Raw genomic sequence first — 72,089 nt, 5'->3', positions numbered from 1 at the left:
TGCTTATATTACATAAATTTACCAAATGAAAAAAAAAGGAGAGAGGAATGATTGCTTTGTTACAGCGTAAAAAAAAAAAAGATCATAATCATTAATAAAAAACTTACCCGCAAAGCCATTAAAAGAATCCGAGATTCAGAGTCAGAAGGATAAAATCATCCCACTTTTACAAAGGCTAATTTAGTTAACACGCATTAGACCAAATCAAATAAAGAAATCCTCAAATCTGACAATTACGTAGAAAACACGTCAGAAAGCGTAGAGACAATCTAGAACGGGCACCTCGCTGCCCTATGCCCTTCCCCGCCAACCCAAAATAAATGCCAACAAAAAAAAAATCACTAAAATATCCGTAAATCCTCAAAAGTCATGAGGGCATTTCCGTCCAAATAAGCCCCACAAATTGCCTGATACGCGTCCCTTTGAGGCCATTATTCCATCGTCATTACCGACCTTCTCCCTTAAAACTCCACCCTTTACCCCCCGCATCTCTTCCCCTCGCAATACCCCTCTCTCATCTCCCCTCTCCCCCATTTTTCCTCCTCCAGAAAAAAAATCCCCAAATTTTCCTTCGTGTTCCTCTTTACAATAATTATTAGAATTTATTTTAGAAGGTTTTTGTAGTTGATTTTCTGTTGAATTTTGCTTCTTTGAATATATTTTATCTCTTGAAAGGCTGAAAATGGCCCAAAAGACGGAGAAAGAAGAGACGGAATTCAAAGTCGTACCGGAGACCATCACGCCTTGTGTTAATAACTGTGGCGTTACTGGAAATCCGGCGACGAATAATATGTGCCAGAAATGCTTCAACGCCACGTCATCCGCCTCCACGTCGTCGTCGTCGTCGTCATCTTCATCAACATCCTCGTCTGTAACCTCCTCCGTAGCCGGAGCTATTAAATTCGGAGAGAAATCTCCTAGATCTAGCTCGTCTAAGAGACTTTCGCCGGAGAGGACGACGGATCTAGCGGAAATAAGACGAGATCTGAAGGAGGAGGTAAAGGAGGCTTCATCAGCTCACGCTACAGCTCCGGCGACGGCGGCGGCGGTTAAGAGAGAGGTAAATAGGTGCTCCGGTTGTCGGAGGAAGGTAGGCTTGACCGGATTCCGGTGCAGATGCGGGGAGCTGTTTTGCGCGGAGCATAGGTATTCCGATCGTCATGATTGCAGCTACGACTACAAAGCCGCCGGACGGGAGGCGATTGCTCGGGAGAATCCGGTGGTCAAAGCTGCGAAGCTAGTCAAACTTTGAGAGCAAAAAATGTGAAAAAAAAAATTTGAAAAATGAAGAAATATGTTTTAATTATGTATCAACATCGATGAAGGGATCGAGAACGAAAACGAATCCAAAGTAGAACGAGATGAGATGATGATGGAGATCGAAGTCGATCGATCGATTTCCCTCTTCTGTAATTGTTGTTGATCTCGTGCTCTTCTCAATTTCTCAGAGTTTCCGAGAAATTAAGCTAGAGATGGGGGAGAGAATTTGATTGGATTTTTATTTTTATTTTTTTTTCTCGGTTTGTGATGAAGAATTTAATTTCTCTCCTTGGAAGATTAATTGAACTTATTAATTTGTACTCCAATCTTCAATTTGAATTTTCGGTTTCAATTGCTAAAAAGGAAGAAAAAAAAAAAAAGGGATTGTGCTTTTCCAGAGTGTACTGGCGTGCTTCATACATAATCATTAAATAATTCGTCAATTTCATGTACTTTAATTATATTTTTTAAAGGGAATGGAGAAATTGGTTTTTATTTTTGGGTTTGGGGGGGCGGGGGGTTTCTGTATATTCCCTGGGAAGATGAGGGCTGAGGGCGTAATTTTGAACTTATTGTAGCTTTTTGGAACCTTTGCCCTCCTGAAGTGGGTTAAGGGGCCCACGGGATGGGCAAGTGGTTACTGATCCAGGTGATGATTGGGGGATTTCTATTTTATCGTGATAATTTGGAAGGTGGAGCTGGAAGTGGCACTTGGAGGTTGAAGGGACAACGACAAACGTTTTGGTGCATGTTTAGCGTGCAAGGACAAAGGGAAAAAACAAAAAGAGAAAAGTATGACGTAAGAATTTGCATCCCCACAGTATTGAGTCGAATTCTAGTATCAAATTCAGCAACTTCGAAAGTTAATTGCGTTTAGCATTGGGGGAATATCTATCAACTTTATTTTTATACTTCTTAGTTATTCATTTTTTTTATTTTCAATATTATTCAATAGTAGAGAAACGTGTCGTTTTCTATGTTTTAAGAATTTGCCTTAATAAGAACGATATTTACTCACCGTACATTACTTCTTGTGTTCTATTTCATTTCTTGTTATTACAAAATTTCGCTAATATGTGGAATAACATCTCCTTTTAAAAAAAAAAAAATTTTTTTTGGGTTTTTTAATTTGTGTCTTGGGGTTGGTGGGAGGAGGTTTACTTTGGCGTCCTTGAAATGTTGAATGGCATATGGCTTAGGCCTTAGTGTGGTGTTGGTCGAGTGGATTAGCAACTAACTAATGGAAACAAGCCGGCCGTCATACGTTGGAAAAATGCTAGCTTCGTATGGAAAAAATGGTTTTGAGAAATGTCATGGATTTGTCGTTTTGTATTCATCTCACTTCCACTTGTATTCTTGAGGAACTCAGCAGTCATCAGTGGAGACTTTGGCAGTAATTAGTAGAAACAAGCACAAATCAGATTCTCATCCTCTCTAGAAAACAACATGTGATTTGCTAATGCTGAGCAAGGGAATGTTATTGAAAGATTTGAGAAAAGTTTTGACCCAAAATAGCAACAAAAAAATTTTTTTTTTTAGGATTTAAACCTAAAATCTTTCACTTATATTTCGTCCTCCCGAACCCACTCAACCAATTTCTTCTCCCAAAATAACAAAATTCAATAAGCATATGAAATACAAGGAATAAATCGATGCTAGATTGATGGTGTTATAGACAGTATAATAGGACAACATTGGAAGAATTTTTTCCTTATAGGGAGTCTGACTTGACTTCAACAGCATTAGTCGCACACCATAAAATGGATGCGAATACCTTTGATTTATTAGAAAAAAAAAAAAGGTAAATAGGCCACTTATGTCTCTTGAATTCTGAGAGTTACGGATTACACTAACATGTCTATGCTTTGTATTCAGATCAAATTGTAGATGGCTAGATTGCCTGCTCATTAAATTTCATAAAATGAGACTAAAGTCCTGTTTGATAATTCAATTTAACACTTAAATTTAATGAAATTAGATCTTTAATATATTCAGATTGTTTGATAACAAAAAATTGAATATCTAAATTAATAAAGCGATACTGAATTTTCTATACAAAACTTACTCTTAAAATTAAATGATAAGTTATTCACTTATCACTGAATGTGATATGCACTCAAATGTATTAGATCTAATGCTTAACAATTTAATAATTTAATGGATTCAAATTTCATATTTCAGGTTTCAAATTTCTATTTTCAAATTTCAATTTTATCAAACGCACCACCCTAAACCCGACTTCTCATTCTTGAAATGGATTAGTTTTTCCAATTCCCCACACTGCATGTCAGGCCTTAAAATTGGAAAAACCTGGCTTCTTCGCTTTATTGCAAGTCTGTAATCAAAGGCAACTGAAAGTCAAGTAAAGTTTATGGTCTACCTTTAAGTTGAAATTGTTCCCATTTTTACTTTCCTCTTTCTGTATTCCCATGAATCCTTTCTCCAGTTTCCCTATACGCTTAACCTAGTACATTTGATCAACGAAGATTTGTTGTCCAATTGAAAATAAATGATTATTTAAAAGACAGCTAAAATAAAACAAAAGTCTTAACTAACAGAAAAAGCCCATCCGTTGACAATTGACATATGGGGCTGTGGAAAGTACTCAACAATTATTCAGTAAGAAAAAAAATAATTAAAAAAAAAAAAAAGAGAATCGAGAGGTCAGTGTCACCCAGTTATGAAAGTGACATTTTCTCGTGATAAATAAAAAATTTTACGACCTTTTTTGTATATGAGAAGATGACCGAGAACAAGAAAGACATATCCTCACGATAATATGACGAGTTCAAAATTTTCCAACAAGCATGTCGTTTCCACTTTCCAGCACAGAGAGGGGTCACCGGTCAGGACTTGGTCCTCCAATTGGAAAAATCCGTCAATTAGGAAAAAGAAAAAATAGTACCTAAAACTTTACGAAAATTATTTTAAGTATTATTTTCAGAACAAGTCATGTCTAAATTCTTTTACACTAGTGAATTTAGATAAATAATACACAAGTAATAAGTAAATTATTATCTAACTGTATATTATGCATATGAATATGATAATATCTACTTTAAATTTAAACTAAAATATACAGAACCTCAAAAGTTACTTAAATTAAATTAATAGGTTTGTTTGGATTGTGAATTATTTGAGATATTTTTACTGTAGCACTTTTTGTGATGTGATGTATGTGAGATAAAAAGGTAATTGGGAAGATAAAAAGGTGCGTTGAAAATTGTAATGATGATGTAAGCAGATATAATTTGGCAAATAATTCACAATCCAAACTACTCAAATGATCTCAAAAGCTAACTAGCAACTTAAAAGAAAAAAAATATTGGCGTTATAGGATTTTAAGAGAACAACATATTTTTCCGATCAAGTTATAAACTCAAAAAAAAAGTATGATAGCATGACACTTAAAAAAAAATTGATCAACTATAGTCCCTTGATTAATGGATTTTTTTTTGTCATTTTAAAATGATAAGAGAATATAATTCATATATTTATGTAATAATTAACATTGGATAAAATGGCATTTCAAACTAAGTATTCTATGCTCGAATTTTTTAAAAATTTTTTTTAATCTCTCATCTTTTTTCACACCTTTTTCGCTCCTATTTTTTAGGTTTAAAATTCGATCTTTAAATCTGACACAAATATGAAATTATATACAAGGACCTATATATAAAAACGAGGAATTGAGAATTGATTTATAGACTGAGAAATCATAAAAGTTGGTAGGGACATATCACTGGCCGTGGCTCCACAGAATTAAAAAAAAAAAAGGAATTGATTAAAAATGAGGCTAAAGAAAGTACAAAAAAATAAAAAGAAAATTTAATTGGTTTAACAAAGAACTCTGCCGTCTACTACATGAGGGACCATACGGATAAATTAATGGACCCAAGGGCATATAGCCATGTGTTGGGTGTAATAACAATCATGGGCATTCCAATCAAACACAAGACAATGGAATATAAAGCAGATACTAAAAGATACTTTATCCCTTAATTATTAAACAAAAAATTGGAAGATATGCTTTTATCTCTCTCTCTCTCTTTGGCACCATTGGTTTTTTTTTTTTTTTCCTGCAGAATGTAAGCTAAAATGGGAATATTTAGTTCATTGATGTTCAGAAAACATAGTTGATATTGGACACCAAGAGTTATCTTAGGGTACGTTTAATAAAACTGAAGGCTGCAATCTGAAAAATCTGAAGTCTGAATTTATTAAATTATTGAATTGTTAAGCATTAAATCCAATACATTTGAGTGCATATCATATTCAGTGATAATTGAATAGTTTATTACTTAATTTTGAGAGCAGATTTTGCCTAGAAATTAGGTGTTATTTAATTAATTCAGATGTTAAATTTTTGGTTATTAAAATAGTTTGAATATGTTAATATCTGAATTCATTAACTTTAAGTGTTAAACTGGATTATCAAATAGGGCCTTAATCATAAAATAGAAAAACTACAATGATTAGAGTCAACTAATGTATTCAAATTGCATGTAATCACATGTATAATGGATAATATTTTTTACATATTGTTGGCGTATAAAAGATTGATTTATAGAGAATTTAAAAATCTTGTGAAGCGTAATAATTATGAATTTTTAATTATCTAGGGGCAATATAGATAAGAAAGCCAATTTTAAAAATTTTAGTGGCACGACATATAAGAATGTGAATTTTAAAAATTTTAGGGGAGACAAATTAGGAGGAACTTAAAATTTTTCAAATTTTCTAAACTTAAAAGGTAATTTTTTCAGAGTTGAGGAGGGTATGGGAGAAGGGAGAGGAGAGAACAATTGCTCACCCTCAACGACATACAGCTCTGCCCCTCCCTCGTATAATTTGACACCAATCTTGATTTCCATTTTTTCCCCTTTTTTTTCAACAAGGTTAGCATCAGAACTTTTATTTGGTAATTAGATATTGGTAATTGGATTTTGACCAAATAGTCGGTATTTCAGTAAAATATCCAAAGTTTAAATTAATTTTCTAATATAGAATAATTAATTATATTTAATATGTAATTAACAACATACATGTTATTAATATGTTAATTAATACGCTTGTGAGGTCACATATTTGTTTATAAACATATATTATAACTAATAACATTATTGACAAATACATTAATATGTAATATGATATATTAGTAAGCATGAAATATATAAAATATTTAATCAAAATAAGAAATCTGATAATTCGGTTAGTAATCCAAAATTCGGGCATCAAATTTCAATACCTATTTCCAAACTATATTACCAAAATTTAAGATTGGATCTTCATTTGTTTTCCCCCATTCTATTCTATTGATATCCAATTTCCAATCCAAATTCGATTGGCTGATTATTCGATTTTTTTCGAAGTGTAAACACCCCTCATCCTTCCAACATATATATATATATATATATATATATATATATATATATATACATGCTTTTCTTATTATTATTTTTTTGGGGGTAGTCATAAGAGTAAGACGTCTACTTTTTATCATTTTAAAGGTCATCTATTTTAATTTTTTAAATTGTACTTGATTAGACACAAACTAAAACTTGAATTGGAGCTCGAGCTTGAGTTTGAATTGAAAATTTTTATATTGGTTCTGAAAACCTTCCTTTGCTTTTATTCTTTCTATTTTAAAAAATGAAATACTACATGAATAGCAAACCGAATCTGATACCTTGCCTTCCGAAAACTTAAAAAACAAAAAAGAAAAAACGAAAACAATGTCGTTGTCCGTTACTTCAATCTATCTTTGTTCTGTGACACGATTGATGGGCAAGTCGCTAATGGTCGTAGCGATTTGGTGATCATGTCACGAGAAATTGAAAAATTTGTGGAAAATGCATAACTTGTGTAACTTACGGGAAAATTCAAGATTTGGTGGTATAGCAAAATCAACGGGACTCTTTCAATGTTCTACGTAGTTCTGGTGAAAGATACTGCATGAATTGGTTTCTTTGGAGAAATTAGAAAGAGCAAAAAGGCATCTGAAATATCAATCAATAGCAAATGTAAAACAGCATAAAAATATGCTACAAAGAGATAGCATTAGGAGAAAAACTGTAAAGATGTTATGTAGACACCTCGTACATACATGGATACGGGGGAAGGAGGATAAATGAAAGGTCCCAACGAGCCTTCCCACTTATATTAAAAAAAGTATATAATGTAAGTAAGGTTTCGTTTGATAAAACTAAATCTGAATTCTGAAATAATTAATTTGCTGAATTTTAAACACTGAAAAAATTTTATGGATGTTTGAATTTTAATGTTAAACCTATTTATACTGTTTGATAAACATTTATAACTAAATACTTAATAAGTTAAATTTGAGCCCTTATATCTTTTCATCCAAAAAAGAAATAGAACCTATGATTTAATTAGCTAAAAATGTTAGGTATGAAAATGACAATATTTATGTTTAAATCAAATTAATATAAAATATGAATTATATTATATGAGAAGTATGGAAAATAAGTGAAAATCATTGAAAAGGGAGAAAAGAGAAATAAAAAATCATTAGATAGAGAATATTAGGTTGTTTAATTATATAAGAATTTTGAACATAATTAATAAATAAGGGTAGATTTGGTAGATAAGATAAGGTAGTTGAAGTAATTCTATTGATTATTATCAGAATTAAGCATTCAGTTAGGATTCTTGTGCTGAAAAAAATACACACAAATTCAGCACTACTTAACAAGTTCAGCAAATAGATTTTCATTTATCAAACACTCAAAATATCTGAATGTCTGAAAAATTTCAGATTCAACACTTTTTTATGCTATCAAACAGACCCTAAATATTTATAATAAATATTTTTAGTATAACCTTGCACAAATATTCATAAGTTCAACTTAGAATATTGGATTTTTTTTTATGGAAGTATAAATAAAGGTTGTTGCTTTGTGATCTCTATTTCCATGGTAAATTTTGCAACCCTCATTACAATTTTCTAAAATGGAAAAAGGAAATGAATTAGTTACACGAAATACCGTATCTTTAATAATTATGATTTGCGACAAGTATTAATGTTGTTATTACGTTATCGAAAGAGCTCATTGACTTGGGTGTAAAGCTTATGGATTAATCTTGACAAAAGATATTGACATTTATAAATGAAAGCTCAAACATAAGTGGGAAGAGTTCACTGCCTGTTTCTTTGAAATTATTTTTCTTTCATTGTCTTTATACTTCTTTTACCCTATCTTTTTCTTTTTACACTTTTTAATGGTGTTTAATTGGGTCCAATCCTTGTGCTTTTGTAGTTACAAATTCACTAGGTTGTAACTTTGCTTTTACAAAAGTAAACAGTATTTTGGATCGAGTATTATTTGAAATAATTATTATAGCACTTTTTATGATGTGATGTATGTGAAATAAAAAGATAGTTAAAAATATAAAAAGGTGAGTTAGAAAATATGTTTATGATGTAAACAAAATATTATTTGGGATAATTTTACTATCCAAACAAACCCAATTGGTTCTTCAAAATTGAACGAATTTGCTGCCAATTTGAAAGAAAAGGAAGAGCTGAGACCACCAGCCGCCGCCCGCAGGGGGGGGTCTCAGATTCGTTTGGGTCATCATTTAATGCCCTTGAGGGTGTTTTGTCAGAAAGAGAAGAAAAATCTTATTACGCAACGTCTTAGACTTTTTGAGATAAGTGTGTTTGCATAGTAGATTATTTGAAATAATTTTATAAAAAAATTACTGTGGCATTTTTTTGATGTGACGTATGTGAATTTAAAAAATAATTAAAAAATGTAGTATTAATAATACAAGTCAGTCAATATGTGTAAATAAGGTGTAAATAATGTATAATCCAAACAAACTTAACCTACATATTTGAATGGACGATACGCACAAGCATTAATGTTATTTTTTAGATTTGTCATATCTAATGATTTCAGATCTATATGTATCTATATAATGTTTGTTTGTTTGATCTATTTTTTGTCATTAATATATATTTATTACATGAAATAAATTTTTTTATTTTAAAAAATTGAATGAATGCCACATGTGAAAACTTTTTATTTTAAATTCAAATAAAAATTAATTGTCCCATATTTAGGTTTTATAATATATAATTTGTCAGTGTATAAAATATTAATCAAAGCTTTCTCATCACAAAACTTAAAAAGTTGTAATTCCAGTAGTAAGCAAGAGAAAATCATGTGAAACCATATCCCACAGAAATGAAGGTAAATTAATAAACGATATCGTTTGATTATACATCTAGTGGAATCAGGATAAGTTGTCATACTTGTACGGTACCTCATATATAGTAGTAACAATTTCCCTTGAAAATATCAATGCTCCAACGGATATTCTGTTCCACTTCATGTATTACTCTCTATTCCACTTTTTATTATATTGCTATTTTTCTTTATAAATATTATATTTTAGTTTTTTTATGTTTTCTTTAAATTCAATAACTATTAACTGATTAAAAAATAAATACAATAGTCTTAAAAAAGCAATATATAATAGAAAATTTAAAAATACAATAGAAAATTCATTAAAAATCTCATTTTTAAGCATTTTGATTTTTTTGAGTTTGATAAATTTTGTGTATTATTTAGTTAATAATTATTGGACTTTAAGAAGACAAAAAGAACTAAAATATGATGTTTATGAAGGAAAAATAGTAATATAATAAAAAGTGGAACAGAAGATCCATTATGAATAAAATAAATGCTAGGATTTTATACAAAAGAGCCATGTTTAACTAAATAGCAAGAAAGGGCTATCTTGTTTTACCTTCTCTAATCTTTTATCAAAATACGAAAAAAATAAGAAGAATTAAATTGATAATCTCAATTTTGTTATATGAAGCTCAATATTTTTCCATCAATGCTAGAAACAATGAATCTTAAACTAAAAAGTTAACATAACAACCCCATTCCAACATTCAAAGTAAAGACAAAACACAAAAGAAAACTCTTTTCTTCACTTAGATTCTATTGTTCTTGCGAGTACTGGTATTTGATAGATGATTAAATATACTTGTGGCTAGAGTATACATTGATAATGTACACACTATCACTATTGGATCCATATTACATGTGTGAAAATTGGATTTCAAGTTCAAATTTTATCATTTAACACTGACAGTGTATATACCAAAGATTAATCCAAAATGTAAAAACAAAACAATCTTAGGTAAGTTTGGATTGTGTACTTTTTGGGATTTTGTCTAAAATTTTATGTAAAGTATTTAGGGAATACTTATGGAACTCTATCACCTACTACACCCCATCCATCCTTACCGCCACATCCTCACCACCAACCTGCCGTCCCTACCCCTCCATCCCGCCAGACCTCCGCTCCCCCTACCCTAAAAAAAATCTGATGCAACCACTATCCTCTTTTCCTCACCACCACCTGCCATTCTCCCTCTCTTATTTCCCACCACCACTTGCCACTCTACCCTCTTTCTACCCTTCCCATTCCCCTCTTCCTAGGGGAAGTGGTGATTCTGGTGGTGACAACGTCATAAGTGGAATTGGTTAGAGATGGTGGTGATATGTTTTTTGGATATTTTGAAATACAATTTTTTTTTATAAAACTTAGTGGTATTTTAACAAGTTACTGTAATTAAAGTTCAATAAAAAAAAGCAAAAAAAAGCCGTATAAAATACAAAATTAGATTTCACTCTCTCTTTATATATACTAGTTTTTCAGCCCTGACGCCATGCGTCAGGTAGCTGAAACTTGTTATTCTTCTGTTATATTTGTGTGTTTTTTTTTTCTTTGTTAGATATAGTAGTCATTTGGGGTGAGAGTGTGTTTTTTTCCTAATTGCACAGATAAACATGGCTTTGAAATCAAGTTATCTAACATTCTTTATATAGCATTAATCGGTAAGTAATGCCTAAAATTAGGCAAAACTAAAAGGCATAATTATCTAATATTCTTAATGTAGCATTAATTAGTAAGTAATGCCTAAAATTAGGTAGAACTAAAAGTAGGGGTGGCAATCGGGTTCAAATTAGGTCAGGACCCGATCCACCAGAAAATCTATTGACCCGAACCCGGCCCGTCAACCCGTGACGGGCCAGGTATGCTGACCGAACTCGAAAATTTCGGGTTGGCGGGGGTCGACCCGAAATGACCCGAAATTTAATTTTAATTTATCACTGTAATTTCTAATAAAATCAATTTCTCACAAAACTAATTACATAATCAAGTAATAAAAATTTAAATAAATAATTCCAAACCAAATCTAAAATAAATTAAACATCGTAAAAGTGTTTTATCCCAAACAAAATATAAAATAAATTAAAACAATATAGAAGCAAAAAATAATATTTGTCCAAATATAATAATTTCAACTTCACAGAGATTAAATAAATTCATTTAGAATTAAGTAATTAATGCCTTTGAAAAAAAAGAATAACTTAGTTTAGTGAGATAAAATTATTTTTAATTCGTAAACGGGTCATATCGAGTCACCACGGGTTGATCCGAAATCGACCTGTTTTCTTTTCAGGTTCATCGGGTTCAACCGAATTCTGATCCGAACTCCCGAAATCTCAACCCAAACCCATTAATTTTGTGTTAGATTCATATCGTGTTTTCAGATTGTGTCAAAAATTGCCACCCCTTAAAAGTCATATGGGTATACATACATGTAATGTGTAGCCTTGCTTATTAGTCACGTTACTTCTCGGCAAAGTCCAATCTTTTCTCATTCTAAAGTTTATTGGCTAAGACAATCATTCTTCTTGCACTCTCTCTGCAATCGCCACATATTGAATTATTTGAACCGAAGTTGCAGAACGAACAATTCCAGTTCATCTTTCCTTTCTTCCCACTTTCATTGCTTGAGTGACACCATTTCAATGGTTCATTGGTATGGAATATTTTTGCCCAAAAGAGTATATAAATTGTTAGCATATTACAGGATAGTTTTGTCCCTCGAGGGTTTGAGTGACACTAAAAAAAAAAGGAAATAAATTGTTCGTGTGTGTATTGTTCTCCCACATAGGCCAACCTAAAGGGAAATAGATTGATATGCCAATGATAGTAAATTAGTAATTCTTCGGGCAGATTAACCTGTCCCAACTCAACCAAACAATTATAAAGCTAAAAGTAGATAAGTTAATAGAAACAAACTGTAAATAAAATGCAGTAAAATTAAAAAGAAGATTTATAGTGGTTCAACACTAAAATCGACGTCCACTTCCCAAAGTCTTTCTTCTTAACTGGAATCTAAGAAGCTAAATTTCTTTAACCTTCGACAATTGTAACGCAATTTGATTGATATAAACCTGTTTCTTGGTAGAATTGGTTGTCATTTATTTTTGGGTTGCCATTGTTGAGGAAGAGTGGGAGAGAGGTAGTCTGAGCATGGAAGTCCCTCAAATACTTCTTCGGGGTTTCTCGATTAGGAGTTTGATTGAAATTATGCAGTAGCGTCGCCACTAAGTTTCTTGATTAGAGCCGAGAAATATAAATTTAAGGATTAAATTGACAACAAATAATACATAAGGACTAAATCGACAGAACAAAAAAATTTAAGAATTAAATTGACCATTTTCCCGAAGTTGAACACAACTAATCTATTCGGCCCCAGCGGGCAGAGCATTTGGTTCGGTAACCCGCTCTTTAGCGGTAGGTCCTAATTTGACCCGCATTGATAACGTGCTGGTAGGACTCTTGCCATCCGCTGGGGATTAGTCTGGTCCACAAATTAAGATATCCGTGCATCGTTAAAAAAAAAACACAACTACTCTATTCAAAGTGTTTAACCACGAAACAAATAAAAGGTGTAAAGAACTTTATTTTAATGCATCTTTATTTACCAAAAAAAAAAATAAAAGGTGTAAAGAACCCACACGGCAGGACAATTGACAAACCGATTGCAAGTTCCAGAAAAATATCTAAAACGGTGAAGCAATCAGCGTCATCCCTTCATCTTGGATGGCTGGATGCTGACGTCCGTTCCAGTCCCCAATAAGTCATAATTGCCGCCCCCAGTTTCTGCAAGACAGCTGTGAAAAGGGGCAAAGGGCCGCTACTTTTCCTTCCGGAGCCTTGTCTTTATTGCAGTTCTCTACATCATTAATCGTCCACCCTTCATTCCTACAAGGGAGAATTATCACCTCCTAGGTATGTTCTTCTCATTAGCCTACTAATTTTTTCCTTTGCTTTTAACATTCTTGCTCAGAAAATTCAAATTTGTAGTCAAATATTTTTTAAGTAATATATTTCATTACTACGCTTCTTTTACTCTTCAATTTTTTTTTTTTTTTTTGGAATTTTGAAGTTTGAAGTTATGACAATCGAGCTAATGGAAAAAGTAGTTTTTTTTTTCTTTGGGTAGTAATTTTATTTTTCCGCAATTGTTGAAAGATATAGCAGTATTTTAGTGATTCAAATTTCCCAGTTTGACCAAAGGGCTGAACTATTTTTAAGCTCCTAGTGATGATTTTGGTGGATCATAGTGCATGTTAAGATGAAGTACTGATCCTCCAAACTATAAGGAACACGTCATTGGAACGATACAAGTTAGTCAAAGATCAAATTTTTCTCTTTTTGGATAGATGCTTGTTTTGGCTATATTTTGCTAGTAGTGGAATTAAGTTGTCATGTTCTTTTAAGGTTGTGTTTATTGTCAAAAACAGATCTTGGTTATTTAAGTTGCCTTGAGATTGATATGTCTCGACTGTTCCATATTGATACTCTGTATCATCTTGGTTAGATATGAGGTGTGATTTGATTTTCTATTTCAGGGGATACTTAATAATTATAATACAGGAGTTGATGGTCATGTTGTTTCTGAGAGTGAATATGAATTTGCTTTTAATACTGGTATCATGCTTTATGGGGCATGATTTTTCACCAAAAAAAAGAAGAAGCTAAACGTGCAGTGTGTTTGGTTGATTTCTAAAGTTCTTAATACTTTTATGCTAATTCTGTGTACTTAGCTAGATCATGCTTACCTAATAGTTTTTTCCAGGCCCTGTTCGAGCAGTTGAACAAATTAAACTTTGAACCAGAGTGTTAGCGGATTCAGGCCTAGAAACAACTACAACTTAGGAAACGGCCATGGCTGGGATTTACATCACAGTCCTGCTACTTTTTGGTGCTATGTTAACATTCCAGCTGGAGGTTTGTATAATATCATTATTTTGTGATTTTTATTGCTGTTCCTTGGATTTTTACTATGTCATCCTGGATTACCAGAGATTGCTAAAAGTATTAATTTATAAGTAAACATAAGCATTGATGGATATACCAACGTTACTTGGGTTCCTTTTCCCTTGTTGCCCCAAAAAATAAGGTAATATTTTTGGGCTTCTGGCTAAGTTTTATCTACTAAACTGTAGTTCCATTACCACTACTTTCTTTTTATCTACTAAACTGTAGTTCCATTATCACTTCTTTCTTTTTGGCAAATTATGAATATCCGCTGACATATCTGATTCCTTGTTATCTCATATAAATGGTTGATTAGTCAATGTATTAGACAGAATGTCATACGCGATGCATCTTTACGTGTGTTCAGAAGGTAAATCACTAGGATTTTTGGAAACTAGAACAAGGAAGGATCTTTTGACCATCCATTTTGTTGTTTTTTGGTTCTATCAGGGAGAAACTGCTTTCCATTAGCATATAGGGATCTAGTTTTTTCTTTTTCTTTTTTTTTTTCCTGGTAAAATCTTTGTCCTTTGGAAATTGGATTGAAGTCTTTTCTTGTTGAGTCACTAGTAGCTTAGGGCTGCTTTTAGAATTACTTCTCATCCTCTGTTGATGTGTCCTACTGCAATTTGTCAACAAACTTCTGTTACTATCTCATATAAATGGTTGATTAGTCAATGTATTAGACAGAATGTCATACACGATGCATCTTTACGTGTGTTCATGAAGGTAAATCACTAGGATTTTTGGAAACTAGAACAAGGAAGGATCTTTTGACCATCCATGTTATTGTTTTTTGGTTCTATCAGGGAGAAACTGCTTTCCATTAGCATATAGGGATCTAGTTTTTTCTTTTTCTTTTTTTTTTTCCTGGTAAAATCTTCGTCCTTTGGAAATTGGATTGAAGTCTTTTCTTGTTGAGTCACTAGTAGCTTAGGGCTGCTTCTAGAATTACTTCTCATCCTCTGTTGTTGTGTCCTACTGCAATTTGTCAACAACCTTCTGTTACTATTGAGCATGGATACCAAAAATAGAATGTAAGAGCATTTTTCTTTGGGTTTAATTGGAATCCACCAAAAATAAGGTTAGTAGCCTTCAACTTTGCCAGCATCAATCTCCTTAGTAACATTTTTATAAAGGTTGTCATCAGGTCAGTTATTTTGTGTTAGTTTTTCTTATCTCTTCATATTGGACATCCTTAAAAAGAAAAAATTTTGACCTTTATTGGTTTCAAATATGATTTTGTGCACATTTATGATGAAAACTATACAAGCCAAACTAACCTGTTTTACCATTATTAGAGCTTGTTTAGTATACCTTTTCTCTTTCAAATTATTCTCCTAGTTTTATACATCAGTTCTCATTCTTGTTTGAGATAAGGAAGCAGGAAAATGAAAAGTACTGCTGTAACATTTAGCACCTACATTCACTGTACCTCAGGACTTTCTATTCCATAGTTTCTTGTTAAAGCTACATTAAGAAACATGCTATAAAAGAATGAAAAGAGTCCTTCAAGTCATAAAATCACTAATTCAGCATGCTGCATTACATGTAAATTGTCTGGATGCGAGTTTTCATTCTTATCCTTTTTGTTTCCCTGCATCATACTCTTTCCCTAGGGCTGACACATAACAGTCATCAGTTGCATGAGAAGCATTTACCAATCTTACTTCTATGACCTTAGGATCTGAAGTTCTACAGTTCTTGGGCAGGGGGGGTGGAGAGAGAGAGAGAGAATGCTACATTAACTTTGTTAACAATATAAAATGTTTAGATTGTATGATTCAATCAACCTCTGTGGTAAGCAGGTTTATGTGGAAGCATCAAATATGTGTGTGTGTGTGTGAGAGAGAGAGAGAGCTACATTAACTTTCTTCAACAATACAAAATGGTTTACAGTGTATGACTTGTACAACTTCTATGGTGACAGGTCCATGCAGAAGCATCAAATTCTCATCTTAAACATAATTCTAAGATTCTTCAGGTATTCTTGTGCTTAATTGACATATTGGCGTCTCTCCACATCTTTTGAGGTATAGCTACAATGTGATGGGTGTTGTCTGATATGAAATGACCATCCAGGATTCCATTGTTGAGAGGATTAATAGTAATTCCACAGCTGGATGGAGAGCTGAAATGAATCCTCGGTTTTCAGACTACACTGTGAGTACAACTATCCACATTTAAATCTCCCCTGCCCCCTGAAAGAAAGAAAGAAAGAAAAATGAGAACATAAATAGACACATGTTCTTCCACTTTTGACATAAAAGAAGGAATGAGGAAACTTTGTAAATATGCTTGTAATTTGTTGACAGGTTGGCCAATTTAAGCACCTTCTTGGAGTCAAACCAACACCAAAGGGTGTTTTGGAGAGCACTCCGGTTGTAACACATCCTAAAGATCTGAAGTTGCCCAACCAGTTTGATGCACGAACAGCTTGGCCTCAATGTGGCACTATTGGGACAATTCTTGGTCAGTCACATGCATGCTTGAATTTACTTACAGACAATGTTTATGAAGGGTGCTAACTTTTTCCTTTTGAAATGCAACCTGTTGAAATGGCTTCACATTCTCAAGATCAGGTGACTTGATTTACCAACATTCATGCACTTCCTGTTTTTGTTCAAACATTAAATTCCACTCCTAAACAAATTTGGTTCTTGATTTGTCAGGGACATTGTGGTTCTTGTTGGGCTTTTGGTGCTGTTGAATCACTCTCTGATCGTTTCTGCATACAGTTTGGCATGGTAAAACACTGTCATGACGAATGAAATTTACCCTCTTTGTTTTTTCTTATGTCTGTAGACCAAAGGGATGTAATTGTTGTATTGCAGAATATCTCACTTTCTGCTAACGATCTCCTAGCATGTTGTGGCTTCTTGTGTGGTGATGGCTGTGATGGTGGTTATCCCATTGCTGCTTGGAGATACTTTAGATATGCTGGTGTTGTGACTGAAGAGGTAAATAACGATACTTCTATTATTACATGAAAGTCTTCTAGCAATTTGAATCTAAGGTTTTGAATTTTTTCCATGCAGTGTGACCCTTACTTTGATAAAACTGGATGTGCTCACCCTGGTTGTGAACCTGAATATCCCACCCCAAAGTGCATTCGGAAGTGTGTTAAAGAGAACTTGCTGTGGAGAAAGTCAAAGCATTTTAGCACCAGTGCCTACAGAATAAGTTCTGATCCACAGAATATCATGGCAGAAGTATATAAAAATGGACCAGTTGAGGTCTCTTTCACTGTTTATGAGGTAAAGACAAAATTAAAGGAATTTAAAGTTCTGATCCATATTTATTTAAACAAGAATTTTCTGAGCTTATTTAATATGCTTCTCTATATAGTGCTTTTTTATTTGAGGCCTGTTTGGAAGATGCAGATATGATGCCCTTGTGAACTGATGTCTTGTTTAGGGTGACTCAAGAATGGAACAGGCTATTTCATGAGTATAGATCAAAACTACTTGGGAAATTTGTGATTGATAAGCAGATAAGCAATATTAACACAGTATAAATGTCAATCTATATTGTATGAACAATAGACATAAAGGTGGGTAATGGCTTGGGTCTCGCGTATGGTAGTTGTATACTGGTTTGGCTATTCTGGACTGGACTACTCCAAAACAGTTACTTTCCAAGTTGCTGGTTCTAATTAGTTTTTAGTGTATCCGCATGCCTTTAACATTTGAAATTTTTGAGTTAAGGTTGTTAAACTATTAATTTCTAAATGGAAAAATGTTAGGAGTTCAAGTTTAGAATGTCATTCACATTCAAAACACAAAATCCTTATGATTACAGGGAAAACATACCAAATGTCAACTGTGAATTTTACAGACGACCTGTGGAATAGAAAAAGAGAAAGCCAAGTATGAGAGTTTTCTGAAAACGAATAACCCTCTTACACATGCTAGATATCCACTGAACACCCAAGCTTCCCCAGCTGATGAGTCTCTTTCTGGGTTATTTATCTAAATATTGTCTTTTTTTTTTGTAAGAAATTAGAAAAATAATGTTGGTTTTATTAAAGTTCCATAAATGTAGAAATCTACTAACACTGTCCACAGATTTTCTTCTTCCCTTTACTTTGTATTCTGTGAGAAATTACATGCAAAAGAAACAAAGTACATTCAAGATAACAAGAATGAGGGCCATTGTGTTTTAGAAGAAAGGACCAACAAACAATAGATCACAAACTCAAAAATTCTTCTTGGAACATGGTGGCGTGTCAGAGTAACAAACTCAAAACAAACTGAAGTTGACTACTTAGAAGTTGACTTTTTTTTTTTTTTTTTTTTTTTTTAAAGAATAAGTTCCCAATAAACAAGACAATATTTGGGTAATTATCTCACCTTTTTCTTCTCTTTCATTTATCGAGAGTTCAGTATTTTCTGTGTCTAAACCTGGATGATCAGTGAATATGATGGTTGCATCATTAAGATTGTCACTTTTGAAGTTTTGATGGCCCATCAAGGGTGGCTGAGTGACTCCCTGGTGACGAAATTTTTGTTCAGTGCCATGGCATGTGAAAATAGGAGAATAGGATTGAGCAGTCATGCTTGAAATGTGCTCATTCTCTTCTTCTCTTTCGGAATGATGTGATGATTTGAAGAATACTTCTTAAGACTTGAAGATTCTGTGGACGAATATCATCGTTTCTTAGTTCCTGATTTGTTTGATTTCATACTTCGGGTATTTTTGCTTGTAAAAAACGTAACTGTACTGCTATTTTCTGTGAAACACAGGACTTCGCCCATTATCGTTCTGGTGTTTACAAACACACAACAGGTGATGAAATGGGCGGCCATGCTGTAAAGCTGATTGGATGGGGTACCAGCGATGACGGGGAGGATTACTGGGTATATTAATTTGTTCTTCTTAGAAATTGTTTATCATCTAATGCAACTCTTCCAGAATAGCGAGTATAATAACTACTTTTTCTCATACAGCTACTCGCAAACCAGTGGAATAGAAGCTGGGGTGATGTAAGCTCTCTATCTAATTGTTTAGGCTGTTACTTTGCTCTGGCAAAATAAGGTCCTCCTTCATTTTTGCTGTCTTCTTGATTTGCAGGATGGATACTTCAAGATCAGACGGGGAACAAATGAGTGTGGCATTGAAGCAGATGTGGTTGCAGGAACACCCTCATCCAGGAACTTGAACTTGGTACCAGAATACAATGAGGCAGATGTCTCCCTTGATGCTTCCATCTAGGTGCAACTTGTTTTACTCAAACAGGGCTAGGCACCTGGGCAAACGCTAGAGAATAAAAATGTAATTGTAGCATGTATTATTTACTTCAGTTGTTTGCCTCCATCGTTTTTAATATAATTGAGTAACAATAGTAAATTCTTTAGTAATTCAGCTATATGGAAAGAGCTGATTAACTTGGGTGTCAAGTTTATGGATTAATCTTTGGCAAATGATATTGGCATTCTTAAGAAAACCTATGGCAGTCCATTTGAAAAATTTTCTCCCTTTCACGACAAAATTACATCGTTTTCCGAGATCATATTTTTCTATTATTTTTTTTCTTCACATACGTTAAATAGATACAATAATTTTTTCATGAAAAATCATGAAAAATGCAATTCAAATACAACCTTAGTCTCGGCTCATTTGGCTCGAACTATTAAGTCTTGCTCTATTGTCTTCTCGCGAAAATGTTGCAACTGGAACCTAGAGCAAAAGTTAGCATATTTGGGAGAGAAAAGTTCAGTCTATGAATTATCCATAGGTTTTTGCTTCATTTTTCATGCTAAACTTTGCACCTCAAGTCTGACTCTTTTATTCAAAAGTTGAAATTTGGTGGTTGATTTGCATGTCATGCAAAATTATAGTCGTGGAAATTCTTGCGTTACTACAGCATAATCAAATCTTGATTTTTGTTGTGAGTGCAGAGAGGCAAGACAGCAACCTAAATGAAAGCTCAAACATAAGCGAGAAGAATTTATTGACTATTGCTTTCTTCTTTTTTTTATCTTATCCTTTTCATTGAGATTATTTGCTATTCTAGTTACAAATTCATTGGGTTCTCACTCTGCACTTACAAAAGTAAACGGTATTTGATTCTTCAAAATCGAAAGTGAGTTTTCTACTAGTTGCTGTAAAAAGGCAATAATCTGGTGACTTAAAAGTTATAATTCTAATAATAAATAAGAGAAAAGCATGTGAAAATATATCCCACAAAAGTGAAGGTAAATTGGTAAAATAACCTCTCATTCTCTCATTTTTCTCCAATTTTCTCTTCTATTCAGAAGGCTTTCCTCTTCAGAAGGGAAATCAACATGGTCCCCTTTCCATATATTTTGTTTTATTTAATTTTTTAAATAAAGTTTCTTCTAAATTTTGATATAAGGTTGTATTTGGATTGAATTTTTCATGATTTTTCATGGAAAAATTACTATAGCGATTTGATGTATGTGAGGAAAAAAGATAATAGGGAAATGTGATTATGGAAAACGACGTAATTTTTCGACGGAAATCAGCAATCCAAAGTTTCTTCTAAATTTTCTTGGTGAGAGTTCTCTGTCTCTTTTAGAGATTTCCAGTGAGAAATTTCTATTTCTCATAGGGGTTTTTAGTAAGAATTTTCTATTTTTTTCTTGTTTTGTTGTTAGATTGAAATTTGTTTCAAATTTGATTGTTAGATTTGACTTTTTTTGGGTCTTAAATTTCTCTCAACAGATGTCATCGTCATTATTGAACATGTTTCAATCTAATTGTTAGCAGATTTGATGATTGTAACATGCACAGAAGGGAATTGCAACCTTGTTCGAAGACAACTTGAAAATTTGTTATGTATTCAAGATCTGTTCAAACATTTTTCAAATCTATTGTATCTATTAAACTAAATTACATATCTAATCCATTATTTCTAATGCATGTTTAGCCTACCATCGAATCAACAATGTAAATCAAATCATACAGGATGATTTCCAACAATTGGTTAACGAAAATTGCTTTTTATCAAAAAAAAAAAAGAAGCTAAATTAATAAACAACATCCTCTGATTATGCATCTTGTGTAATCAGGATAAATTGTCATAGCTGTAGCTCAAATACAGTAATAGTTTCATACTTGTACCTCAAAAACAATAATAGATTCCGTGAAAATATCAATGCTAAGATTTTATATAATAAGTCACATTTAACTAAATAGCAAGAAAATGCTATTTTACTTTACTTTCTCTAATCTTTTCTCAAATTGCCAAAAGAATAAGAGGAATTAAAGAGATAATCTCAATTTTATTGTTATGAAGCTGGATCTTTTTCCATTTTTTTGATAGAAAAGATAATTTCATTCAAACAAATATGCATTAATGGTAGAAAATAGATCAAATAAATATGACACAAATACATATAGATCTGAAATCAATAAATATAACAGATCTAAGAAAACAATACAAATAAAAATAACATTGATGCTTCTATATATATCTTTTATCCACATGAATCACTGTAATCCAATACATCTGTGCATGTTTGTTGACAATCAGATCTGATTAAAATTTGTTCAAGTCCAAAGAGAAATTTAGATATGACAATAATGAAGAAATTGTAGATCTAAAAAACTAGGTTCTAGATCTACAAAATCTCAAATTTTACAAAGATAAAAATCTAAAAAACTCTCACAAGAAAAAATTCATAAGAGAATAAAAGTCTCACTAGAATAATATATGAGACAAGAAACTCTCAAGGATATCCTAGGAAAGAAGAATCTCTTATTAGGAAATCCTAAAAGAGAATTCTTATTCAAATAAGAGAAACTAAAAATTATAAAGAATAGTTCGTCCATGGGGAAAGACCAGATTTGGTCTCTCTCCTATGGGATGATGTTTTTCCATAAACACTAGAAAAAAAATGAATCTTAAGCTACAAAGTTAACATAACAACCTCATCCCAAAATCCAAAGTAAAGACAAAACAGAAAAGAAAACAATTTCCTTCACTTGGTCTCCAAAATTCTTCCGAGTTGTGGTATTAGATAGGTGATTAAACATACTTGTGTCTATACAATTATAGTGTATGAACGTCTCGCTTTTATTTTTTGAGGAAAAAAAAGTCTCACTTTTTGTCATCATATTATTTTTTCATGTAATTCCAAGCTTCTAATTTGTCTTAAAACATCTCTCAATATAGTTGTGTGCAATACTTTTGGACCTAATTAGAACTATGCACTTTTGAAAAATTTTCAAAATGTAAAAACAAAACAATCTTATTTTTAACTTAATAAGAACAATCTTTTGTATAAAATGCAAAATTATATTTCACAAAAAAAAAAAAACTCACCATTTGGATTGAAGGAAAGGAAGGAAGGGGAAGGAGCAGGATACCAATAGAAAAGAAAGGAAAAGAGAGTAAAGGAAAGTGGTTTCCATCCATATTATTTGAATTAAGTATGGAAGGAAATAAAAGAAATACTAAATTTTAGTTTGGATTGAAGAAGGAAAAGAAAGGAAGGGAAAAGATCATGTGCTAATTTATTGGAAAAGATATGAAAAAATTGATCTTTTAAAAAAATTTAAATTAATTTAATTTCATACTAAAACTATAATTCAACAAAATAACTTGTCTTTATCTTCCATTTCCCTCCATATCCTTTCCTTTCCCTTCTTAAAAATCAATCCAAACAACAAAAGGCAAATTCCTTCGCTTTCCCTCCTTTCCTTTCCCTTCCATTCCCTCAACCCAAGGTGCCTAAGTTTGACACAAAAATCAAGTGTGTCACCAGCTGAACCTATTCAAGTGTTTCACCGTAAATCAAACTCAGGTATCAAGAAACCACGCGGCACATTGAACTTTTGGACAAGAAAAAACAACTAATGGACAAACTGATTGCTAAGTTTGAAGAAAATATGTGTTGTGTAACACGCTGATTAGTGAAAAATTATGTAACATGCGCTTCACCAATTAGCTTCATCCATTCGTACCGGATAGTTAAATGCTGCGGTCCCTCCCGCTCCCAACAGTCAAATGTTTGCCACCCCCCATGGCGCCACCCCTCCCCGCATCCCGTCCCATCTGCGACCCAATTTCTGCAAGATAGATTAAAAGGGGCCAAAGGGCCACTACTTTCTCCCAGTGCCTTGTCTCTCTTGCACTTCTCTACCACTTTCATCGTCAACCCCTCATTCCGACAAGGGAGAATTTTCACCTTCTCCTAGGTATGTTCTTCTCATTAGCCTACTCATTTTCTCCTTTGCTTAATATTCTTGCACAGAAAAATCAGATTTTGTATTCAAATCTTTTTGTTAAAAGTAATATATCTCATATTTTTTGCTTCTTTTACTCTTCTTTTTTACTTTTTGGCTTTTTTGGAATTTTGAAGTATGAAGCTATCACAATCAAGCTAATGGAAAAAGTTTTTTGTTTTTTCTTTGGGAAGTAATTTTATTTTTCTGCAATTCTTGAAAGATGTAGTAGAATTTAGTGATTCAAATTTCCCAGTTTGACCAAAGGGCCGAACTATTTTTAAGATTCAAGTGATGATTTTGGTCGATTATGGTGTACGTTAAGATGAAGTATTGATCCTACTAACTATGAGGAACGCGTTATTGGAACCATATGCGTTAATCAAAGATCAATTTTTTTCTCTTTTTGGATCGATGCTTGTTTTGGCTATATTTTGCTAGTGGTGGAATTAGGTTGTCATGTTCTTTTAAGGTCGTATTTATTGTCAAAAGTAGAACTTGGTTATTTGCTTCTGTTTAATTCTTGAGATGATATGTCTTGACTGTTCCATATTGATGTTCTGTTTGGTCTTGGTTATTTACTTGTATGCTAATTCCGTGTATTTAGTTAAGGTCATGCTTACCTATTTGTTGTTTTCCATGGGCTGTTTGAGCAGTTGAACAAATTAAACTTTGAACCAGAGTGTCAGCGGATTCTAGTTTAGAAACAGCTTCAAGTAAGGAAACGGCCATGGCTGGGATTTACATCACGGCCCTACTACTTTTTGGTGCTATGCTAACTTTCCAGCTGGAGGTTTGTTTAGTATCATCATTTTGTGATTTTTGTTGCTGTTCTTTGGAATTTTACTATGTCATCCTGGATTACGAGACATTGTTAAAAGGATTGATTTCTAAGAAATATAAGCATTGATGGATGTATCAGCATTAATCAAGTTCCTTTCCCCTTGTTGCCAAAAAAAAAGGGCAATGTTTTCAGGCTTCTAGCTAACTTTTTATCTACTAAACTGCAGTTCCATTATCACTTCTTCCTTTTTGGCAAATTATCAATATGCACTGACATAACTGTGAATATCTGATTCCTTGTTATCTCATACGAATGATTGATTAGTCAATGTTTTAGACAGAATGTCACACATGATACATCTTTACTTGTGCTCATGAAGGTAAATCACTAGGATTTTTGGAAACTTGAACAAGGGAGGATCTTTTGACTATCCATTTTGATTGTCATATTTTGGTTCTATTGGAGAGAAACTGATTCCATTAGTGTATAGGGATCAATTTTTTATCCTGGTGAAATCTTCTTCCTTTGGGAATTGGATTGAAGTCTTTTCTAGTTGAGTCACTAGTGGGTGTAGGGCTGCCTTTGGAATTACTTCTCATCCTTTGTTGTTGTATCCTACTGCAATTTGCCAACAAACTTCTGTTACTTTTGTGCACCGATACCAAAAAGAGAATGCAAAAGCATTTTTCTTTGGGTTTAAATGGAATCCAACAAGAATAAGGTTAGTAGCCTTCAACTTGGCCAGCATCAATCTCCTTAGTAACTTTTTTTTTTTTAAATGTTGTCAACGGGTCAGTTATTTTGTGTTTATTTTTCTTATCTCTTAATATTGGACATTCTTAAGAAGAGAAAATTTTGACCTTTATTGGTTTCAAATATGATTTTGTGCACATTTATGATGAAACTGTAGAAGCCAAAGTAACTTTTCTAGCATTATTAAAGTTTGTTTAGCATTTTCTCTTTCAAATTATACTTCTGCTAGTTTTATACATCAGTTCTCATTCTTGTTTAAGATAAAGAAGCTGGAAAGTGAAAGTACCGCTGTAACCTTGAGCACCTACATTCACTGTACCTCAGGACTTTCTATTCCATAGCTTCTTGTTAAAGCTACATTAAGAAACATGCTATAAAAGAAAGAAGATAGTCCTTCAAGTCATAAAATCACTAATTCAGCATGCTGCATTGATGTAAATTGTCTGGATGCTAGTTTTGATTCTTATCCTTTTTGCTTCCCTGCGTCATCCTCTTTTCGTGGGCTGACACTTAACAGTCGTCGGTTGCATGGACTTTTATGACCTAGGATCATTTACTGATCTCACTATGACCTTAGGTTCGGAAGCTCTACAGTTCTTGGGTTGGGGGGGAGGGGGGAGGGAGAGAAAGACACACACTTGTTTAACAATACAAAATGGTTTACATTGCATAATTTGTACAACCTCTGTGGTAAGAAGATTTATGTGGAAGAATCATATGTGAGAGAGATATATATATATATATATATATATCGAGAGAGAGAGAGAGAGAGCGAGAGAGAGAAGGCTACGTTAGCTTTGTTAACAATACAAAATGTTTACATTGTATGACTCATTCAAACTCTGTGGTAAGCAGGTTTATGCGGAAACATCAAATATGTGTGAGAGAGAGAGAGAGAGAGAGGGCTAGATTAACTTTCTTTCTCAATATAGAATGGTTTACATTGTATAATTTATACAACCTCTCTGTAAGAAGGTTTATGTAGAAGCATCATATGTGTGAGAGAGAGTGAGACTGCTACGTTATCTTTGTTAACAATATAAAATGTTTACATTGTATGGCTCATTCAACCTCTGTGGTAAGCAGGTTTATGCGGAACCATCAATTGAGAGAGAGAGAGAGAGAGAGAGAGAGAGAGAGAGACGCACTACATTAACTTTCTTTCACAATACAAAATGGTTTGCACTGTATGACTTAAACAACTTCTATGGCGACAGGTCCGCGCCGAAGCATCAAATTCTCAGCTTAAACATGATTCTAAGATTCTGCAGGTACTCTTGGGCTTAATTGACATATTGCCTTCTCCCTACATCTTTTTTGAGGTTTAACTACAATGTAATGGAGTTGTCTGATATGAAATGAACATACAGGATTCCATTGTTGCGAGGATTAATAGTAATTCCACAGCTGGATGGACAGCTGAAATGAGTCCTCGGTTTTCAGATTACACTGTGAGTACCACCATGCACATTTAAACCCTCCCTGCCCCCTGAAAGAAAGAAAGAAAAAATAGAAGATAAATAGATACATGTTCCTCCACTTTGGCATAAAAGAAAGAAGAAGGAAACTTTGTAAATATACTTGTAATTTCTTGACAGGTTGGCCAATTTAAGCATCTTCTTGGAGTCAAACCAACACCAAAGGGTGTTCTGGAGAGCACTCCGGTTGTAACTCATCCTAGAGATCTGAAGTTGCCCGACCAGTTTGATGCACGAACAGCTTGGCCTCAATGTGGCACTATTGGGAGAATTCTTGGTCAGTCACATGCATGCTTGAATTTATTTACTGATAATGTTTATGAAAGATGCTAATTTTTTCCTTTTGAAATGCAACCTGTTGAAATGGCTTCACATTCTCAAGATCAGGTGACTTGATTTTACCAACATTCATGCACTTCCAGTTTTTGGATCAAGCATTAAATTCCACTTCTAAACCAATTTACTTGTTGGTTTGTCAGGGACATTGTGGTTCTTGTTGGGCATTTGGTGCTGTTGAATCACTCTCTGATCGTTTCTGCATACAGTTTGGCATGGTAAAACACTGTCGTGATGAACAAAATTTACACTCTTTTTTTTCTTATGTCTGTAGACCAAAGGGACGTAGTTGTTGTTTTGCAGAATGTTTCACTTTCTGTTAACGATGTCCTTGCGTGCTGTGGCTTCTCGTGTGGTGATGGCTGTTATGGTGGTAGTCCTTTTGCTGCTTGGGAATACTTTACATACTCTGGTGTTGTGACTGAAGAGGTAAATAATGCTTCTTCTATTATTATATGAAAGTCTTCTCTAGCAATTTGAATCTCAGGTTTTGAATTTTTTTATCGCAGTGTGACCCCTACTTTGATACCACTGGATGTTCTCACCCTGGTTGTGGTGAATATCCCACCCCAAAGTGCAGTAAGAAGTGTGTTAAAGAGAACTTGCTGTGGAGTAAGTCAAAGCATTTTAGCATCAATGCCTACAGAATAAGTTCTGATCCACAGAGTATCATGGCAGAAGTATATAAAAATGGACCAGTTGAGGTCTCATTCATTGTTCATGAGGTAAAGACAAAATTAAAGGAATTTAAAGTTCTGATCCATATTTATCTAGACGAATATTTTCGGAAATTTAATATGCTTCTCTGTATGGTGCTTTTTTATTTAAAGCCTGTTCGGAAGATGCAGATGTGATGCCCTATTTTCATGTGAACTGCTGTCTTGTTTAGGGTGCCTCAAGAATGGAACATGCTATTTCATGAATATAGATCAAAACAATTCGGGAAATTTGCGATTGATATGCAGATGAGCATTAACACACGTATAAAAGTAAATCTATAATGTATGGACAATAGACATAAAGTTGGGTAATGGCTTGGGTCTTAAATATGGTGTTTGTATACTGGTTTGGCTATTCTAGACTGGACTATTCCAAAACATATACTTTCTAAGTTGCCGGTCCTAATTAGTTTTTAGTGTATCAGGTGCCTTTAGCATTTGAAATTTGTGAGTTAAGATTGTTAAACTATTAAATTCTAAATGGAAAAATGTTAGGAGTGTTAAGTTTAGAACGATGTTCAAATTCAACACACAAAATCCATATGATTATGGGGAAAACATGCTAGATGTCAACTGTAAATTTTACAGAAAACCTGTGGAATAGAAAAAGAGAAAATCAAGTATGAGAGTTTTCTGAAAACGAAAATCCCTCGTACACATACTAAACATCCACTTAATGCCTAAGCTTCCACAATTGTTGAGTCTCTTTCTGGGTTATTTGTCCAAATATTGCCTTTTTTTGAAAGAAACTAGAAATACTTCTTAAGATTAAAAGATTCTATATGTGAATATCATCATTTCTCAGTCCCCGATTTGTTTAATTTCATACTTCGGGTATTTGTGCTTGTAAAAATTGTAACTGTACTTCTATTTCCCGTGAAACACAGGACTTTGCCCATTATCGTTCTGGTGTTTACAAACACACAATAGGTGGTACAATTGGTGGCCATTCTGTAAAGCTGATTGGATGGGGTACCAGCGATGACGGGGAGGATTACTGGGTATATTAATTTGTTCTCCTTAGAGATTTTTTATTCTCCAATGCAACTCTTCCTGAATAGGGAGTAAAATTACTACTTTTTCTGATACAGCTAATTGCAAACGAGTGGAATAGAAGCTGGGGCGAAGTAAGCTCTCTATCTAGTTCTTTAGGTTGTTGCTTTAATCTGACAAAATAAGGTCCTTTTTCACTTTGCTTGTCTTCTTGATTGGCAGGACGGATACTTCAGGATCAGACGAGGAACAAATGAGTGCGGCATTGAAGCAGAAGTGCTTGCAGGAACACCCTCATCCAGGAACTTGAACTTGGTACCAGAATACAATGAGGCAGATGTCTCCCTTGATGCTTCCATCTAGGTGCAACTTGTTTTACTCAAACAGGGCTAGGCACCTGGGCAAACGCGAGAGAATAAAAATGTAATTGTAGCATGTATTATTTACTTCAGTTGTTTGCCTCCATCCATTTTAATATAATTAATAACCACAGTAACTCAGTTATACTAGAATGCTACTGTAATTGGTTCAAACTTTTCAAACTGAACACAACTTTGTCTACATATCTTCATCGTTTACTGCTGTAATTTTGTCATCCTCGTGTGCATCTATCTCAGATTTCAAGTATCAAAGTTCTCCTGTTTGAGCATGATCTTGCTTGTAATTTTTTCCCTTGGCGTTCTTTGGGTGCAAATGGGAGAAACCAGGGCCAATTATTTCATAATTTACTTTTCCTTTCACCTCTCAAGCTTGTTTTGGCCTAAAATTTATTTCATATTTAGCGAGCGACATAGAGCAGAATAGAGTGTCTAAAGGGTGCAGAATGTGGAATTGGCCTTCATGCGGATGCGTAAATAGGGTTCACCTGAATATGGATTTTTTTTTTTTTTAAATTGAGGGTGGGGTGACAAATTGAAAATGTTGAGCAAAGAGGTGTCTTTTCTTTGCAAATCTTGATAAGAAAAAGGGAAAAAAAAAAGTGTTTAGATGTAATATTTCTTCAAAAAAAAAAAGAAAAAAAATTGTGAAGATGTATTAATTTGCAAATGAGCTAAATTCTTGGGGGGTTAAAATGAAATAGAACAATGTTGAATTGGAATTAAGCTCTTCTAGTCCCTTGGAGTATACTATAAACTTGTCATCCATTGTCTCAGTAGATTTATGTTAGTTTCTTTCAGAATATCTTGAGAGCATTTATGCTTCAGAACTGTTCCCTGCTGTGCTGAAGCTTATTCCCATGGGAACATGTTTTTATATGTGGATGTGCTAATTTCCCTAGGCGAGAAATTCTACAATTCATTTTTTAATCCTGCTATTTGGTTGATGAAGTTAATGGTTTAGATTGTGGATTTTGTTGTCATTTTCAACATTCCTTAGATGTTTCAATACCATATTATTTAACATGCAAGATTGTGTGGAAGAATATGAAAGTTCCTCCATGTTTGCAAAAAGAAAAATTCACGAAGTGGCCACTGAACTCGTACGGACCTCGCTATAGGTAGATTAGATGATGAGAATTTGGTCTCTAATAAAAAGAAGAAATGGAATTGCAAATGTTTCTGGAGCCACTCGCCATGGCTGATTTTTCTGGAAGAAAAAGATGAAGAAGGCTCGTTTGGATCAAAGGGCTGCACTCGTTATAAGCTTGTCAAAATGGAGGACCTTACTGTAATGTAGTCAATCCTTGAGATAGGTAAAGATAATTTACCCTTTTTTTTATTCAATTTCTTTTGAAGAGTATAAAGAATTTGCTGATTTAAAAAGGTTAATTTTTTTGGTATTTTTCCCCATTTGTCATACTAATAATACATGTCCCCTTCTACTATCTCTAATTTAAGAATAAAAAATTACTAAAACTTGATGTGTATGCCATCCGAGTTTTTTTTTTGGGTTGGTGCTCTGTTGTGTCGAGTTTTATTTTATATAAAAAGATAAAATTTGCCAAAGGATTTTTAGATAAGTTTATTGCACATTTCAGTTAGGATTATCCTTTGTAGTGATTTTTCGCACTCACAACTTGATCATTTTCAATCTCAACTCTATAAAAGTCTAGAAGGGATGGTTTGCTGCAGAAAATCATTTTCTTACTACTAGAATTCTATGCAAAAAAAAAAAAAAAAAATATCATAGTTCAAGCAGGTTTGTCTAATTTTATACAAGAGTCAAGACAAACACCCTTCAAATTATTCTAAAGGATATTTGTCTAAAATTTTTGCACACAAAATTCTGGACAAATAAAATTTAAAGAAAAGTGATCTTGAGTCACGATTTAAAGTCTTTTTGTACCATTTGCTTTATAAATTTTAGTCATTTTTTCCTGTATTATCCCCTACAATGTTTAGACTTTATCTTCCTAGGAAATAATGGCAAGTTCATTGAAAGAATTAGCAACCAACATTGTGAAAATTGATTGATTTGATATGGGAAACTCATAAGGTGATAAAAATGAGTTTGTTTCCTTTTTACATCCCTGCAAGTGGTCTATGTGTTAACCGTTCCAAAGCCACTCATTGTCAACTTTGAGGAAGAGACTCTTGATGACATTCGAAAGTGTCAAAAGTGGGAGAACGATGATGAGATTTATCATGGACATATTCTCAATGCCATGAGCGATATACTGTTTGATATCTACCACACCATTGCTACCATAAAGGAACTTTGGGACTAGTTAGAGGTAAAATACATGCGTGAGGATGCGACAAGTAAGGAGTTTCTTATTTCATTCTTTAATAATTATAAGATAGTAGATAATAAACCTATTATGGAACAATTTGTCAAACTTGAAAGGTTTCTTAACCATTATAATCAACACAACTTTCACATAGATGAAACCATTATCGTGTGTTCCATTATAGATAAATTACCACCTTTTTGAAAAGATTTGAAAAGCGATTTCAAACATAAGAAAGAGAAAATCTCTCTTGAGACTTTTGCTAAGTCCTTTTGTCTAGAAGATAAAATTTGTATGTAGGAAAAGAAGGATAATCAAACCCTTGAAGAATATAAAGACTCTGTTACAAAAGTACATGTGATTAAAGAGGGACAATCTAACAAGTCTCAAGGTAGCAAGAGAAGCCAACAATCAAAGTGATTGTGTGCCAGTTTCAATGCCATTGGATCACAAAATTAGCTATGTAAAAAATGAAGGGAATCCAATTTCTTAATTAGAATATGTCAAAGTTATAGGATGCTTAATATATGAAATGACATATATTAGACCAGATATTGCATATGCTATTGATATATTAAGTAGATATACAAGTAATCCTAATAGGTTACATTGGTAAGGTGCAATCAGAATTTTGAAGTACTTGAAAGCCATCAAGAACTATGGTATATATTATACCAGTTATCCTTCAATTTTAGAAAGATTTTCGGATACTAGTTGGATCACTAATAAAGATGATCACTCATCAACGAATAGTTGGATCTTTATGTTAGGTGGTGGTGCAGTTTCTTGGGGTTCTAAGAAACAAACACGTGTCATTGATTCAACAATAGTAGTTGAGTTTATAGCACTTGTTTCAACTTGTAAAGAAGTTGAATGATTACAAAATTTATTTTATGATATACCATTGTGACCAAAATCATTGTCGCCTATTTCAATACATTGCGATAGTGTAACTACGGGTGTGTTTGGATCCCTTGTTTTTGGGGCTGTTTTTGAAAAACTGTTTTTCATATTCCAAATGCTAGAGTAAATATGTATTTCCAAAACAACTCCAAAAACACCATATCCAAATATTATATAAAAAACAACTACATATGTATATTTCAATTTGTATATTTCAATTATGTATATTATATATATAAATATATAAATATATATTATATTATATTAATATAAATTGAAATATACAAATTGAAAATTATATATATTATATATTATATAAATATTTATATAAATTAATATTATACATAATATTGTATATTATACATAATATAATATACATAATATGTAATATTGTATACATAAATGTGCAAATATTTATACATAATATATTATGTACATTATATTATAATATATACATTATTAATGTATATTATTATTATGTACATTATTGTGTATAATAATGTATAATAATGTTATGTATAATATATAATATACATAATATGTAATAATGCAATAATGTATATTATGTATATTATATTATATATATAAAATATTATGTATATTATACAAATTGAAAATTATATATTATATATTATATGAATATTTATCTAATGAAATATACAATAAATATTACAAATTGAAATATTATATAAACACCATATTTATAATATTATAATATTTATAATTAATATTAATGTATATTATATATATTAAATATTTATATATTTATTTATATATATTATAACTATTTTAATATATTTATATGAATATTATATATTATATAAATTATATATAATATAACATATATTATATATTGTATATATTATACATTTATATAAATGTACATTTATACATAATATATATTAATGTATATTTATAATATACATTTATATTATGTATTATATATAATATAATACATTTACACATTTATATTAATATACATAATATTAATTTTATATTTATACAAAATATTAATATATTTGTACATTTATATTAATTATATTAATACATTTATACTTAATATTAATATATATTAATAAAATTATAATTTATACATTTATATAATATTCATTTGTACATTTATAATAATATAGACTTATACGTTTATAAATATATTTATATTATGTATTATATATAATATAATACATTTATATATTTTTATATAAATACATAAATATATTTATTTATAAATATATTATAAATACATAAATGTATATTTATATAAAAATATATAAATTATAATTTATACATTTATATAATATTCATTTATAATTTATACATTTACAATAATATACACTTATACATTTATAAATAAATTTATATTATGTATTATATATAATATAATAAATTTATAATACATTTATATATTTTTTTGTAAATATATAAATATATTTATTTATAAATATTTATAAATGTATTATAAATGCATAAATGTATATTTATATAAAAATATAAAAATTATAAATTATAAATTGTAATTTATACATTTATTTAATATTCATTTATAATTTATACATTTGTAATAATATACACTTATATATTTATAAATGTATTTATATTATGTATTATATATAATATAATACATTTATATATTTTTTAGCGAATATATAAATATATTTATTTATAAATATTTATAAATGTATTATAAATGCATAAATGTATATAAAAATAAAAATATAAAAATTATAAATTATAAAAATACCCAAAAATATGTTTTAAAAGTACCTCTAAAAATAATCCAAAAAACATCTACAGTAAAAGTTTTTCATATAGTTTTTGAAAAACAACACCAAAAACAACTAATCCAAATGGACTTGTATTTCAAAAACGAAATGCTACAGTGCTGTTTTTGAAAAACAACAAAAAAAACAGCTAATCCAAACGGAGCCTACACTTTTTAAGGCATATAATCAAGTGTATAATGACAAATTAAGACATATTGGTTTGAAACATGGTTATGTGGAAGATTTGATCACCAATGGAGTCATATCCATTGACTTTGTGAACACTAGTCAAAACTTGAGTGATTCTTTAACGAAAGAATTATCAAAAGATTTTGTATTAAAAACATCAAAAGTGATGGGTTAAAGTCCAAACCTAATGACCATTAATGGTGAAATCTCAATTCAACACTAGATACAACATCTAGTGTTGAATTCAACGAGTGAATTAACATCATTCTAATGGTTGGTGTACTATATCATTCTTCATCCCAAGGCAAAATAGTGCATTTTATTCTTACCTGATTACAGTTAGATTGACTCATTGACTCTTAATGAATCTTGAAAGTGCCATTAATGGCGAGAGCATTAAAATGTTACCTATATGAATGTAAGTTCGGTGAACTACAAAGTTAAGGATTTTTCTTTGAAACATTCATGAAAGGATAGTGATATAAGGTTATAAAACGTATTATCAAAGAACATATGGTTATGTATTGATCTATGTGTGATGTGTTTATGAGACTAATCTAATGTACAAGTGGTTCAAAGTTGGTCTACTATTTTGTATTGATTAGTTTCAAAAAACCTTCACTAAAATAGTGATTCAATCGAAAGACACCATTATTTATGCATATGAATGTCAAATTATTCTGTGACATTTGGAAGTGTATTTTCTAAATTTTGAAAATGACGGGGGATTGTTGGATATTTTTAAACTTTGATCAATTGCAATATGGGAGTCTGTTTTAGGATCGACATAAGACTCGTCACTGTTTGATTCTTGCAATGTTCAGAAGTTGTTCAAGTCTACTTGGCACCTCTTCATGCTCTTGACAGTTAATTACCATCTAGATGGTGTTTAAACATCAAAAAATTATCTGAACACTTGTATTGATGTTGAGAAACCTTTTGACAAACACAAATACATAAATCAGTGGTGAAAGATTGCAACTCTTGATCATTTTTAATCTGACCTCTATAAACGTCTACTAGGGATGGTTTGTTGTAGAAGATTATTTTCCTACTACTAGAATTTTTAGCAAAAAATACACTATAGTTCAAGCAGGTTTGTCTAACTTTGTGTAATAGTTAAGATAAACACCCTTCAAATTATTCTAAAGGATATTTGTCCAAGATTTTTGCACACAAAATTCTAGACAAATAAAGGTTAAAGGAAAGTGATCTTGAGTCACGATTTGAAATCTTTTTGTATCATTTGCTTAGTAATTTTTAGCCATATTCTTCTGTATTTTTTCCAACATTCTTTGACTACGGTGTAGTCAGTAATTCTAACATTTTCATCATCATAAAAGGCCATGATTCTGTTTCTAACTGATTCGTTTATTTAGTTGTTGGTTTATTTATATTTGCTTTATATTTGTTATTTTATTGCTGATTCAAATACTTAATTTTTGGTTTTATTTATATTTGCTTTATTTTGGAACAGATGGCTAGGGACTTGGACTAAGATGAGTTTTTTAATCAGGTGATTGCAATGGGTTTCTTTTTTTCCTTTTTAAATAAGAAAAAAATGACTAGTTGAATTTAATGTTTATGATATGTTTGCTTGCAGGTACCTTTGTCCTGGTTAAGAAAGAAACCAAAAGCTGTTCTCCCTATTTGGAATCAATGCAAATGTAGTATGTGAATTTCAAGTTCAAGTCTAAGGTCTTTTGTATCTAAATGTTCTTCATTTTTGTTCAACTACTAATGAAGCATATGCAAAGCACGTGAACATGATGCTTTTAAATTTTTTTCCTTTAAAATTTTTAAAAAATCAATTATTTTGAAGGGATAAATATAATTGAGACAAAAAAAAATGTGAACTTGGTTTGCCTTAACCAATACAAATGTACAAAAAATAAATTATTCTTTATTCCAATAGCACTTTTATTTTGTAACAATATCAATATTTGTCTTTTGGTTAAATTTAGATGACTTAAAAGTTCTTTTTTATGCCATTTGAGTTTAAATTTTTAACTTTTTGAATAATTTGTTGCTCCCGTTTAAGTTGTTCTATGAATTTTTTATTAGTTTTAGTGAGATTTTCTAATTATTATCATTTTTTTTGGTAATGGTGGATTGTAAAATGATCTTTAGTGCTATTGTAACTATAATAGTATCTAAATATATTAAAATTTCATTGTTCAAATTTAAATAGCTTAACCTGAAAAGAAGTATTTTGATTTGGTGAAATTTATTTGTATTTCTCACTGATGACACACTTTATGATTTAGAGTTTACATGGTTAAAAATTATAAGACATTAAGATTATTTATTATACAATAGTCGAACTGAAATTTGATATATATATATATATATATCTATATATATATATATATATATTCATCTTTGAAGTACTCCTGAAAATGATATTTTATAAAAAAAAATATTTTTTGGCTTAATTACCGTAACTCAAAGGGATGTTTCACCTTTGTAATTATTATTATGATTGGTATTGATGAATATAATATTCATTAATTTTAGTTTAATACTGTTACAAGAATATGATTGATAACATTCATTAAATTTAATCTTTATTGTAATTTAAATAAATGAATTCCCAACATAAAACTCTTTGCCTACCTTGATACTCCATTTCCTATTATATTTTGTATTAAAGTTTTTTTACTCAATATTTCTATATACATATTAAAAAGTGCTATTAAGGCTTAATTTACTTGTATCCAAAAAATAAAAAGACTCGTGGTAATTTTTAAAAGACTTGTAGTACAAATTTATTGTGTTTTGATTCATGTTAGAAGCACTTTCTAAATTTAGATTTTGTAAATAAAATTTATTCTTCTTTCTTTTGGTAAATAAAAAGTAAAAAATCTTTTATTTTTGTAACTACTAGCATGTTCAACATTATTTATTAAAGATGAATGCAACACAATTTGTCCATTTATTAGAGAGGAGTGTTACTTTGGCATCTACTGATGCTGCAGTAGCTTTGCATGTAATTAAGGGTGGAGAACCCTTTTTCCTATCTAAGCAGGAATATGTGGATTTTCTCTACTAGCTGTATGAGCATTCTCCGTCGCTTTATGTCGATAAATCTGGTTGTTCACCAAGTACTCCTAGCAATGCACTTCAAATACTCAAGGAACATGGTGTGTATGAAGGAAGAACAAGAAGGAACCACCTAAGCTTCCTAAGGTTGCCTTTGCTCAGACTATTTTTTTAACGAGTTAAGTGATTTAGATACTTATTGTATATATTTTATTGTAAAACCTTTTGTCCATTATTTGAAACAGAGGCAAAAAATTTTTTATTGGCGACTTTGTTAAATGTAAATCCTAAGATGTTACACCTGCCCATCATATCCTTGACATGTTGAACTTGTAGCCATTGGTTGGCGTATTGTGAGCTAGGGATGGGCACTGGTCGGATACCCGCCCTATGCACCATTTGAATGACTCGATGCATACTTTACGGGTCAACTATTTTCTAACCCTTATACACTCCGCATATTAGCGGGTATCCTATATGATAGGATCAGATCAACAGGTACCCGTCCTACGCCACTTATCATTTAATATTTTTAAAAAATAATTTATACTAATTTAATTTTATATTTTGCACATTCATCTAAGATTTAACACAAAATTTTTTTTCAAAAAAGTCTCCCACCAAGAAACAAGCATGTGAAGAGAATATAAGAAAAAGTAAAAAAAATTAAAAGAATTTAAAATTAATAAAAGTTTGAAATAAGTAGCACATGTTTTAAATATATGTTCTATATTAATTAAACTCTTTTCTATAAAACATAAGATCATAACCTCTACAAATAAATTATAGTCTCTCATATTTGTAATGCAATTTGTTCAATGGAATTGTTTATTTAGTTATAAAAATATTATTTTATAGATGTACATAAAAGTAAAAAATAAAAAATATAAATGTGGGACGGGTCGAGTACTCGCAGGTTTTTAATTATGTGATCCTAACTCACCCTGTATCTAAATGGGTACCCGACCCTCTTTTGACCCAATCAAATAATATAGATAGGATATCCTAATTTTTAGATGATCAAATCAGATATGACGGATTTTCGAATTAGTGGGTAATTTTGCCCACCCTCACTGTGAGCGCATAAATCTTTTAAGAAGCTCAGGGATCATGTGAGAATCTCATATGGTTTTGATTACATAGATTTGTATACTTCTAATGTTTTCTTTTTCTCATTTTGTAAAAGGAAGTATATCATGGTTCGACTAGTGAAGAAAAAATGGAGAAGATCAGCAAGCATGATGTGCTGATAGTGGGTCACGGGTATATGAACGACGAAGAGGAGTACTTTCTAATTAAGAATTCATCGGGTACAAGATGGGGGCACTTGGGATTTGCAAAAGTGAGGAGATTGAGGTAGGAAATTAATTGCTTTCAAAAGCCGCCAAAATAATTAGTAGGCTTTCACATCACCACTAAAACTGGTTAAAGTAACTGACCAAAAATAAAACTGGTTAAAGTAACTGACCAAAAATGACTTGATGGAAAGGCTCATCTAGAGCAAAGTTTTCAATCTAGATGACTAATCCACTTTCAAGATCTGAATTAACACTTTGGTCCACTTTACAGGCCTAATCCAAATTCATATATAGATACAAGTTGAAATAATCTAGCAAATTAGCAAAATTAACTAACAAGTTCAAAAGAAAATCACAAAAAAAAATTCTAATTTTTTTGTATAGCAATCACAACTAAAATTAACAAATCCTACATAATATAGAAAAGTACGGCCATGTAGTCGACAAATGTTTCAACTTTGAAAGAGAGGAATTTTTCTATAATAGGAGAAACAACGTGAATTTGCAACTATATATGTCAATTAAACAAAATTTTCTAAACAATTTCATAGTTTTTTTTCTATTCAAGAATGTAGAAACTACTAACCTTCCATTTGTGAAGATGTTTTTCCTTGCTTTTGTGTATGAAACATATTTAAGGTAGAAAGTTGAAATAATCTAGCAAATTAGCAAAATGAACTAACAAGTTCAAAAAGAAAATCACAAAAAAAATTCTAATTTTTTTGTATAGCAATCACAACTAAAATTTGCAAATCCTACCCAAGATAGAAATGTAAGGCCATGTAGTCGATAAATGTTTCAACTTTGAAAGAAAGGAATTTTTCTATAATAGGAGAAACAATATGAATATGCAAATATATGTCAATTAAACAAAATTTTCTAAACAATTTCATAGTTTTTTTTCCTATTGATGAATGTAGAAACTACTAACCTTCCATTTGTGAAGATGTTTTTCCTGGCTTTTATGTATGAAACATATTTAAGGTAGAAAGTTGAAATAATGAGAGGTTGACCTTATACCTTGTTAAGATATTGCATCATCTGTAACCAACTTTATGGAGTTTAAAATATCTATGCCATATTTTCAAATGGCAACTTTAAGTATCTTCGCTATTAGAAAATCAAATGTCTAAACTAATCCATCTTCTTGTGACTGCATCTTTTTTAGTTTTGAGACAACCAGATCATTTAGCATTTTTAACTTTTAACTTATAAATTATGCTAATTGCCATAAAGATTGCTTTTTCAGATTTTTCTTTTTAATATGAAAATAAGCATTTGACTCTAAATGTAACTTAGATTGTCATTCTCACCATCCCCATGCTTTTTTTTGAAAGGAAAGCATTTGATAATGATAGCATATTTACACGACAGAAAGTATTAACATGAAATCATCGTCAAATGCATCAAGAAGATGCTTCCTACCCCATACCCCCTACTACCCCATACCCTAACCCCATTTCCTTAATATTCTCCTAAAACCTCACCCTCCCCTAACTTTTCTAGACACAAACTCTATTTCAGCCTCACGAGCGATTGCTCGGAGGCATTGTTCTGACTGCTTATCTCAACCATTGGCCTTGTATTTCGTCGGAACTTTAACTTTTACCTCCCAATTCGGATTGGCCCGCTTCACCTTGATAACAACCTCCAAATCCGTTTTTGATCTAATCTTCGAAAAATTCAGTAGACGTTGGTATTTCTTGTCAACTTCCTTCACGGCGGCGAGATAGGTCTTACTAGCTTTTGTGGCACCTTTCTTGGCAGCACGATACACCCGGAGAACCCTTGACGATAGCAGGGTAGAAGCCATTTTGGAATGATTAATTTAGGTTATGATTTCTGGAATTAGAATTATGAAGAGGAGCTCCATCCTTCTTTAAATACCATCATACCAAGAATGGAAATTTTTCTCAACTATTTCAGCAAAATCAATAGAGATCCAATCTAAAATTAGATTACCTAAAGTGATAACAACTCAAATATGGGCAACAAATGAGGCATAGAGCCTCAACACTAACCAAGACCGTTAACTTCTTTGGCTAATAATTTCTTATAATTTGAAAGAAATTGTAGAATTGAACAAAAAAACGATCAGGCAATTGAATTCAGTTCAGCCGTTGATAGAATAAGACTACACTCTTGTATCTAAATTGATAAGTATACATCTGAAGGATGACCAAGTATTTCAATCATTGAAATTGTATAGATACGTCATTTCTTTAAATACTTTAAAAAAGGAAATTTGGAGCAATTAAACTTTCAAGTCTAAAAACATAGAGCATTTTTGTTCAAAATTTTAGAAGTCGAGGACAATAAAGTGAAGAAAAAAAAGCCTAAAATTCATCATGATAAAAAAGGATCAATAGCAATAATGTAACTAAAAAAAATACTACTTAATCAAGACCGAGAAATTCTCTTCAAGTTTTTTACAAAGTTAAATAGATAAAAACATGTAAAGTTAGTATGGTTCCAATTTAAAATACTACAACTATTTCTAATATGTTCATGCAGTAATGGCTTAGATTAATTTTAATCATCTTTTTAGTTTTCTATTACACCTTTTGAATTTAAGCTTATCATGATGAGAAGGAATAATAGCAACAACATAATTACAAAAATTCAATTGAAAATAACATGAATATTCCTAATATGTTCATGTAGAAATTGCTCAAATCAATTTTAGTCCCTTTAACTTTTCTGTGTGCACCTTCTAAAATTGTTCATGTAATAGCTCTCTATTGTCCAAGAATTATAGTTTTCCAATACTATTAAAAACTATGGGAGCATATTCCCTTAAAAAAAATCAGAAAATTAACCATAAGCAAGTATCAATTATACACGCTGGTGATGTGAAGTTAAATTTTAAATGTAACACCTGAGAACGGCGGGTTAGTGTTTTGTACTTGATACTTGTTTTGGAGTGTTTTTGTTGTTTGCTTTGTATAAAAGCTGGAAAGATATGTATAATCATCCAAAAAGAACAAAATGCCCTAAAATCGAAAATAAAATTTATGGGTTATTGTGGTTGTTTCATTGCAGTAATAATTAAAACTTTAAAACTATTCTCAACTGTTATGGGATTAAATTGTATCTACCTGATTGTTTGTGACGGGTAATTTAGAGTAGTAATTAATTGGCAATAGAATAGAGCAACCAATAAGAATGCAGTGCAAATCAAATAGGAGTTATCTTATGTCATAATGAAATAGGATTAGGATTTAGGAGTTCGGTGATTTAGATTAATTAGATGGATTAAGTAAGGGCATTTTAGTTAGGATCCTCAGTATTGGTTATATTCGATTGTTTAGAATCTATTTTGCTAACATTGTTGAATTATTTATAACTGCATACAATATTTGTAATCCATCAATTTAAGAAACTAATGTAGAATGTAAATAAAAAGGACTTATCTTAAAGAATGTAATCAGAATTTATTCAAAATAATGTTCGTTGCACTTCACTTACTGAATACATCTACTGGCTTGCTCCCTCTCCAACTATTTTTTTAAAACTTATTTTTGTTTCTTCCCAACTTATAGATGTCTTGTTTCCTAGTATTCATCTGAAAAGTCAAGAGAATCATGCTTTTGAAATTTTTGGAATATTCTCTTTTCTTCTTGCTAGTTGCTTCGTTTTTAAAAATTTTCGACTTTGAAGCGTTTAAGAGATAAAAACTACTGATTACTATATAGTCATATACATTATGAGGCATTTAGACTTCTAGTTTGAAATCAATTCAAAAAAAAAAAACTAGTAAGAAGGCAGTTGAATTGAAGTAGGAAATGTTGTGTCATATTGAAAGACTTCTAGTTTGAAGCCAATTGAAAAAAAAAAAAAAAAGATAATAAGAAGGGAGTTGAATTCAAGTAGGAGATGTTGTGTCATATTGAAATCAAATCATTTATAAGTTTGCTGGATTAGATTAGATAGATGGATCACATAAGTAAGGTTACATTAGGCATTACATAAAAGGGAAGAAATAGAATTATATTATTATATTATATGGTAATAGATAGAGAGGAAATGGAGTACTAAGGTAGGCAAAGAGTTTTATGTTGGGAATTTATTTATTTAAATTGAATTAAAGATTAAATTTAATGAGCTTTATCAATCATAGTCATGTAACAACTGGTAGTATTAAACTACAATTAATGCATATTATATTCATCAATGCCAATCATAATAATAATTACAAATGTGAAACATCCCTTTGAGTTATGGTGAATTAAGCCAAAAATTTTTTTTTTTGGTAAAATATCAATTTCAAGGAGTACTTCGAAGATGAATAAAAATATATCCAAGTTCAATTTGATTATTACATAATAAATAATTTTAACATCTTATAATTTTTAATCATATAAACTCTATAATCATAAAGCATGTCATCAATAAGAAATACAAATAAATTTCACCAAATCAAAACATTTCTCTTAAAAGTTAAGCTATTTAAATTTGAATAATGGAATTTTAATATATTTAGATACTATTATAATTACAATAGCACTACAAATCATTTTACAATTCACCATTAGCAAAAAAAAATAATTAGAAAATTTCACTAAAACTAATAAACAATTCATAGAATGACTTGAGCAACAAATTATTCAAAAAAAATAAAAATTTAAGCTCAAATGGCATAAATAAGAACATTTAGGTCATCTAAATTTAATCAAAAGACAAAAATATTGATACTATTACAAAAGACAAAAATGCTCTTGAAACAAGGAATGATTTATTGCTTGTGCATTTGTATTGTTTAGGGAAAATTAAATTCATAGAAAATACAAAATAATATAAATATTAAATATCATATTTTTTGTCTCAATTACAATTATTCCTTCATAAAAATTAATTTTCTAAAAATTTTAAAGTTTTTTCCTTCAAAAAATTTTAAAGAAAAAAAAATCTAAAAACATCATGTTCATGTGCAAAGCACGTGCTGCATTACTAGTCTCGTAAAAGTTTAATACAAGATTTTTTTTTTTTTTTGGTTAACTTGAAGAGTTGAAGCCAATTTTGCTCTGGGAGCATGTGGGTAAATGGTGACAGGCAAGTTTAGACATAGCTGCTGAAGTCGTCCTCGAGTGCAAAGCAGAATTTAGGGGAATTGGGAGCATATGCAAAGCTAGATATTCTCACATATCTAGAAACAGAAAGGAAAATATGTTGTATTTGCTCTTCTGATGCTGCAGTTTCAGTTCTGAGTGCTTCATCGGATCAAATTAAAAACCCAGCTAGGAGAATACCTTGAAATATTTACATTGAGGCCCGTACTCTTGCTCACCAAAAGGTGGCATTTCAGGGTGCAATGCAACATGATACCAGAACTTTACAAATTTCAAAGGTCATAGCCAGAGTGTCCCATGAGCTATTCAAAGATCACATCACCTAGGTATGTATGAAGTAAAATCCAAATGGAATATCTTTTCGGATAGTGCAGCACGCATGGATCTGGAAACGATTTCTGAAGAAAAAAATAATGGAAGTGAAAAAGAAGAAGCCCTCAAATTGAAGTACACAAAACATCAATCAACAGAAATAGCAGAGTTTGAAAAGGATATTTTGCTGAGACATGAGCGTAACCTTTAAAGATCATTTGCCATGGATGTGAGACATAGCATCCAGAAGTTGCTCCTTCCTCAAAGGTTTGGATAAGTAATAATCCATTCCAGCTTCAATCATCTTGGTTTTCTCCTCATTTTGCGTATGAGCAGTTAGTGCAATGATTGGGGTATGCACACCATATTGCTTCTCCTCTTCTCTTATGCATCTAGTAGCTTCATATCCATCCATGCCTTGCATCTGGAAACCAGATTTGTTTTCATCTCAATCGAAACAGAACAACAATGAAAAATGTAAAGCGGATTTCATATGATAGCCATGGCAAAACTTTCAGTCGAGTATTCTTAGTTTAAAGTAGTCAATGTGTTAAAATTTTTTGGCTGCAGAGCTGAATTAAGACCATATTTTAACAGGTCAAACCACTATGAACACATTTATTGGGAAAGTATAGTTTCACCATTTGCAAGTACAGTAACATAGTTGTATTTTTCTGTTGTATTGTGTCTTCTCATTCAAATGTATGAATTTATTTAACATATGGAAGGATAAGAATTTAGGGAATTTTTACCTCACAGTCCATCAATATATAATCAAAAGGTAGAGCTTGACGAGCCCCACTCTCTCGTCTATCCCTCAAATTCTTGCAAACAATTACTAGAGCTTCTTCACCATTTCTGCACGAGTGAGTATCTGCACCAAGCTCAGAAACGAGTACTGTAGCCACTTTCTGTAGAACTTTATTATCTTCCACCACCAAGACTTTCTTACCCTGCAATGGTTTTTCACCCTTTGAGCTACCAATTTCCTGTATTTTCTTGTTCTGGAATGAAGGATGTCTTGATTTAAGTTGCGCATGATCCCTATAACTTAGGCTTCTTGATTCAACAGAAACAGTTTTACTCTCGTAGTTGTTTCTTTCCATAATTTTTGCTGTTGGCATTATACCCCCGAACTCCGGAAGAAGTCCAATAACTTGATACAAACGTGATCCATGGAGTGGCTTGGAGATGATTACATCCATTGCAGGTAGTTTATCCTCTTCAAGGCCTTGAACATTTATGCTGCCAGCTCCTGGCCCATCTATCCAGACAATCCTATTGCAAGTGCTGCAAAGGTCTCTTCTAAATTCAGCCACAGCCCTACTGATCTCTCGAAATGGTCCAGCACTTGTGTCAATCACAATCAAGACAAAGTTTGGTGTTTTCTTGGTACTTATTATATTCTCTGATGCAGGTAGAGAATCCTTTCCATCAAATGCACTAAGAGGCATGTCCTTTAATCCAGAACAAGAGTTACTAGACATAACTCTGCTCGATCGGTCAGTTCTCGACTTAAAATCAGATTTGTTGTTAGGCTTCAGACACGAACTCGTCAGTTTTTGTTTGATCGCTTTGAGAGTTTGAGGAAGGTATTCATAGTGCTTCACAACAGACACATCTATCCCTTGGCTTTCCATGAATTTCTTTGTGATTTTGCTCCTCTCATCACTAGAGAGGAAGAGTACAACATGGGATCCCTCTATTTTGGGGCTATGGATTGTAGTATTCAGTCCTGGCTGCTGATGGAAGTTACTTGAATACTGACTACCATGTGACTCCATGTCGTGATCATGTTCTTGGCTATCAGTCCCATACCCGCATGGAGTAAAGAAGGTGTTAAACCTGAAACAAGTACCCCTTTCACCTCGATCCTTTTCCACGATTGCAATCTCTCCGCCCATAATCCGAACCTAACATTGGACAAAAACATAATGTCACGACAGTCTAAGGACTAATGAGGATTAAATAGAGAGGTGAAGTGAGTCTACATACCAGAGATTGAACAATGCCAAGCCCCAAACCAGTTCCCTCCTGTCCAAGTGCTGTCTCTTTGACTTGAACGTAGTTTTCAAAGACCATATTTCGCTTTTCCTTGGGAATTCCTCTTCCAGTATCACTCACTTCAAATACAAATTCCATACAACTTGGATCCTCTTGGATTCTGTTAACGACTTCCAAGTCCTCTTTGGTACCATCAGTCTGGAAAAGAAAACATGACATGCATCTGATTGAATTTTTCTGATTTGCAGAAAGTATTTTGTTTTCAAAACTAGGTTTTTTAGCCCAAACTCTAACCAAGACATGTCCTTCAGAAGTAAATTTGACAGCATTGCTCAATAGGTTCCATAAAATTTGTTTAAGTTTGCCTCTGTCACCTTTAACATGAGAACATTTCACAACAGATCCATCACAGGGGTCCAATACCACATCTATACCTTTCTTCAAACCAACGGTATAATACAAATCAACCACATCTTCAACAAGTTCTTGCAAGTCAAATTCTTCTTCTTCAAGTTGTGTCTTCCCGGCTTCGATCTTACTTGTGTCGAGAATGGAATTCAACATACCTACAAAATCTTTAGTATTGAGTTGAAATGACTAATATATTGAGCCAACATGCAAAACAAAATCTCCAAGACTAACCTAAAAGATCCTCTGCATTAGTTTCAGCTTGGGTTAAATTTTCCTGCAAATCTGATCCATGAGCTACTTTTACACTACATAACCTTATAGAACCTATAATAGCAGCCAGAGATGCACGGACATCATGACTTGCTCTTGCAAAGGCAAGACTTTTGTTCATACTTTTCCTTTCAGCCTGTTGAGTTGCTTCCAATTGTTTTATAAGTGCAGCACAAAGATACATTTCTCTCCTTGCAGCTCTAACAGAGGAGCAAATGAATGTGAAAATGGAGATAGCCATGGCAAGGACCATTAGCACGAGGAGTACAAGTGCAAATTTGACATTCTGGTGCAAGAAACTTACTAGTCCCCCGTATGGTATAGCTAACACATACACCTACAATACGAACAAAGTGCAGTTACCTCGCCATGAACATGAAGATGTTCAAGCCATCAAATTCATACTTACTGTCTTCAAATGTATGAAAATGTACAAACTTTTCTTGCACTTCATACAACCAAGCATACAAGGCATTATGACACTGTTGGAGGATTTAAGATTATAATAGATGCCTTAGGAAAAGAAACTTTGTTTTTTCTGTTAAGGCATAGCAGAAAGGTAACTTACCAATTTCACTCCAATAATTTCAAGAGGCGAACAGTAAAAGAGATACTTCATTTCCAATATTTCCAAAACAGAAGCTGTCAGGTTGCTGTCATTGGACTGACATGCAACATCACCAACCTTGCCTATTTGATCACCATTTGGTTTCCATATCTGAACTGAAACTGAATTACCGGCTTTCACGATTTGAGTATTTGGGATCCCTTGACTGAGTACTGTTCCATTATTTGTTGCCAGATAAAATGCCCCTCCATAAACTTTTATGTCATTCGAGAAGAAATCAGTAAATGGTTCAACAGGAAAGCCTAGCGATAAAGCTCTTCTTTGATCAATGCTAAAACTCATAAGTAATAGAGGATCTTGATCAGTACTCCAGCCAGTTCCTACTGAAGAATATCCATTTCCACTCTCCAACACTTCTAGAAACCAGCTTGAATTAAAGTCTAAGAGTGGAGGAGTCCTCGTTGCTTCTCCGCAAAGCTTCCCTGTGTCGCGACTCACCGGTTGATTGTACCAAGTATAATTAGTCGCAGTAGCATGGGGAATGGAGGAAAATGAAGTGTTGGAATATACAGCGAAAGGTTGATCCCCTCTGATGTAATATGAGAAAAACAAGCCGTCCAAGGCAATATATGAAATCTGGGACAGGTGTGGAATTGTAGACAAAGCAAAAAATAATGTAGGAGCCACCTATATAGTTTACCACCAGATAAAGAAAAATTTCAGAATGTTAGCATTTGAATACTTATAGTATCTATAACAATTAATGTTATCCCACGTGAAAAACGATACAAAGACAGAAAGGCATATCAACCCGAGTTTCTATTGCTGAAAATGGAGGATCAGTTGTCTTCAAAGATGAGCTTAAAAATCTTTGTAAGTATGCAAGTGAATGATTTGTTGGTGACAACAACTTTGCTGTATTCTCAATCCCTGATAGTATTCCTTGATGGACCTTGTTGGAGTTCAACTTGGCTTCTGTTTCGATTCTATTAATCTTATTGATCCATAAAGGAATCAGCAAAGCAGGTAGCAGCAGCAGCACTATGAAAGACTGCACGTTGAAATACAAACATCTTCCAAAAGTTATATACATTTGACAAAATTAAGTCAATGGAAAAACATGAAAACGATGTAGAAATGGGGAAAGGGGCTCCTTAATCAGGACTCCAAGATACTACACAATTCAAGTTTTTCATGCAAAGGAAACCCCTGAAGTTTCAGTAATCAAGTCAAAGTTCAATTTTGTCCAGAATATGGCAACTAGAAAGAAATAGTTTATCTTTGGCATCAACGATATAGTTTAAACAAAATTTCAGAAGTCTCACCAAAATTATGAAGAAGCTAAGTGGTCGCAAAACCAGAAATGAGCTTAGCTTCATGGAGGTTGGGACTTTAATTTTGCAATCAAAGGAAGGCCAGTGTCACCTCTGCATCTTACAGAGAAATGAGACAATTAAGAAGCATTAGCATTGTCCGTCCTGTTTTTCCATCAGTAGCATGATCAAGTTAATCTTTCTCTGCTTTTGAAATTTGGAATATCAGTAAACATTTCGTGGCATTGTAGGCAAGATTTTGGATTCATGACCATTGCTTCATGTGAATACAGATGTTGGATTAAATCAAAATCACCATTTTCCGTCTTTTTCCAAATAATAATAACATTTTCCTTAACTTGCAATTTTGTGAGTTGTACAGCATATGTTCACACTCTAGCAAAAGACCATCTGCAATGGTCCAACAGCTTCTAAATTCTGTTTCAACTCATATAGAGAAAATGTTTAACAAAACAAAAAAAAATTTTAAAAATTAAAAAAGCTTTTACACATATGTGTTGGAAGTTTTATCAAAAGCCATCAAATAAATTCATCAATTCATGCCAAACGTAAAATATTCTATTATTTAGCAAATGAAATTATAATATATACCCTTAATTATACCTGTCTAAATAATCTTACGAAAATACTTGCATGTCAAATCATTTTCTAAAATTAAACATCATCGAAAATCACTAAGCATAGTTCACTTAAAATTTTTCAACACAAATTAATCACAAAACACAATAATGTTTCAATTCCATGCATCCGCATGCTTGCATATGTCAATAATACGTTGAGAATTAAAAATCATAATTATCAAGTAACTCGGTCCTATCAATGACATGAAACGGAAATAAACAAACAATAAACTACAAAAAAAAAAAAAAAAGGAAAGAGAGAAAACCATAGAACTATGCAAATCCTAAATCGTTTTAGCTAAAGAAGTCTTTTCCTCTCATCTCCTATGATTATAGAACCCAATAAAAATTCTATAATTTCGAGGGTATCCCATACAATTAATGCCTGAAATCATCAAAAGAAAAGAAAAATAAACAACAGAAGTTCTTCTACCTCTAATAACAATCATGAAAGACTTTAAAGTTGATTACTTGGCTGAATTACACTAAGAAAGCTTAAGCACAGAAAAAAATAAAATTAAGTGATGGCATAATTATCATCATGGTTACGTACAAAATTCTACTATGAAAAAAAGAAAAGAAAAGGGGTTGAAAATTTACCTCGTAAGATATAGCTGCAAGAGCTGTCTGCCAAATATTATGCTTTCTTGAACTCTCTGTATATATGCCAATCACACATATGTGATGCTCATAATGGAGGCTGTCAGTTATTGCTTCTTGTGCAGTAGAGCTGCAAAAGGTTGGATGAGTTTAACTTAGGGATTAGAGAAGGTAAACAAAAACTACATTTTAAAAGTTTTCAAAAATCAAAAGTAGAGTTTATCATGAGAATCCCTTGGCAGAATTTTTGGATATGTTCCCATATGGTAGATTTGTTTCCTTTGTCATAGGCTTTTGTTTTCCTTTGTTAGTTTTGTTTCTTTTTCCCAATGCATGCATACAGGACTAGTAATATATGGACTTTCTTCCTTTTTTTCCACAGTCAAATGGTGGACAAAGATGACAAATCATGACTAGTTTTTGTGTCTTTCCACCGAATGTTTTACATGTCGTTTCTTTAGTTCCCTCACAAATTATAGTTAAACAATCAAGGATCAATTAAATGAGTTAATTATCTATTACTTTATTTAGTTTTAAACTATTGTTTTGGTCCAATCTGATTGTTTGAAGTTTTTTTTTTTTGCCATTATAAATCCATTATCTTCCATGAATTTAAAATTTAAGATGCGAATGCTTGTGAATTTAAATTTTATGGTTCCAATAGACACGGAAATTATCTTGTATCTGCATGCATCCAGGCATAAAATTCATTTATGATGAAGTAAAATTTCCACAACTTCTTTGACAAGAATTATTTTGCTTTTCAATTAGGAGGACTTGTCATACCAAATAATGACTAGGCAATCGGCAGCAATTGAAAAAAAGTAACAATTAATATTCAGGGAAGTAATTACAAGTAAGAAATGTAGAAGAAAATCATAATAGTGGTGATATATATTGATCCTCCTTATAAATGTGATTCTGTTTCCTTCTTAAAAGATACAAATTGATATGCTTCTCTTTCAAGTACTGATACGAATCACAAAATGGGCACAAAAAGAGGCTTCGAAAGGAAGGAAATCAGCACATGAATGACAGCATTTGATTTAGTAGCTGAACAATGTGGAAAGAGGCTAACAGATACATGCCAAAATGTAGGAGCAAATTTAAATGTTATATTATGTTATAATATGATAAATTGGTTTATAATATCAAGTAATTATAATATATGTTATAATATCAAGATAAATTGATATATAAAAGTTATATCAAGTGATATGTTATAATATGCCAATTTATCATGTTATATTCCTTTTTTTTTTTTTGAAGGATATCATGTTATATTCTAAATAAACATATGAACTACTGTAGAACCAATACTAACCTCTATACTTTGTATCAAGGGGAGTAGGGGGTTTAATCTTAACTTTTTTGGTCACTTTTTATATTTTCTCTTTTAACCTCACAGTAAAAGGTAAAGTACAATCGTCTCCCCCGGAAGGAAAGAAGAAGAAAAACACACAATACACAAATTTACAAGCCTAATTAGAGATATCAAAATGAGTGACTTGAGAGAGTTTAAACGGGTCATAATGAGTAACGAGTATAACTAGGTCAACCAAATTATACCTATTTAATAAATGGGTAAAAAAATGAGTTAACCCATTTATATCCATTTAATAAAGAGATATGGGCATACCCAATTACCCTTTTGAAACTCTTTTTTTTTTTTTGCATATTATTTGACAAGAAATAACGACATTTTATTATTATTAGATTGGTAGGAAATTCAAATTTATCTATTTAACATCCACCAAAAATTGAGTTTAAATATATAATTATTTTTAAATGAGTATAAATGAATGAGTTTAATCAACTTACTTCTCACCAATTAAATGGGTCTAACTGAGTACCTATTTAGACCCATACAAAATTCATTGCATATCCAAATTGACTTATTAGTAGGCGGGTTTGGGCTAATTAATATATTGGGTTGTGATTAACTCATCTAAACCTAATAACCACTCCCACCCCCCCCCCCCCCCAAACAACCACAAACAATAACCACCACTCTTGGACATATGTAACAAGAGCTATAGCAAAATCTGCTTTTCTTTCAATTATGCTATTCAATTTACTGAATTTCGATCTTTTCTGTTTCGGTGCAAATTTGACCCTTTTATCAAAGCTTCTATATTATGTTCATGATCACCTTTTTAAAAAAAAAAAAGAATTAAAATAAGGAAGGGATAAAATTTAAAAAATGAGATAGTGGAAGGAGGATTTAAATTCAAAATTTCTAAATCTTAAAAAGTTATCCCTAACTACTAGATTGAGACCTTATTAGTGTCATGGTCGTTTTTTCCTTCTTTCTGAGGGAGAGAAGGGGGGGGGGGGGGTTTATCTTAATTTCTTTGTTTGCTTTTAAAATTTCTTCTAATGACCTTGCAACAAAAGGCAAAGTGCCATCTTTTCACAAAAAATGAAAGAAAAACACATGTCATGAATCGAACGATGATAGTGTATACACAGTTAGTGTATATAAGATTTACACTTTTTTTAAACCTATTTTTTCTTTTAATTTGCTTGCACATGGTCTGTGCTCTTTCCTCAAATATGCATCAAGAGCCATAAGTGGATCTACTTACTCTTTCAACCACACTCTTTTAACATACAGGATTTCGATTAATATCTTAAAATGAAATTGTGACCTAATTAATAATCATCAATTGAAATTTGTGACACGTGGCATCATATAAAAAATCAAAATTAGTTTTTGATACCTTTTAAACTTTCACCCAGAAATATGCAATTACAAACTAAAAATAAAAATTTTCGTTGAAATGGAATTTCTATTGGGAAGGATGAAAGAGAGAAGAAAGAGAAAAAGAAATAAAAGAAAGGAAAACAATTTCATCTTATGATATTTTCTTGAGAATAAAATGAGAAACTAGAAAGGAAAGAGGAAAATCCAAAATTAAAAGAATTGAAAGGCTAAAAAACTTGTATTTTAGGAAAGTGATTTGAATATTTTTTTAATTATTTAAAAAGAAGATAGATCTCTGTAATTCCTCTTTTTTTAATTTCAATCATTAAGGTGAAGATTTTTAGGGGAAAGAGGAAGAATTAAATAAAGAAGAAAGAGAAAAAGAAATAAAAGAAAGGAAAACAAGGTAAATGAAAAGTCAAAATAATGCAAGGGTAATTTTATCCTAAAAGGGGTTAAGTGAGCAAAATTAAATATTATGGGGTAAACTGATAAATGAAGTATTCTTTAAGGGGATAAAATGTGATTAACCCTTTGGATCCCTTTTATCTAAGCTTTCACGGTCACCTTTCTTTTTTCTTTCGGCATTGATTTTCTTCTTTTTTTTACCTTTCTTTAACAATCAAGTATTCTTTGAATTTTGCGAATGAGACCTTGGCCTAGTGACAAGGTTGAGGTTTTAGGAATTAGAAATTTTTGGTTTAAATTTTCCTACCCCTTCCCGCTCCTTAAGTTTCATCTTCTTTGGAGAAACAGACACAGCTAATATCCAAGAAACATTTCCATTTTCACCTCTAATCAAATCACAGTTCCCTATACAAGAAAGCAATAGCTAAACCAAATCATCAAACGAGACATCTGAGACAGCATCCGTTCACAGTTTGCCGACTGGTAACAACCATCACTGGGTATGTCAAAATCCCAGGTAAACAAATTGTGTCTCAGACACTATATCATCATAGATTTAACCTATTCAAAGAGAATAGAAGTTATTCACAGCATTTGCTAAGGCTTGAACTAATTAACCTTGTTAATTCTCTATTTCTTTACAAGGGAAATTCTGGCGAAGAGCGTCAATCAGTAAGACCGCCTTGTCCAGGCTTTCACCCATCTTCCAAACCTTGAAGTCTCGGTCGAAGTAGTTGGCATCACTCCATCGCTTTAGCGAAGTCATTGAAAAGGGACCTTGCACCATTCCCTGTGGATCCAAATAATGCCATAAACATTCGTCAGGGTTTCCAACAGCAGTATGCTTTTCAATCTTCACATCTTCAACCTCAGATTCATCGTCACTTAATTCAATCACTTGAGCTGGTTTAACCTCTTTTTCTGATATTCCCGGAGAACCCCCATTGTCTTCTGAATCAACAGCCTGCACATCTGTACTGCTTTGCTCACCATTCACGACGACAGGCACTCTTGCTTTCTGAACAAGATCCGAGTGTTGGCAGTCTGCATTAAGATCGACCTCACACCAAGTCATACATACATATCGCATATAACTCTTTCAGTGTAAAGCAACTCGATATTAAATTAGGTATGGAGACGGTGACGTGGTGATCGATCAACTGAGATAATAAGACTACTAAGCACTTGGTTTATTGACCTCAGAGATCCAACTAAGCCAGTTGAACATGGCATTATACTTACCAGCATTCCTTAAAAACAATTTTAAAACACGCCAACACGGTCTATTCATTCTGAGTGAAATAAATTAACCACAATATGGTAAAAAATGCACAAGGCTCCCAAAAATCAAAGCTCATTCCAAGATTAAAGCTTTTCTTGTTTTGCATATGCAATAAATGATCCAATATGACTTGAAGAAAAAAGTATATTTAGTCACCCCTTTCCTCAACCTGCCTAAACATCTCATACTCAGCTTTGGATCCAGTATAAAACAAAAAGAAAAATATTCCTTCTATAGGAAATCAAATTACCAGGCTTCGTAATTAGATGCTACAATGCAGGTCAAGAGTTTGGTGCCATATACTCCTGGTCCAAAAGAAGAGGTTATGGCAACAAATATTTGATATTAGCCTAATTAAAGAAAAAAATAAATTGAATAATTACTTTTCAAAATGTGTAACTTACTCTTTTCTCCTGCTAAGCAGAGGTTAGCTTTCTATTGATCGCTACTCTTAAGCTCAATGAGACTTGAGCAGTTCATAACCAAATGTAATCCAACAACGACAGCAGTAATTTTACCTAAATATATGTAACAGGTCCAATTCGTTGCTGCTTGTTAAAATATATTTGTCTCAATGCATGCACGTTTCATCTTACATAGCTAGATGTTGCTGGTTTTATTACAGCAAAGGAAAGAATAAAAGGTGCTTCAAAGCCTTGCCATCGTCATGAGAAAGGGAACAAATTTCAGCACATAAGAGGGCATGAAGAAACAAATTTACCATTTACATCTTCTACGCATGGAATTTCACAAAGAGAACCACTAATCTCCTTATCTGAATTGCCCTCACTATGTCTGGAATGGATCCCTACATCTGCACAACCTGAATATAACCATAATATTGCCAACAGTATAAGAAAATTGAACCCAGCAACTCCTTTTACAATATTAGTAAGATTTGAAAACTGAAAAACTTGATTTCACCCTTGAACTGTAAAAAGACTAAATTAGAAAAATAAGGCCATGAATGACTCGTAAATCATATCATCAGCAATGAGAATCCTAGTTTCTTGTCCATCAACAAAAAAGACCCAAAAGGATTCCTGAAGCTCTCCCTAGAGAAGCAGGCAAAATACTCCCGAGAGCAATAATAACCAAAATCACTAGTACATTAAGAAGCAGAGCTGCCCAATACAATTAACCATAACCTCATGATAACAAGTGCTTGGATCTACAATGAAATCCACTAGAATGATTGTAAACAGCAAGTCCAATCATTGATAGTATTAAACCAAAAATAAACAATTGCAGTTTCTCTGCTTGAAGGAACTCTGAAAGAACAGATGACAGTTGAAGCTTGATACATTAACCAGACCTGCTAAATGCTACATCAAGTTCATTTAAATGATGCTAGAAATTATGCAAGCACCAAATATACTGGACCAAGCAGTTAAAAAATGCATATTCTTACATTAAGGTACTTAGGAACAGAAGAAAAGGCAAGCTTAGCAGAAACACCAAAACAGAAGGAAGAACTAGACAACGCAAGTGAGAGATGAGTTATTTCTGGAGTTGATGCATTCTAAATGAAATAACCAACAATCAATAGATTGAAACAGGGTAATTTACAACGAATAAAGAGCAACAGATTCTCATGCTCAAATTTGGCTTTGCCAGAGCTGCAATTTGAGATATTGTGGTAAGGACATGCCATGGACTAGCAAATTTTGGCAACCCCCCACCCCTCTATGAAGAAACATGTTTAGATGCTGTTCATTAAGAATGAAAAACCTTTGCTGCAACAGAGGAGCAATGTCTGTTAACCCACACCAGAAGGTGAACTGGAATGATGACTGGTTCAAGAGATCATTCTTAAGTTGCCCAAATCCAGTCATAGATAGAGAGAGAGAGAGAGAAAGAATTGTGAGCCAATGGTTCAACACCGGGTTTTCGACAGTTTTGGCTGATTTCACAGGTTTTTGTCCAGGTTTGACCAGTTTGTTAGCTGCCCAGTTTTTTCACTTAAACATACTGGATAGATGGCCAGTTCACGATTGAGCCAGTTGGGTCCAGGTTTAACTACAGCCCAGAGAATTCCACAGAAGTGGAATGACCAGTGACTGACAGAACCAAGAGAGCTCAGTACTCACCTGCATCATAAGTAAGATTGATATTTGAAGCCTCCAAATGACTTGATTTTGGTGAAGAACTATTCCTTTCTTCTACTTTTTCTAGGGCATCCACAGGTGTGGCTTCAGGCTCTATTTCATCAGCGATTACTTTGGGCGTCTCTGCTAGAAGTCTTTCCTGTTCAGATGACTTCACCAGCTGCTCTTTTCTTTCCAAGTGCTCAAACATTGTAAATTCCAGAGCAGGTTAAGGAAACAAATATGAATATCTGTCGAGTTTCTTATAGGTTGATTTGTCACATGGGTGAGCAAAGGAAAATGCACACACTTTTTCCCCTGCAAAATGAGTTCTTGATTGTTCTACATTATCAGAAATCCTATTGTCAACTTAATGTGAGGTAAAGATTGTTGACAGCAAAGAACAACTTAAGATTATGATCGAGCACCATCATTAAGAGGAAACCACTAACTTTCCCCAGATGCATTGTTTTGCAGATAAATTACCCACATCATTTCTCATCCAAGTCAACTAACAGTTATAATTTCTAACTTGCTCAAAATATCATCTCAGCAACATTAAATTTTTAACCCAACAGAAAGGGAAGATTACAAGACAGGATGGCAAGCCCTCAAGGTTTTCAGAAACTACTCATATGACAAAGATACTGAGAACTTGATGCTTCAGAAGGAAAAGTTTCTTTTCCTGAACAAAGGAAACACATAATTAAGATTGTCACTTCATGCTGTGTGATTTCTTTAACAGTATTCTCTTCAAAGCAACCTAAAGTTTATTTTCTACCTCATGCAATTTAACGCCCAGAATAATGCAAGATAAGATCAACATATCCATTTTTTAACCATCTTATAACACATACACCCCATAATATTGCGACAAACATTACCAGAAAAAATAATGCCTTAGTTGTTGAAGCAATAGTTCCTGCATTTGTAAATCTTAGCCAACAAGAAAATAAAAGATTACTCTTTGAACCATCTTGTAGCACTTTTAGAACTTTATAAATGACCATAAAGCAGCTCCAACAGAGCATTTCATCATGTATATGAATTAAGAACCTTACAATTTCTAATAGTGTATAATTAAGGTATATGGCAAGGATATTCTCTACGCCACCCCTTCTCATTCGCCCGATCGATAAACTTTTGCAAAAGGGCAATTTGTCTTGGAATCCACTACAATCACAGAAATATATGAAAATTCTGGAAATGGTTAGGAACAACCAACAGCACTAAAACTACACTGTAGCAGATTCCATAAATGCAAATTGGAGGCCATTGTAACAATTATTCCTGCATAAAAAATGTGGAAGCAACTAGGAACTTGAGCCAGAAAACAAATCAGCAAGCATATAGGTGCAAAATCATTTGCAAATGACTCTTTCATCTTCTAAAAAAAGTAAAAAAAAAAAATCAATGATAATAAAAATTGATGACCGAACTAAGATCTAAATTGACATTCCAACAGATCAGTAAGTAGAGACAGGAGAGAGAGAGATAGATATTCCTGTTGTATATGTATGTTTATATATATATGTATGTATATAGAGAGAGAGAGAGAGAGTTTGAAATATGTCTACTTACATGCTTTGTTATATCCTTGTGCAACATTTTAGCTTTCATCTCAAGCTCCACCTATCACAGAATCCGCAATTGCGGTCAGTACTTGATGCCAGAGAAGAAAAAATCTTTGAAGGACAGTAGACAAAGAGCAAATGAAATGAACAAACAAATCCTCAATCAAATGGATCTCTTTAGGAGTTTCCACCACAGCTATGCTCACAAAAGAAAAGCACTTATTTTAAATTAGTTTTCGCTATCAGATAGAGAGAGATATCCCACATGAAACTTATAAAAACATTAGAACAACTGAAACTTGAAACTCTGAGATGAAAGAGATTTAGATTACAGACAAAGACTTGCGTCTGACATGAATATTGAGAGGGAGCTAAACATAGTTTAACAACTGGAAGCAGCATCAAGGATAACCTCTCTCTCTCTTCTCTCCCTCTCTCTCCTCTCTCTCTCTCTCTCTCTGGTGTTGATCTATCCACATGAAGTACATACATTTTACCTGAAAACTCCTCTCTCTCTCTCTGGTGTTGATCTATCCACATGAAGTACATACATTTTACCTGAAAACTCCCCATTTTGGGATCTCAAAGTCAATGTCTTTAGAATAGGTGGTTTCAGTTATCCAGTGTGCCATCATCCCTAGTTTAGTATATAGCTGCAAATAAACCAAGTAGAAATCTCTCTCTCTCTCTCTCTCTCTCTCTCTCTCTCTGTGGTGTTGTTTATCCAATGAAGCCCATGCATTTTATATAAAAGCTTCAGATCTCAAAATCAATCTCTTCAAAAGATCCAATGGTTTTATAAGACACAAATACTCTGTCTCAGAGCAATGTTGTATACTTGACACAAGAGATTGAACCTTAATTCTAGCTAGAGATTTGTTTGTCCTAGCCTGACAATCCAGAACTTTGAGTCCAATTATCTTCCGTTTATCTCTTCAAACAACAATAAAATGGAAGGATGTCAATTACAATAATCATCCGAAACTGAAGAAGAAATCTTACAACAGTAGGCCTTTTAAGCAAACCAGCTTTGACCCTTTCACGCAAATCCTGACATTCTGCCTGCAATTGACACCGCAAAGATGAGACGCCATGTTAAAAAATATAGGATTTAACTGATCCTCTAATAGTCAGTGATAAGAAAACGAGTGAAAATCCACAGTCAACATGTAACTCTAGTTTCAAAAATAGGTATATTGAAGGTTTTAAAAAAATAGCACGAGGAAACATTTAAAAATTGATGAAAATGAGTTAACAAGAGATAATGATGATTAGGTTACCAAAAGGAAAAAGAATGACATCATTAGATGGTTCCAGTGAAATTTTAACAACTTTTCAAGGCAGCATTATGCAATATTGCTGAATTTGGAAGAAAAGAGTACTTCACTGTACTAAGGAAAAACAAGGAAATTGCGAAGGCAGGGGGAAATATCGGTGGCAGAGAGAACTTTCATATGCACATTGAAAATGCACTTTTTCGTGCTCCTCATCTCATTTGGGTGGCAAGAGAGGAGGGTGATATGCACATTGCCAGTGCTGTTTTTCATGCCCCTCTACCTCATTTGCTGGGATGTTGAGGATCTAAAGTTCCCTGCCATTCCATAAAATGAGGGAGAAGCTAATTAAGACAAAATGGAATCTGGTATTCTCTTCAAGAAGACTTCATCCTATTTAAACCATTTTAGCTCATCTTTGTGATGGAATAATTTTTGATTGACAAGATCCCCAGTGCTTTACTATTTCTATATCTATTCTTTCCAGAGAAGAACATACAGACTGAAGTTTAAGATTATCTCCTGCTTCTCAGGCTGACTTTTAGATTCTTGGCCCTTCCAAGGGTGATACGCACAAAGACAAACCAAGGACCTGTCTAGGGGGGGGGGGAGGGTTGGATTGGGTGGTAAGGGGGGAGGAATTGTAAGTATGAGGTCTGGGGTAGACCTCCCACTTACCCCAAAAAAACAAGAAAGGACCTGTCTGAGGGATAACACCGACCTTAAAGGCCAAGAAAGGAACAAAACCCCCAACTAAATGGGGGCATCTCATGAGACAATGCCTACAAGGACTCTAGACAGACTGATATTCAGATTGAGATCGATGAAAGTTAATGAATTGAATAAAAGCTTTTACATCTTATTCAACTTGAATATTTGATGCACGCAAACCCATGGTTCAACCCCAACAAGTCTTTGGTATCAAATTCGTTGTTATTCAATATTCAACAAGAAGAAATTAAAAACTAAGTTCCAAAAAGAACTCGAGAAAAAGAGAATTAGGAAATTTCTACAAAACATCATTCTACACACAGTGATGATTAGGTGCCATCATGACATTAAAGAAAAGACACTCCTAGCAAGTCTATTTGTCCTGATCCCTGCACTCAATACATCTTTTTATCCTCTTTCAAAAAATTTCTCTCAATTCACCATAAAAAGAGAGAAGTCCAAATGCAAGGTGCCACATCTTTTGTTATGCCCTCTTTGGAAGAAACTTAAATTAATGACTGAGTGACCAATTCTGATTTCTCTAGCAATCCTACTTCCTGTTACACTTCAATAGCTTCAGAAGCACACACCAATTACCTCAGAGAAGTTATCATCGGACAACATTTGAATTCGTACTTCTTTCATGTAATTTGAAAGTCGAAGGTAAACTTCTTTACTACCATCGCCTGCTTCAATCATCTGAATACCTGTTTAAAGACTGAAAGTCATAAATAACCAGTAAACAGCAAAAAGAAATGACACAGACAATATAGTATTCAAGTACCGTTTTAATGTTCTTTAAGAAATGTCTATTGAGAGAACTGATATAACATATACCTGGAAAAAAAGGAAAAACTATACTATCAGAACTACTCCAGTGACTCTTCTCATTATGCATATGATGTATTAAAAAACTCATGAGGTGTTCAAAAAGTCTGGAACTACCAGCCTTTTCAATATATTTTTACCAAGAATAGTATGTAGAACCACTCTCATCAAATCACAGATCATATCTGTAGATATTGTTTGCAGGGCAGAAATTCAAATGGGGATTTTCCTTATCCTATGAAATTGCACATATAACAGAAACAAGAACCCAAAATCTTATAAGCACAATATTTGTAAATGAAGGAGCATTTTTTCCAACCTCATAAGTTGAATATGAAAAACATATGACCTCATGTTTCATGTAGGATTACAATATGCTTCCAAGTAAAAGTAAAGAATTAGCTGACTGGCTGGCATTCCTTAGAATGAATTCTTCCACTGATTTTTAGGTCGGCCTTCTCATTTCTTTCATAATACGAGGGAGAAACACTTGCAGCACCAGACATACAGTCCTTATGCAATTGATCATAATTGCACAATTGTTATCCAATCATTTGCTAATTAAAAGCAAGAACAAATTCTATGGATTCATATGCATTACTAGTGAATGAATTTGCAAAGGATGCTAACTTTGGAAATAGCATTAGAAAAAGATGCACGCAGATAAAATACAATTACCTATTATTTGCTGCAGCTGGTGGGAGTTTTTCTGTAAGTAATCATCGGGGTCAGATTTAATCTTCACGAAGCTACCCATCAATTTATCTTCAAAACTTTCAGGGGCAGTTACAAGATCCTGAACTAGACTCCTTTTTAGATAGACAAGCTTAATATTTTCAGGAATGACAGCGGCAAAACAGCTTTTAGGACTTTCAGGGACTTTTTTCTGTTGGTAAGATAATTTGTGCTCTAAAGTTGAAGCTTTCTTGTTCATATAGGTTATATTACCACCCTCCTCTTCTGAACTGTATTGAGAATCATCTTCTGAACTATCATGGTTTTCAGCAAAATGAGCTTCCAGCAGATCATAGACCTTTATCCGAGGGATGGATCTTTTTCCAAAAAGAGCATAAAGCCATTGATCACACATAATTTTCTTCTTCTTTGCAGGATCAGCTAGGTTATTGGCATTTATATATTCATTCATGATGGCTGTAACCTCGTACTGATTCAGCTTCTTGCTGGTATCCTTTCCAATTGATTCAAGAAACTCCATGAGAGGTTTTGACCCCCACCCAACAAACTCTAGTTTCCTCACTTTTCTCCTTTTTTTCATAGGAAGGAAGGATGGGTCACTGGATTCTTCCACCCAAAAAGATGAAGTGTCCTTCATGTCTCACAATGAACGAAAAGGACGAAAGCTTTTAGACTTTATAAGCCTTAACCAACTGCAAATTTACTCGCACTTCCAAGAGATAAAAATTTGTACAGGAATAGAAGGACTACACGTTTAGCTGGTTCCTTATACCCTTGAGTATCCAGAACTGTATGTGAATGCACGACTAAGACTACTGAGAGCCAAGAATGGACATACTACTCTACTCAGTGAGAGCAAAACCGAACTGATGTGCAACTTTGCCAACACAACAAATTCAACTCCATTAGCTCAACAATTAGTTCAGCCTCAAACAATGCTGCACAAAGGAACAAAATTCAAATGATATTCTCCTTTGAGAAGGTATTCCGAGATAGAACAGGACTCCAGACATAAAAAGCAACTTGACATTGCAACAACTGAAAAAGAAAACAACGTCAAAAGAACATGGCTGCAAAATTCTAAAAAAAGATTGAGATCTCACTTCAACAAAGCAAAGTTAAATCTATACTTAAATGAACTGCAAGATACTTTGCCAAGGAAATAATAAGACGTAATTGATAGGGGGCATCCTATAGTTGTAAGTTAGAAATCCCTCTTCAACAAAAATCTGTATGCATGCGCCCCAGCATAGTTGGCCATGCAAAGTTATCCAAGACTGCACATGTCACCCAAGATAAGGTAAAGGGAGTCCTCTTCCTTTATGGGCAAATCTTTGCCTAAAATTAGTATGAAAATAAACAAAATCAAGGAGAACCACTCAGGAAAAAGAAACTGCTAAGGTCATTTGGATTGTTTTTCTCATAATATAGCATTATATAACCTCAAATGACAAAAGAGAGCCACTAGGGAACAAGTAAAAACTTTCTTGATTTGGATTGTGTCTTGATGGACAATTCACCAATTAGTACGGTTCTGTGCATTTAGCACCCTCCTTATTCTAAACGGAGTAAAAATCTTCTTACATGGAGAAGTATAACCAAATGGTTAGAATCCACAAAGAATGTTTTACAAGAAAAGAAAGACCAATGTTAACAACTTACGTTCTTTTCTCCATGCTACCTTTTAGCAACTAAATGCCTCAAAACTGCATTGCAGGGTTCCAAAGCACACAATTTAACCTTCATCAAATGATTCTATGCAGGAAGACAAAATACTTTAATCTAAGAGGTTATAGCTAGATCTGAAACTAAATCATTAATCTTATGATATATTTAATTGCAAAGATAGTCCCAGAGAACTATATTTGTATGTAGCATTCCAGGCAGAAAGATAGTACCTGAAGTTCCTGTATATGACTTTATACAATTTGATCACTTTAGAGGTACATGACACGGATGTTCCTCACATGTCCAATAAAATTGTATATCCTAGTGAAAGCAGGTATCACTCGCTGAAAGGTAAATTAGTAACATATTAGATTTACGAATGAGCTATTATTCTAAACCTTGTAATTCTAGACAGCCACTTGCTCACCCTTCCTATCACATGGGAGAAAAGAAAAAGACAGTGAGAGGGCTTTCTAATTTTTTTCGCATTTAGTTAGAAATCATACACTTAACAATCTCTTTCATGGACAAATTAAGAAAGCCAATATTCAGAACGTCATCATTCAACCAAAAAATGTCATTGCAATGTACAGATGTTGGTGCATTCCAACACATTGGAAAGTATAGCTTTTCTACAGTGACTACACCATCTCATATGGCTTGAAAACATATGATCGAGGGAGTACCAAGTTGTAGCTGTCTAGTGCTTATATTCATACCAATACCATTTGAAACTCATCAGTTGAATGCTTACCATAAAACTCTTCTTAAGCAAACCAAACTGATATTTAGATTGTTCACTTGTTAAGTCTGTAGTTTTTTACCAAAAAAGGCATTAAAGGGCAACCAGCCCTACCGCAGTCCGTCTGAAGCCAAGACAAGTCTAATACTGAGCACTGATCAACTGCAAGTAAGTATTATGAAGTTTAAATATCAACTTTATAACTCCATAGTTGACTAAAAATTTTTGTTTCATGCCTACTTCCTAACATGTCAAACTGTTTTGCATTTTTAATTTCTCAGCAGGCAAATTCCAGCCAGCAAACTAAATATACATTATTTGATTCATCAAATCGACAAACAAACCTTCAATGCAGTAGGCAGTAGCCTCCTTCAAACATAAAGGCCATTACGTACATTAAACATGAAAACAGCACTACCGACTCTGCCCCAGCCCATTCAAAGTCACCGCCAAGTTCAAACCATCACCTCACGGACCTCACTTTTCCTTTTCACACCATAGCTTAATGAAGAATCACAATGCTACTATATCCTCAGCTAAATATCTACTATTTTCCTTGGGCATTATCCATAATCCACAAGACAGCGTATTGGACAATCAGTAACTCAATTAAATTACTTTTTAACAAAAATGTTCTGACAATTTCACTAAAAGAATTGAATGATTGAACCCACTTTATCAATTTCCAACAAGTGTAACAAACCACCCTTTATCAAGAATTACAAATGAAGGCCACAACTCAACTAGAACATGTTATAAGTGAATCTAACATGCACAATGGAATCCATTACTTTGTAAAAAAAATGAGTAAGATAAAAGGAAAAAAATAGAAAAAAAAAAATGTACCTTAGCAGCAATAGCCAATGCTAAATTCCAGCAAAACCCTGAAAGGAAAATTACAAGTATTAACCCAACACAACCAAAAAAAAAAAACCAATAAAAACAAAGAATAAATAACAGAAGGGATATTTTGTACTATTTTGTACCAATTGAAATACTTCACCAAAAATTGGAGGGACAGAAAATAGAAAAAGAAATGTCAAAAATTGGCGAGGCTAAAAACCAAGAAATGGTCTTGCATGCATTAAAAAATAATAAATTTGACTTCAAAGAATGTGAAAATTGCTCTCTTCAGTGCTCAAGTGAAGAAACAGACGGTGGGGTTGTTCGAAAGAAGGAATTTCTTGCAATGTAAAAGTCGGAGAAATAGTGGGGAGAAAGAAAAGATTGAGAAAGACGAGACAGAAGAGAGCGAATTGGAGAGAATGGAACAAGGAGGTTGGTCGTATGGGCAGCCGTCGGAGCCGGAGAAGCTTGCCGCTGAAGATATTACTGTAGACTATACAGTAACAGTTTTGCATTTGGAGGTGGACCAACAGTTACCGTGTCCACCTATTTCTTGTTTTTGAGCGACTACAGGGTACAAGTGTACAAATGCTAGTATTGTAGGTTACTAGACAGGCCCAGCCATTAGGCATTTGGTCCGGTGGTCATCCAAACTTTCTAAGGTTTCGTGATGCAAAGAGGTTATGGGTCGAACCCTGTCTCCCTCAAAAATTTGTCACAATATGTGATGGTCTTCTATGGTCTTCTTCGATGGAGTTTTTACTTACATCGAGTCCTCTCCCTCCTCCCCCTAGAATAGGCTAGTTTAGGTTATAGGAATCCTATCGTTTCGATAAAAAAATAGATAGGCCAAATCACTCGTGAGTGTTTATGAATCGATTTAATCAAAATTTGACTCAATCTCAATCAACATCAACCTCGAGCCGAGTTGGAGTCACCCCAATCAGGCTCGAGCATAGAGAAGCTGAGTTCGTTAGCGTGCGCGAATTACTTGGTTATATATGAAGCTGAGTTCGTTAGCGTGCGTGAATTACTTGGTTATATATATGTACATACATATATATATATATATATATATATTTTTTTTTCATTTTAATAATGAAATTCTATGTATATATATATCCCTAATTTCTATTATTTGTTAAGGAAAAACTACTATTTTATTCATGTTTTAAATAAAATAATTCTTTTTTAATTCTTTTAAATTTGAGTAGGCTTGAACTTGAGCTCTACTCAGTTCGCATTTGAGGTCGACCTCAAGGTCGAACTTTATATTTCAAGTTTGTCGAGTTCGAGATCGAATTCAAGTTTAGTAAAATTGAGTCGAGACTTAACTCGATTAAACCAAAAATCGACTTAAATCAACTTGACTCTTTTGCAAGCCTACTTGTCGTCAATGTTTTTAAACTCGGACCGGTCAGTGAACCAGAGAGATGGCCGGTTCGCGGTTCGGCCGGTTCAAAGGTTCACTATTTTTTTTTTTTTTAATGTTAAGTACTAAGCAGGTTTCATTCTACACTTGAACTTTACCAACATAACTTAATTTAAGTTATGATAATAATAAATTTTCTAAAAGTTATACATAAAACATGGAATGATAAATATAATTAAAATATCATAATTCACCATAAGTTTTCATAAATTCATTATAAACATAAATAGATACAATCCAAATGTTCACCAATTATCACAAAAAAAAAACACAAAAAATAAATAAAATAAATATTGAAATTCTTTTACAACCCTTAAAAAAATCCATAAAAGAGTTCAAGTTAAAACAAACTATTTGAATAGCAAACTTTTATCAGTGGCATGATAAGCAACCACACCACCTTCACAATTTCATCAACTTAAGCTGAAAAAGTTAAAATTTTATTATAAAAATATAAATCTAATTGCTCAAACTAAAAAAAACTAAAAATTTTTTAAAAACAAATATACAGTTAAACACATAAAAAATTAATTGCTACTAAACATTACTAATTAACATGTTATATTAAATTCAATGATCCTATACCATTAATTATTTTAAATTCAATTATCAATAGCTTCGATTATATGCCAACTACCATATTTTTTACCAGCCCAATGTTATTATTTGTAATTCCTACACGGATGTGCACTACTTTTGCAAAAAATTCATCCTTAATTAATCGAATAAAAATAAAACAAAAATGAGGGAAACATATGAAAATTGAGGGGAAAAAGAAGAAAATGCAAAAAATCAACTAAAGATAATAATATAGAAAAAAAACCTTGAAAAGAAAAAAATTAAACTTACTAAGATGTTGGAAAACACGAAAAGTTGAAAATTTCAACTTGTTTACAATTTGCTGAAGATAATAACCTAATAATAATGGTGAAAACTTGAGAAAATCTTGTTGTGGATATTTGGGTTAAAAATGGTTAAAAAAAATTGAAAAAAAAATAAGAGAAGAATTTGATGTTTTAATATATTTTTTAGTCAAGTAGAATTTTTAACAAACTTAACTACAGTCTAGCGGTGAGATTGTCATATCCAAACTTGGAGATCCAGGTTTGAATTTTAGCTACACCATTCTTGATATTTTGTTGAAAAATTTAAAAAACCGCCGGTTCACGGTTCTTAACGGTTCGTCCGGGTTTCAACGGTTCTCCATGAACTTCCGGCTTTAGCATTAGACCGGACCGGTGACATGGCCGATTCGCGGTTCAACCGGTCCGGTTCTGAAAACATTGCTTGTCGTCTCACCTACAATCAGGGCTGTATCTCATGCTTTAGCCAACTCATTTAAGGGGAGTGCATTGCTACTTAGCATGTGTTATTGCTATTTTCTCTCTTCTTCAATTAGAATTTTTTTTATTTTTGGTTTGAGTTCTTATTTTTTATTTGATATATGTGTGAAATGAAGGAAGATTTAAAAAAAAATATTTGATTTTAATATAAGTAAAAATAGAACTAAGAAGAGAATAGAAAGTCTTTTAGAATTGGTGACCATACAAGATTAACTAAAAATAGATTTTGAATAAATGACAACTATACAAAATTTAAACTTGAAATCCAATACTTACACGTGTCATGGATCCAAGAGTTATAATGTATATACTGTCAGTGTATATAAGATTTACTCATAAAATAAACTGCTAAAAGTAAAGAATGAAGATAGTAGAGTAAATAAAAGAAAATAGCGAGAATATTTGTGTTACTGATTTATCAGATGTTCCACAGGTTCAATGGATTTCAAAGGTCACAATGAGTTTTATATGCCCTCTATTTATACGTAATACAAGTTCAAATGTACATGTACCGGTATTAATGTAGATACATATAGATACATGAATTTAGAATTTCAAACATGTAAATTGAGTAGTTCCATAGATGAACTAACAAACTGCAAAAAAGATATCTAAATATACCAATCAACCTTATATGAAATGAATATTCTAATGTATATTAGGAAGATAAATAGACATCGACACTTATCACTTTATTAATTTCATAACAGAAACACTTGTTTTAATTTCATGATCCTCTGTCGAGGTTTCTGATAATTTAATTGTATACTATGAACTTACAAAAATAGCATAGTACCTTCTTAGACCATTTAAAATTCAACCATTTTAATGAAACGTTTATCCCATGAATGGCTTTTATATTTTTTATTCATTTTCTCCTTCTAATGCCTCCTCTTTATATTTTGCCAACAAAACTATTAAACTATCAATATTGCCTTTTGCGTGTATCTAATTCATAACCAAATGTCGATTTAGTGATATTTTTTGATTAGTTAATTTTGAATGTGTTCTTTTTTTTGTTGATCTTTCTTTTTCTTGGGTATCAAGTCAATAATAGCTCAAAATGAAATGGCCCTAAACCACTTCAAAAATTCACAAACCTTTTTTTAAATATTTTTATAGTATAAGTGTGAGGGTTCGAATTCGAAACCTCTCACTTACACTTCCTTGTCCCCAACCCAAAAATTCACAAACTTTAAAGAAATTATGGCAACACTTTCTTTGCCATCTTAGAAATCTATATTCGTAGTAAAATAACATCAAAACTATCTAACATAGTGATAAAATTATTGTCATGTTTGCTTATCACATATGCAATTCGGTATATAAAAAATTTGGACCTTCTTCCTTATAATTGTGCTAATTATTTTACAATTTTTTAAAAAGTAAATTATGAGGCCATATTAGGATACACATTTAAAGTTTTGACTCTTATTGCTAAGATATCAAATGCTTGGGAAATAAAAAAAAATAAGGAAAATTTTGAAATCCATTGTGCAAGGAAAAATTTAGAAGTTAACTAAGGGAATAATAACAACTTTTTTAAGTTATGGGATGGGTTTGTAAATTAAAATTGACATCCTTGATATATAGTAGTGTCACGAGATGGCAATTTATCAACATTACCTACTATGGTAAACATACTCAACACACTTAAGCGGGAGGCAAATAAGGGAGTTTGGCCTATTCAGAAACAAATCAAAAAGATTTAAAGAATTCTAGAATACTCCACACTTTTAATTAGACAATTTAACGTCTAGAATTTTGCACTTTTAATTAGTCCCTAAAGCTTCTTATGTACAAAATTCGGCCATTCTAGAAACGTCTAGAGTGTTCTAGAACCTCCATACATCTACCAAAACTTCTATGGCAAACCAGCCTCGGTCCTCGGGAGTTACTGGTTCGACCGTGAACCAGAACGTTTTGAGCACAAACCAATTTGAGTTTGGCCTATTCAGAAACAAATCAAAAAGATTTAAAGAATTCTAGAATACTCCACACTTTTAATTAGACAATTTAACATCTAGAATTTTGCACTTTTAATTAGTCCCTAAAGCTTCTTATGTACAAAATTCGGCCATTCTAGAAACGTCTAGAGTGTTCTAGAACCTCCATACGTCTACCAAAACTTCTATGGCAAACCAGCCTCGGTCCTCGGGAGTTACTGGTTCGACCGTGAACCAGAACATTTTGAGCATAAACCAATTTCTACTTTGTACCTAAAGCATGTCACATTTTTTTTTTTTTTGTCTACACAGGGGTGTCCGGATCAATCCTTACGGGTCCGACTAATTCCCTGCGGCCCGAGTCCGGCGCCCCAACCCGACTAAAGCACGATAAGTGCACAGGCGTCCCCATAGCGCAGTTTCGAACCCGGAACCTGAATGTCCCAAGGAAACGCGCTACCATGTGGCTAAACCCGTGGGGGACACCTAAAGCATGTCACATATTATGGCGAAATCCTCAAAAAGGCAATAATATTGCTATAGCGCACTGCCATGCACCATAGTCGACTCTCATTTCCTAATGATTAACCAGGATGGAAAAAAAATATATAGGACTTGTTAACATAATACGACTTCTCCTTGACGACAATATGATTCTACCTCAAAATTAGGGTTGCCAATCGAGTCAAGTCTAGTGAATTGGGTCTAAATCAAATTCTATTCAAGCTCACAGTTTAATATATAATTATATATAATATGTGTTATGTTTGCACATTATTATATGGTTATGTATAAACTATTAATTTTTTAATTTATATTATGCATAATTATATATTAATTGTATTGTTATAGATGTTATATATACATAAATATGCAATTATTTAGGTTGGATTTTAATCGGGTTAAGCCTAATAAGATCTGAACTCAATTCACATTTAGTTTGATCCTAGTATCTAACTCAAACTTTGCTCGACTCACTTAAAAAAAAAAAAAGCTAGCTTTATTTTTCGGGTGAAATTTGGGCTAATCCGATCACATTGACTATCCTACCCAAATTTGGGAAAAAAGAAACTTTCATGAGTGACCAAGAGAACTAACACACCCAATCACCTACCAACACAGATCAATGAGAAATTAGCACCCGAATTGCACAAAATATGCACCAAACCAATTATTGTAACAATGTAAGCTTGATTCCAAGGCCAATCGATCACAAATCTGAGCTATCAATCATCAAAATCAAGAGCAAAGTTCAATTAACCAGCATTGATCTTGAATCTGGTCAAATATATTAATTCTTAGACTAAAAATCAACACAAAAAAAATTCAAATCTAGCTTTAAGGTTTGAAATCCTTTTTTTGGGGGGGGGGGGATTTCAAATCTAGCTCCAAAATTATCCAAATAGATTAGTAGATTTGGGTGTGGATTGATCCAAATCATCTCAAATCGACAGTAGGCTTCTACAATAGAAATCCAAATGCAACTATATATTAGGACACTTAAGAGACTGATACTTGTAGCTAGGAATTAGAAACACTTCTTCCGATTTAAGATAATCCTAATCTTTTAAGAGAGGAATTGTTGGTTGAAAATAACAAGATGGCTCATGTCACTTTCTTGATTAAAGTAGCATGTCATCATTCGACTTACCGGCTGGCTGTTAACTAGAAGTCAAAACACTTGCAAACCCATGCATGAATTCCACTAGAATTGTAAATTTACGGAAAAAGGTATGCAAACCACAGCCATTGTAAACATATAAAAGACCAATCACTGGCCATTTGGTCCAGTGGTAATCATCATCTTTGGTGATGCTGGAGGTCAGGGATTCAACCCCTGCCTCCCACAAACTTGCCACTTTACGTGACTGGTCTTCTGTCCCCACGAGATAACTCGAGCGGTCCGCTCCCCCTTCTTAGGGTATGGCGACCTTTCTGACTTGTCCAGAGTTCGAGTCCCGTTGTTAACGTACTCAGTGTGGAGTGGGGCCTCCTCTCCCGGGCCGCAGGGGATTAGTCGGGCCCCGTAAGGATTGACCCGGATACCCCTGTGTTGACAAAAAAAAAAAAAAGGTAAACATATAAAAGACCATAAAATAAAATATAACGGAATGAAATATGTCACTCAAACACCAAGATATTAAAAGCTAAGAAACAATTATTACAGTATTTGTTTTTGGTGATAAATCTCCACTTGGTTTTCATGGTCTTGGACCATATTCGCGAGGGTTTTCAGATTTACATAAAAGAGCTTGTCTAACTGCAATCCTCGCGCGGATATCATCTATCGAGGATCAAAGTATTGATTATTAGACAAATGAAATTAATTTAAGACTACAACTAAATTGGGGTCTGAGAGTGCTATTTATGTAAAATGGATTCCTAGTGGTGCAATTATAAGATTATGCATGAGTTAGCTTTCCATGCTATAGCATCTAATTTTATGGAATTCCCCATCAGAGTTTGTAAAGCAGCTCATGTTGGACAATCTGCAGCGATCCACGGCCAAAATTGGTTGACAATCCAGAATCAAGTGTCTAGGAGAAGAAAAATCAGATTTCCTTCCATGTCTCCCTCTGGACATTATTTTTTACGCTCTTATTCTTCACCCTGCTGATTTTCTCTAACGCTTCGCCAAGTATAATTGTAAGGCTACTAATCCAAGGGCATAAAATCTCTTCTTGTGGTCTTTATATATCTTGATAAGAAAATAGAAAATTAGGCTTGGAAATCCCACAGATAGTTATAAGGGTTGTGCTTGTTTCGTATTTCATACTGATATAATCTTGGAATGGTTCGAAAGTAAAAAAAA

General features: G+C 32.8%; 5 protein-coding genes across 8 annotated transcripts; 3 read left to right on the top strand and 2 right to left on the bottom strand.

The window, feature by feature from the left end:
• The first annotated feature begins 435 nt into the window (after window positions 1–435).
• Window positions 436–1,586, top strand: LOC113727070 (zinc finger A20 and AN1 domain-containing stress-associated protein 5-like). Its single transcript, XM_027251046.2, has one exon. The coding sequence runs from the start codon at window positions 683–685 to the stop codon at window positions 1,250–1,252; it is 570 nt and encodes a 189-aa protein (XP_027106847.1). The 5' UTR covers window positions 436–682; the 3' UTR covers window positions 1,253–1,586.
• An 11,665-nt stretch (window positions 1,587–13,251) lies between these two features.
• Window positions 13,252–19,870, top strand: LOC113727069 (cathepsin B-like protease 3). Its single transcript, XM_027251044.2, has 12 exons — window positions 13,252–13,392; window positions 14,243–14,394; window positions 16,355–16,408; window positions 16,507–16,587; window positions 16,740–16,896; window positions 17,002–17,006; window positions 17,097–17,171; window positions 17,259–17,384; window positions 17,463–17,681; window positions 19,170–19,283; window positions 19,374–19,409; window positions 19,498–19,870. The coding sequence occupies exons 2-12, from the start codon at window positions 14,332–14,334 to the stop codon at window positions 19,636–19,638; spliced, it is 1,071 nt and encodes a 356-aa protein (XP_027106845.1). The 5' UTR covers window positions 13,252–13,392; window positions 14,243–14,331; the 3' UTR covers window positions 19,639–19,870.
• A 3,579-nt stretch (window positions 19,871–23,449) lies between these two features.
• LOC113727068 (cathepsin B-like protease 3) lies at window positions 23,450–29,191 on the top strand. The gene is made up of 12 exons (XM_027251043.2): window positions 23,450–23,589; window positions 24,273–24,409; window positions 26,371–26,424; window positions 26,524–26,604; window positions 26,752–26,908; window positions 27,014–27,018; window positions 27,111–27,185; window positions 27,271–27,396; window positions 27,477–27,692; window positions 28,574–28,687; window positions 28,778–28,813; window positions 28,902–29,191. Exons 2-12 carry the CDS (start codon window positions 24,347–24,349, stop codon window positions 29,040–29,042), a joined length of 1,068 nt encoding a protein of 355 aa, XP_027106844.1. The 5' UTR covers window positions 23,450–23,589; window positions 24,273–24,346; the 3' UTR covers window positions 29,043–29,191.
• A 14,949-nt stretch (window positions 29,192–44,140) lies between these two features.
• Window positions 44,141–48,272, bottom strand: LOC113724165 (histidine kinase CKI1-like). Its single transcript, XM_027247091.1, has 7 exons — window positions 47,991–48,272; window positions 47,180–47,866; window positions 46,573–46,948; window positions 46,225–46,496; window positions 45,922–46,128; window positions 44,679–45,839; window positions 44,141–44,350 (listed from the first exon to the last, which is right to left on the bottom strand). The coding sequence occupies exons 1-7, from the start codon at window positions 48,270–48,272 to the stop codon at window positions 44,141–44,143; spliced, it is 3,195 nt and encodes a 1,064-aa protein (XP_027102892.1).
• Window positions 48,273–53,206: 4,934 nt separating this feature from the next.
• LOC113727067 (uncharacterized protein At5g08430) lies at window positions 53,207–65,147 on the bottom strand. Of its 4 annotated transcripts, XM_072075549.1 has the most exons (11): window positions 64,697–65,147; window positions 64,557–64,594; window positions 63,199–63,312; window positions 61,283–62,238; window positions 60,374–60,483; window positions 58,794–58,853; window positions 57,799–57,849; window positions 57,320–57,390; window positions 56,221–56,429; window positions 54,852–54,953; window positions 53,207–53,892 (listed from the first exon to the last, which is right to left on the bottom strand). In XM_072075549.1, the coding sequence occupies exons 4-11, from the start codon at window positions 61,935–61,937 to the stop codon at window positions 53,471–53,473; spliced, it is 1,680 nt and encodes a 559-aa protein (XP_071931650.1). In that variant the 5' UTR covers window positions 61,938–62,238; window positions 63,199–63,312; window positions 64,557–64,594; window positions 64,697–65,147; the 3' UTR covers window positions 53,207–53,470. The 4 variants fall into 4 exon arrangements, with proteins under 4 accessions (XP_071931650.1, XP_071931649.1, XP_027106843.2 ...); XM_072075548.1 differs by having other exon boundaries at window positions 64,557–65,147; XM_027251042.2 differs by lacking the exon at window positions 63,199–63,312.
• Between the last annotated feature and the right edge of the window lie 6,942 nt (window positions 65,148–72,089).

This window comes from Coffea arabica, chromosome 2c (assembly GCF_036785885.1).
Source record: "Coffea arabica cultivar ET-39 chromosome 2c, Coffea Arabica ET-39 HiFi, whole genome shotgun sequence".
Lineage (NCBI taxonomy): Eukaryota > Viridiplantae > Streptophyta > Magnoliopsida > Gentianales > Rubiaceae > Coffea > Coffea arabica.
The sequence above is the reverse complement of the archived record's forward strand: the minus strand, read 5'-3'. Positions and strand labels throughout refer to the sequence as shown.

Bases quoted from the DNA above. Each gene is read 5' to 3' on its own strand.
- LOC113727070 (XM_027251046.2), top strand. From the start codon at position 683: ATGGCCCAAAAGACGGAGAAAGAAGAGACGGAATTCAAAGTCGTACCG.
- LOC113727069 (XM_027251044.2), top strand. From the start codon at position 14,332: ATGGCTGGGATTTACATCACAGTCCTGCTACTTTTTGGTGCTATGTTA. The intron at 17,682-19,169 runs GTAAAGACAAAA...TGTGAAACACAG, and splicing joins TCTCTTTCACTGTTTATGAG to GACTTCGCCCATTATCGTTC. The intron at 19,410-19,497 runs GTAAGCTCTCTA...CTTGATTTGCAG, and splicing joins GGAATAGAAGCTGGGGTGAT to GATGGATACTTCAAGATCAG.
- LOC113727068 (XM_027251043.2), top strand. From the start codon at position 24,347: ATGGCTGGGATTTACATCACGGCCCTACTACTTTTTGGTGCTATGCTA. The intron at 24,410-26,370 runs GTTTGTTTAGTA...CTATGGCGACAG, and splicing joins TGCTAACTTTCCAGCTGGAG to GTCCGCGCCGAAGCATCAAA. The intron at 27,693-28,573 runs GTAAAGACAAAA...CGTGAAACACAG, and splicing joins TCTCATTCATTGTTCATGAG to GACTTTGCCCATTATCGTTC.
- LOC113724165 (XM_027247091.1), bottom strand. From the start codon at position 48,272: ATGTATATAACTTTTGGAAGATGTTTGTATTTCAACGTGCAGTCTTTC. The intron at 46,949-47,179 runs GTAAGTTACCTT...TTCGTATTGTAG, and splicing joins AAATTATTGGAGTGAAATTG to GTGTATGTGTTAGCTATACC. The intron at 44,351-44,678 runs GTAAAAATTCCC...TCTGGTTTCCAG, and splicing joins ATATATTGATGGACTGTGAG to ATGCAAGGCATGGATGGATA.
- LOC113727067 (XM_072075548.1), bottom strand. From the start codon at position 61,937: ATGAAGGACACTTCATCTTTTTGGGTGGAAGAATCCAGTGACCCATCC. The intron at 56,430-57,319 runs ATATCCTTGCCA...TCTGGAATTTAC, and splicing joins GAGAAGGGGTGGCGTAGAGA to AATGTTTGAGCACTTGGAAA. The intron at 54,954-56,220 runs GTGAGTACTGAG...GGTTATATTCAG, and splicing joins CAATCTTACTTATGATGCAG to GTTGTGCAGATGTAGGGATC.